The following is a 65,999-nucleotide window of genomic DNA, read 5'->3' on the forward strand; positions in this document are numbered from 1 at the left end:
GGAGGACCGGGGGAGGGGTAGGTTTAACATTTATTTCTGTTTTCTATTTTTTTTTTTATAAGTGTTTTATGCAGTTTTTAAAACTATGGGCACATGATTATGTGGAACTACTGATTTTTTTTTACATTTCTCCCCTTCACAGTAGCAATTCTAGTCAGTAAATCATTTTCCAAGATACAATAGGCAATACCTTCGGCAGGCCTGTCGGCCTTCTCAACTCCATTTACCTCAATAACATTTTATAGACATTCAGTAAGGTAGCATCTCCAATTTGGTCTCAGACAAAGTCTCTCAGTGGAAACAAGTTAGATAACACTGACCAATCTGATTCCTCGTGGGGAGGTGTTACTCTTTCAACCGAGATCTGTCAAACAAATGATGGTAGAAACCGGTTCCACGTTGGAACTTGCGCAGCTTGCCTTTGTCTTTTCCCCATCCGTTTAGCTGGTGGAGTTCTGTTCTCCTGAACAGTTCTCTGGTTCAGGTTTTGTGGCAGAGCATTATTATTATTATTATTATTATTATTATTAATAATTTTTATTTATAGGGCACCACAAAATGTCTGCAGTGCTGTACAGGGTACAAACAATAGGGCAGTACAAGTAGGGCCACCTAAACTACATTATGGGCCTCCAGGCAATGCAGTGCACCGGGGCGGAAAAAAGAAGAGAAGGGGATCGGACTTAAGGTAAGTTAAGGGGGCCCCTATATATATATATATATATATATATATATATATATATATATATATATGTATATATATATATATATATATATATGTAAAAAAAAAGTGATTTATATATATATATATATATATAATGTGTGTGTGTGTAAAGAAACATATATATGTATGTAAAAAGAAGTGATTTTATTTATATATATATATATATATATATATATATATATCACTTTTTTTTACATATATATATATATATATATATATATATATATATGGGCCCCCTTAATTTACCTTAAGTCCGATACCCTTCTCTTCTTTTTTCCGTGCCGAGTCTCTTCTGCGCTCCTCCGTGCTGTGAATATTGGGTGTGACATCACGCCCAACATTCACGCCCAACATTCACTGCGAGCACAACACGGAAGAGGGGACTAGGGAGGGAGCCGGATCGCCAGCTGACGTGACCGTGTGACAGCAAGGTAAGTATTTTCTTTTCTTTTTTTAGCGCTGCCTCGGACGGACCCCCGGGCACCTGCCCATTGTGCCCCGTGGAAGAGACGGCCCTGAGTACAAGGTAGAACAGTATGGTACAATAACAAGTAACAAGTAACACTATAACTCAGGTAGCGCAAAGCACAGCTAATAAGAAAGGCTGAAAGGGTGAGATTGAGCGAGGATTATTCAGCACTAACTGGAAATCTGTCCCCAACTGTGTGGGCATAGGTAACAGGTTAAAAGCCACTGAAAAGGTGCAGAGAAAAACAGGAGTGGAGTTAGTAGGCTGGAGAGCAAAGTTAAAAGTGGTGGAAACAGGAGGAGAGAAGGCCATGCTCAAAGGAGTTTACAATCTAATGGGAAGGTCAGACATAACGAAGACACAAGGGGTGAAATGGGGACAGAGTCACATAGAGCACGAAGGGGGAAGAAGAGATTAGAGGGAAAGGGTAACAAACAAGGTGGATAGTTATGTGGATGCCTGATAGGCTTTTAAGGATAGGTGGGTTTTAATGCTGGGAATTCGTTTCGATGGAGGGGGGGCAGCATGGGAGAATTGATGAGGTGAAATGCGGTTATCAAAGTGGAGGACAGGCAACGATCTTTGTTTGATCGCCGTGGGCGGGATGGAGTGTGAATAGATATGAGGTTGGAGATGTAGGGAGTAGTTGAGTTGGTGAGTTGGTGAGAATTGAGTATGTGAACATGAGGAGCTTGAAAAGGATTAGTATGGGAAGGGGAGCCAGTGTAGGACTTGATAGAGGGGGGAGACAGATGTGGAGCGGTGAGAAATGAAGATAAGTTTAAGCAGCGGCATTGGGTATCGATTGAAATGGAGCGAGATGAGAGCTGGAGAGGCCAGTAAGGAAGAGGTTACAAGCCCAAGCGAAAGAGAATACCAGAGAGTGAATGAGAGATTTGGTGACATCCTGATAGATGCGAGCAATGTTGCATAACTGGAAGCAGCAGGATTTGGCAAGATAAGGGGGGCAAAGGAGAGAGAGGAGTTGAGGATGACACCAAGGCAGCAGAGTTGGGGAACAGATGAGATAGTGAAATTGTCAACTTTGATAGAGAGGTCAGAGGGGAAGGAGGTTCTAGATGGAGGGAAGACATTGAGTTTGATTTTGGCAATGTTGAGCTTAAGAAATTTAAAGGACATCCAAGAGGAGATAGCAGAGAGGCAGGCAGACACCCGAGACAGGAGGAAGGGAGAGATCGGGAGTTGAGTGTCGTAAGTTGAGAGCTCTTTCTCTCCCTTTTCCTTAAGATTGTGCATCCTGGATGGACCTTCGTCCAATGATGCAATTGCACAGGTGTTTGGCTGGACTCACTCCTGGAGGATTTGTTTGAAAATTGGAAAGTCTCTGCCAACTATTAAAGGCAGTCCATTTACAGTAACAGGCAAAAGAATCCTGTTATATTCCTCGGCAGTCCCATGGACACAATCTAATTTGCAGCCTCTTTAAGAGCTCTCACTTCTTTCATCTTTCCTATTATGAATTTTGCAATTCATGCATTTCATTTTCAAGGATTCAGAAACAACAATTTCTTGCTCTCTCTGCTGCAATCTCTTTGCTGTTTCTTTAATAGCTTCCACTACTTTTTCTCTTTTTTTCATAATGTTGCTTTAAGTTCTAAATTCCTTCAAGCCAGAAGTTTTTTTCTCTAGATTCAAAAAACTTTACTCCACGGAATCAAACATTTCCTTGGCCACATAATCTGCACCAAGTAATAACAGGTTTTTCCATAGAGCAAGAGGTTTTCAACTTAATCTCCCACCTTCAAACTCCAGTGCAGGTTTTCCAAATCTTTCTGCTGGGAGTGAGCTTCAGACACACCCGTCTGCATACTTTTTGGCACACCTTATTCTTTTTCTTGCCCATCTTAGCTGAAGTATAGACAATTTGCGGTGGCAACAACTACCTACTCTTTGTTTTATTGAAGCCTTTAAACAACAAGCTTGATCTGCACTTTCCACAGGCAAATAGCGAAATTTCTTTGCACAGATTTGTTTTGTGGACCACACCTAATTCAAATCTAAAGCTGGGTACACACTACAGGTTTTTCGGCCAATAATTGGACAAATCAGCCGACATCCGACTGTTTGATTAGATATTGTGTAGTGTGTATACTTACACAATGATTTTAAGTCGCCCCAAAGTGCCGATCATTGTGTGGTTTGGTTGGTCGTACTATTTAATTTTTGCCGACCAATCACCTTCCAATCCTGCAGTGTGTATGAATTCACCCGACTATCGGCCAATAATATATCTCAGAGTGACAGGTCTCATTCACCTTGTCTGCCTGCTGCTGATCTTGTCATGATCCACGGTTTCTGTCAACCCTCTGTGTGCTGGCTGGAACGGATAAGATTAGTGCAGTATGAGGAGATTAGAGAAGCGTCTGTTCCTGGGGTTAAGCTTCAGCTGCCGGAGATAAAGCTGTCACACTGAATTTACGGCCATCTTACAGTTTTGCACTTGGCACAGTGCTGTGTCAAGACAGGTTGCCCAATACAATTGCCAGGCTGAATGTCTCTCAATGAATTAAGACCTGAGCTGTCACTTTTGCCTTTTATAGACTACCTTGCAGCCGATAATTTTGACAGAGGAAGAGCAGACATTTGATGATAATCGTGTATAGTGTGTACACGTCAATCGGTATGCTGATTGGGATTTTTTAAATTTATTCTGTCGTTGGTATATCGTTAATCGTTTACTTTCCTGTAGTGTGTACCTAGCTTTAGTGAATCAGCAGGCGTGGCACTACAATAACCATCAATTTTTAAAACTTTTGCTTTCTTTGAAAAAAAAAAAACAGCTGCTCAACAGTTCACAATTCACAGGTTTATTGCTTTTTCTCTGTCTCTCCACAGACAATAATGTTTGCTTTCTCTGCAACACAGCACTTTTTCCCCTATTTCAACTGACAGCTTTATAACAATTTGTTACTGGATAGTAGTATTATACACGTTTAACTCGCCACCACTGCATCTGTTTGGTTGAGTGGTCAGCGGTGCTTTGGCTGATCTTTGTAATCCTACAATGATACCACTGTGATGCTAACACCCAGCAGTTGACAGACACAAACCAATTGTTGCTTGAATAAATGGTGGTTTTATTGTTCAAATCACCAATAAGACAACACACTTTTGTCAGGATGACACAAGGCGACCCTATCTCTGGCTAGACACACTCCTTCTGCCTAGTCAAAAACCAACTAGCTGACATCGGTTGCAATACAAAATGGAACAACACAGGCTTAATTACAATAAACCCCTCCATTGAGTCTAAATACTTAATTAGACCCTGACCTCAACCTGTGCATGTTCAACCTTGGAGGCTTACTCTGTCTGCAGCCTGTACCTGCAGACTCCCCGGGACCTCACCTATCCTTATACAGGAGGGGTGTGGCAAATAACCATCTTGGTCACAATATATTAAATTAAAACCATCCCCCAGTTACCGCTCATGCAACCTGTTAATACAAGTAATACAACTTCTACAATTCAAATGGTCCAAATATGATAAGATTCTTCTTTCCAATATTCCATATTCCATTATGTAACAACTTAAATTAAATGAATAAAACATAGGGAAAGGGTGTTCATAGTGTAATATGTAATTTAACACCAAGCTTATTCCAATAATAAGCAGCGTATTTGTAAATAAGTTATTATAAGCTTATCCGTTAGATCTTATATCTGCATGCAGGAAATCACAGCAAGTTAATGATGTCTTGTAAAAGGGTAATGAATATAATAATAAATATAGGCTTATCTGAGCATTCTGATTGAGATGTTGCAACTCTATCCCCAATCTGAAATCTCCTGTATCCCGACCAGAGTGATGGTAAAAAATGGATTCAGACTCCATTTTGCAGATCCCTTCTCCCTCGCTGGGTTCCCCATATACTCAATCTAGGTCTAATGCATTGCTCTAACTTTTGTCAAACATATTTTTGGATGAAGCCAATTTATTAGCATGTAAGTATTTACATTGTTTTATCATCATTATCATCATCATCATCATCATTTATTTATATAGCGCCAACATATTCCGTAGTGCTTTACAATTTGGGACAAACACAGTAAAACTAATAAACAAACTGGGTAAAACAGTCAAAGAGGTGAGAAGGCCCTGCTGGCAAGTTTACAATCTATGGGACAATGGGAGTTTGATACATGAGGTTAAGTCTACATTTTGCATTTCGGCCCAGCCAGACTTCAAAGGTAAAATTGACTCATAAGCTAAATGATCCTGTCACACAACAATGTTGGTCAGGGGGTAGTTGTCCTGTGTGAAATTGTGTAACAGGTGGCAGTAGGGTAATGTAGTGAGGTTAAGAGGGTGTTAAGGAATATTATAAGCTTGTCTGAAGAGGTGGGTATTCAGAGAACGCTTGAAAGTTTGTAGACCAGAGGAGAGTCTTACTGTGCGAGGGAGAGAATTCCATAGAGTGGGTGCAGCCTGAAAAAAGTCCTGTAACCGGGAAGGGGAGAATGTAATGAGGGTGGATGAGAGACGCAGATGTAGTGCGGAACGGAGTTGCCGAGTTGGGAGATATTTTGAGACAAGAGAGGAGATGTATGTTGGTGCAGCTTTGTTGATGGCCTTGTAGGTTATTAAAAATTTTTATATTGGATTCAGTAGAAAACAGGCAACCAGTGTACAGACATACAGTGTGATTCAGCAGAGGAATAACGATTTGCAAGGAAAATCAAACTTGCCACTGCATGCAAAATAGATTGTAGGGGTTTGAGTCTGTTTTGGGGAAGACCAGTAAGGAGGGAATTGCAATAGTCATTGTGGACGATAAGAAGAGCGGAATTAGCTATTCAGCTGTCATGTAAATAGAAGAGAAAATAAATGCATAAGATCTTCTCTAAAGTATATAATTTGACTGATGTGAAGGCATTTTATTAGTTTCCAGGTGATTTGGCACATTGTCTCCAGAAGGCTAATGATTTTGTATCACTCTGATTGGTCTGAGTCAGTTTATAGGGCCCTTACCCCAACACTTTAAACGCGTCAGTTGGCTCCTACAAATTACTAAAACAGCCAATCTGTCTTGCCGGATTGACTTTATGGGCCTGATTCATTAAGGAAAGTATTTTTTTTTCCTTAAGTTTTCTCCTGGACAAAACCATGTTACAATGCAAGAGGTGCAAATTAGTTTATTATTTGGCACATAAGGAAAGTACTGGCTTTTGTTTCCTAGATCAACTTTAATTTTCAGTGTACAAATAAGCTATCAAGTATTTGTGTGCTACATGAAAAAACAGCCAGGATCACATCATGAGACCGCAGTTCGCAAGTAACCAATCCTCAGGTGTGGGAGAGGGGTGACCATGCCACACACACAATTAGATAATACTTCCCCTCCAGGACCCCGTCAGCCCATGAAACTTGTAACGTGGAATTTTGGAGGCTTAAATACACCCATAAAAAGAAAAAAAGTTATAGCACATCTTAAACATCACAGTCCTGATGTCATCTTCTTACTGGAGATGCATTGGAAACTGGGAGCCCTATCCCTCAAAATAACCGGTCTGAAATGTGGACCCAAATATTCACCCTAAAAGTAACACTTCCTGACAAATTTTTTACTTTCCATTTGGGGGTCCATGACTCATTTTCCAGGCTTGATTACATCTTACTAGCTGACTCTCTGATAACTGAAACAGTTAAGTCCAAGATCGGATCAATACTGATACCTGATCATGCCCCGGTTTTTGTATCGCTCTGCCTCCCCTTGGAGAGCCAACGAAATTTCACATGGCAATTTCCATCCTATCTATACACATCAGACAACTTTAAACAACACCTTAAACATTACAGGATGGACGTTCTATACAATAACATAGATCATTTTGATAATCCAGTGCTAATCTTAGGAAGCCTCTAAAGCGGTGATACTAGGGAATATAATAACATATCTGGCTAATCGGAAAAGGGAAACCAATAAAACATATCAATCCTTAGCAAAAACTATGAGAACTCAATATAATGCTTTCCTCTCTAATCCTAATGACACCACATTAGATATTTACAAACAGGCAAAACTCACACTAAAAAAGTTCTTGTTAGCTCAAGCCCAGTCTAAGATAGATTGCACAAAAAATAAATATTACAGATGGGGTAATAGAGCTAGCAGACTTCTGGCAAACATGTCTAAACCTTTTAGACGTAGAAGCCACATAGTACCAATTAAAACAACAGACTCTCATGTACCCCTAACCAAATCTAGAGATATAGCTGACGCTTTCCTTAAATATTACCAGACACTATATACAGTCACCCCACTGAATAACTCCTTTTTGAACGACTTATTATGAGAAGCCAACTTACCCAAACTCTCCACTAGTCAGCAAGATTTATTGAATATTGATATCTACTCACAAGAGATCTCAGATACTATTTCAGAATTGACCCTTCACAAATCACCTGGCCCTGATGGATATTCTGGCGAATATTATAAACTCTTGAAAGTAGAATTGGTTCCAACCTTACTGGAACTTTACTGAATTATCCACCGTCATCGCCCCCACTATCCATCTTTAACCAGTTATACACCACTCTTCTTTCAAAGCCAAACAAGGATTCTATGTTGCTGTCTTCCTATCGGCCAATTACATTACTAAATTTGGATTTTAAAATCCTTTCCCGCATCATGGCCAAACAACTCCGAAGTATTATGCCTTCCCTGTTAACCTCACACAAATAAAGTTTTGTTCATGAACGCCATTCAGTACAGGGCATCCGCGCAGCCATAGCCTCCATAATAGCTTCCTCCCATGTCCCCAACACATCCAATGTACTTAGTCCAAATGCCCACAAGGCATTTGATACAGTGTAATAGTCCTTTTTGTCAGCAGTACTGGATGATAGGGAATTTGGAACAGTCTTTACAGCACTGATCAATTTTTATGACACCCCATCAACCTCTTTAATAATCAACATACTAATAAGAGATCCATTGGTGATGACGAGGGGCACTCGACAGGGATGTCCGATGCCCCCCCTGCTATTCAACCTATAATTAGATCCTATGCTAAGAGCCATTCAAGAGTGGCCTCAGCTGAAGGGTATACATATTGGCACGGAGTGCACCAAAATCACAGCATTTGCAGGCGATATTCTGCTCCATATTTTGTTACCTGAGAGACTGGCTAATGGATCAGTGTACTTACACCAACCTAGAGGTATTGAAACATTTTTTTCCGGAGGACTTTTCTCCACCTCCAGGATCAAGAATTACCTTCCTATGTCCTTGAAAATCCTCTTTTCACCCCAGTCAGGAAAATATGGCATATCCTATGAAATAAACTACACCTTAATCCCTTTACTGGACGGGAGAGGGATGGACTGCGAACAGTGGGCCAATTGTTAGACAAGACCAACAAAAAACCATACTGTTATAATAGCGCGCAGGAATTATTCCCATTTTTAGGCCCATGTGGACTTTCTTTTATTCAAGCTCAACATTACACCCGTGAAGTAATCTCCCTCTGGTTCGCAGTTGACTGGGACAGCCATCTTGACACTCTGTTATTAACTACTCCCCCCAAGCGAGGAGCAATATCCTCTAATTATACCTTCTTGAGGACTATTCAAGACCATACTAAAGTAAATTCAGGTTTGAGTAGGTGGCTTTAATACCTTCCCCTATTGGATGAGAAGTCATTGTTGAAGGCATGTTAGGAACCCCTCCAGCCGGTACAACAAAACCCGGAGTCTGCTCTGAGGTCTGGTGTTCACTGTTGCCCCTGGTGGTGGGGACAGACTTGGCTGCAGACACACAGAGGGTCGAGAGATGCGTACCAGCTAAGGAGAACTCAGGAATAGAGCGTGATGATAGACAGCAGCATGGGGTCCAGGCCAGAATCGGAGCTGGCAGCACACAACGTAGCCGGAGAACAAACCAAGGTCAGGGGTCGCAGGCACAGGTTCAGAAACCAGGGACAGGCGTAAGATCAGGGTCACTAGCAAAGGTCCAGATTCCAAGTTCAGGCAATAGATCAGGGTCAGAAACACAGGTTCAGAGTCCAGGAACAGGCAAGGGTCATACGCGGGTAATTAGTCTAAGGTTGAAACACCAACACAGTAACTAAGCAGCAGGCAGCAGAACTGAAAACAGGACGCTATAACCGGCAGTGAGGCTCAGATCTCACTGCCTTAAATAGTACTAAGAGCCAATCAGGACAGAGGAGGATAGAGCTGACAACCAGCCGCAGGAGGCAGCTAATTAATTACTAGTTACAGCTAGCATAGGTAATAAAATAACCAGTAAGCATGTATAAAAATATAAGTGAACCAGTTTAAATCATATGAAATCTCCCCCTGGTGTTGGAGGATGTCCCTACACCCTCCTACATCTATGCCACAAGGAAAATAACAGAGCACAGAAACTAAAACACACGCCCGGCTGCTAGTTCATGCCAGGATGCGGCGTACCACCACGGCTCGTGACAGTACCCCCGCCTTGAGGAGGGGTCAAGGAACCCCGACATCCAGGCTTCGTGGGAAATTTCTTAAAGAATTCCTTCTTGAGTCTCTTAGCATGGAGACGCTTCTGTGGTATCCAAGTTCGCTCTTCTGGGCCGTAACCCTTCCAGTGCACTAAGAACTGGACCTGACCCATCGTGGACCTAATCCTGAGTCCAGGATTCTCTCCATGATGAACTCATGGTCACCTTTCACAAGCAGAGGCCGAGGTCTATTTGCAGAGTGAGGATGGAACTTGCTGGGAGGAACCGCCTTTTTCAGGAGGGAACAGTGAAAGGTACTAGGAATCTTTAAGGATGGTGGAAGTTGGAGTCTGAACGCCACCGGATTGATTTTTTCCACGATAGAGAACAGTCCGATAAATCGAGGTCCTAGTCTCTTACAGGGTTGCTTCAACCTGATGTTTCGAGAGGAGAGCCAGACTCGATCACCCACTTTTAATAGACAAGGACCACGGTGACGATCAGCGAGGACTTTGGACCTGCAAGAGGCTTGACGTAGAGCAGAGTGTACTTTTTTCCAGATGGACTTTAGCCAAGATGTAAAGGCAAAAGTCCCGGTAACATGGTCAGAGGAGAGGGAATTCGCCTTTGGATGAAACCCATAGTTACATAACAAAGGGGATGTACCAGTTGCAGAATGGCAAGAGTTGTTATATGCGAATTCCGCCCAAGGCAAAAGGGAAGACCAGTTGTCATGAAACTTCGATACATAAATGCGTAAAAATTGCTCAAGAGTTTGGTTATTTCTCTCCGTCTGACCATTCGACTGAGGGTGATAAGCAGACGACAGGCTGACTTTGATTCCAAGTGAATTGCAAAATTCCCTCCAAAACTGCGCAATGAACTGGGACCCTCGATCTGAAACAATGTCATCCGGTAGGCCGTGGAGACGGAAGATATGTGAAATTAACAATGTGGCCAAGAGTTTTGCATCCGACAATTTAGGTAATGGAACAAAGTGGGCCATTTTGCTGAAACGGTCAACAACTACCCAAATGGTGTTATGACCGGAAGACCGTGGGAGATCGACTACGAAATCCATCGAAAGATGGGTCCACGGTTTACCTGGGATAGGTAGAGGCATCAATAGACCAGAAGGACGAATCCTAGAAGATTTGTTTTTAGCCCCTTCAGGGCAAGCACGGACATAGTTCTCTACATCCGAAGATAAAGTAGGCCACCAAGACAAGCGAGACAAAGCTTCAATGGTCCTTTGGATTCCTTGGTGACCTGCCGAGCGGTTATCATGGCCTTCCATGAGAGCAGACTTTTGGAGCTGAACAGGTATGAATAATTTATTAGCGGGTGTCTGAGCTGGAGCAATTCTTTGGAACCGACGAAGAGTAACTCCAAGGTCCTGCGTTAAGGCGATATGAACGGAAGTTGAGGGAACAATGGACTGTGGATCAGGAGACTGAGGATGCCACGCCATGAAACTGCGGGATAATGAATCAGATTTGGTGTTCCTTGAACCAGGACGAAAGGTAATGACGAAATTAAACTGGGTAAGAAACAAAGCCCAGCGGGCATTCCTGGGATTTAAGGTTTTCGCGGTCTGGATATACTGGATATTTTTATGATCAGTGAAGATCGTAATTACATGTGTGGCTCCATCTAACCAGTGCCACCATTCTTCTAAGGTCCACTTGATAGCCAATAATTCACGGTTTCCAACGTCGTAATTATTCTCTGCGGGTGAAAACTTTCTAGACTGGTAAGCACAGGGTGCAATTTTTTAGTCTGAGGGTCTCTCTGAGAGAGGACGGCCCTCCCACCAACATCTGAGGCATCTACCTCTATGATGAATGGGAGTTCCGGATCGGGGTTTCTAAGAACTGGTGCTGACATGAATGCAGCCTTGAGGGCTGAAAAACTCGCCAATGCTTTCGGAGACCATTCAGCTGGGTTGGCTCCTTTTCGGGTGAGAGCAGTGATAGGAGCCACCAAGGAGGAAAATGAAGCTATGAATCTTCGATAATAATTAGCGAAGACAAGGAATCTTTGGACCGCCTTCAGGTTAGTAGGGAGGACCCAATCCTGTATTGCCTGAACCTTAGCGGGATCCATTGCGAATCCTGATGAATAGATGATATACCCCAGAAAGGATACAGTGGACACCTCGAACTCACATTTCTCTTGTTTTGCGTAGAGATGATGTTCACGTAACTTCAGTAGGACCTCACGAACATGCTGACGGTGCTGAGACATGGAGTGTGAGTAAATTAGGATGTCATCCAGATAGACAACCATTGATTTTCCAAGGAATTCCCGCAACACATTGTTGATTAAGTCTTGGAAAACTGCCGGAGCGTTGCATAAACCGAATGGCATAACAAGATGTTTGTAGTGTCCTGACTGGGTGTTGAAGGCTGTTTTCCACTCATTCCCTTTTTTGATTCGGATGAGATTGTAGGCACCTCTGAGGTCAATCTTTGAGAAGATGGTGGCTGCCTTAAGCTGATCGAACAAGACGGATATCAAAGGCAGAGGGTAGGTGTTCTTAACAGTGATGTTGTTTAGACCACGAAAATCAATGCAAGGCCTAAGGCTACCATCTTTTTTAGATACGAAGAAGCAACCAGCTCCTTTGGGAGAGTTAGAAGGGTGAATAAATCCTTTTTGCAAGTTTTCCTCCACATACTGCTCCATGGCCTGGGTCTCAGAGATAGATAGAGAATAGAGGCGCCCCTTGGGCAACTTGGATCCTGGTACCAGATCTATTGCACAATCATAATCCCGATGTGGCGGGAGTGAGTCGGCTTTCTTCTTGCAGAATACATCACTAAATTCCTGATAGGGTGCAGGTAGTAACTCAGGACTAGGCTGGAGTACTCTAAGAGGTAGAGACAGACAGGCAACGGAACATTCTGGGATCCAACGGATGATCTCCCCTTTTTTCCAATCAATAAGGGGATTATGGCTGCGAAGCCAAGGATACCCCAGAATCAATGGAGCAGAGGAACAGGTAATTAGGTAGAAGGAGAGTTCCTCCGCATGGAGGGCTCCTACAGACAACCGAACCATAGGAATCTTTGCGAGAATTCTACCCCCAGGTAAGGGGTTACCATCCAAACCACAAGTGGTAATGATTGAACCTAACTTGATATCCGGAATTTCAAGCATCCGAGCCAAGTGAATATCCAGGAAGTTACCTGCTGCACCACTATCGAGGAAAGCTGTCACATCTGCAAATTTGTCACAAAAGGCTAGACGTCTAGGAACCAAAAAAGAGTTTTCTGAAGAGATAATTTGTAGTCCTAAGTGCACCTCCTCACCAGCGCTTAGGCTTTGGCGTTTCCCGACTTGCTGGGACAGGAGAGTACGAGGTGGCCAGGTTGGCCACAATATAAACAAAGACCTAGTGAGCGTCTTCTGGAGCGTTCCTCCGGAGGTAGGTGATAAGCACCCAGCTGCATGGGTTCAGGGGAATCCGGCAAAATAGCAGTAGAACTGGGGGGTGAGCCAGGAGGTATTGATGACTCCCGTTCAGCCTTCCTCTCTCTAATGTGACGGTAAATTTTAATGACAAGCTGCATCAAATCTTCAAGCGAGGCGGGTACTGGATACTGAACTAAGGAGTCCTTAATTTGCTCCGTAAGGCCCAACTTATTGCCTGTTGACTATCCATCACTTAGAGCCTTCTCCCTTACGTCAGTAGGCTAACCTGGGGGCCGCGACCTGCGGTTCTTCGGCAGCAAAATCCATCCTACCTTGCGGTGGTTCTTGGTGAAGACCGGATGGCCGTTAGACTCCACGCCCTAGGTAAGCCTGCGAAAATACTGACTAAGGTACCTGAACCGTAACAATCACTCATTAATCCCTGAGGAAGCCCATCGGCATTTACCACGGGCGAAACACGTTGAATTATTATAATCACTCATTACTGCCAGGATCGATATATTCATCTATTTGAACCTTATCATATTCTCTAGCATGCTAGAATAACTTCATCCATTCTGAATCTACTGCAGGCGCGTCTCGTCCATGAGTAGAAGCTCAGAGCGCGCATGCACCACCTCCGTCATAAGAGATCAAGCTGCGGGACTGCCAGCCATCTTCCACCTACACTTGGAGAGGAAATAGGTGTCCCCGTACCCCAGGAGGAATTCTCACTCTGGACCGGACCACCATGCCCACTTCCACACTGTAAGTTACTTTTTGAACTTTACTTGAACTTTCATTTATATTGGAATGCCATTTGGACATAATTACAGCTTGATCAGCAACTACATTGTTTTTTCTTTTTCCCCGTTACATTTACATATGGACTTTGCGATATCCTACCATCACTTTGGACTTGTCTCACTGTGACTTGGGCGTACATCCACCTGGCACACAAATTACTGTAGGGTGAAAAAAATTGTTGATGGCAATCTCTCCTGCGGCCAGGAAAACTATTCTTCATATGTGGGTACAGAACTCACCCCTACACTAGATATGTTAAGGGGGAAAAAAAAATTCTCCTGCGAATGGAGGCATCACAAGGGCACACTAACCTGTAAGTTTTTTGAAACTTTGGAGATTTGTATCAACATGCTGCCTATTTCACTGCGGGTATAGCTTGGAGAATGTTTTCACCAAACACTTTGGTACTAAACTAGAATGTTTCTTCAAGACCCTCCAATTGAGATATAGGAGAATATGTAGATTCACACTCCTTCTTTGGCCTCTTCGTGTCTCCGTTGTTCCATTTCGTTACCTTCATGTATGTAAAATGTGAGTTTTATATAGAGTTTTATATATATCCTTTATTATAGTGATTTTATAATTATAAAATGAATTATAAAATTTTATTACGCAAAAGTTTCATTGCTGGAAAATGACGGACTAAATATATCCATATTCCTCCTGACGCACCTATAAAGCATGCAATAACTTTTATGTATGTATGTTTATTGAATTTGAAAATGGTTAGCAACACTTGGAATATTATTGTCAATTGTACATCTCCGAACTTCTTCAATAAAATCGTTGAAGAAAAAAAAAAAGAATCTGGTGGTTTGAAAGATCCGTGGACTATATTTATATGTTACAATCCAGGATAAACATATGAGACATCAATTATTGGAAGACTTTCCCTACATGTGCACTATAGGTAAACTGAGATTACAACAAATAAATGAAATCGGGTCTGATTACTAATTAGAGAAGTCAAGAAAAAAGTGTATAATTTTATATTGTATGAATTTGGGGTACTGTGTATATATATATATATATATATATATATATATATATATATATATATATATATCTCCTTGGAAATTGTGTTTTAAATTAAATGTGTTATATAAATTTCTATGGTGGTTTATTTACTCTAGAGAAGGTCTTCTTCTCTCTTTTATTTACTTATTTTATGTAATCTTTTAGAAGTTGACACACAACAACTTACCATAAGGGGTAGCACTTACCCTCTCCCAAGTCCATAAGTGGTGGTTACAATATATTTATATGCTTTTGTGAAGATTTTAGTTTATATATAGATATACACCATTCTCACTTTTGAGTTTAATGCTTAATGTACTAGGGGTCATCGTCCAGTCATATAATTTGGGTATAGTATTTTGAGGTTATTCAGCTGACAGTCTGTTGGCTGCAGACAGAGTTAATTCCCACATAGTCTATCCTGTTACACACAAACAGGCAGATGTACCATATGGGTATTATTGATTTGTTGTCTGTGATTGGTTTGTAGTGTTTGGGTGTAGGACAAAAGACTGCTACAATGCATAGTGACCGACAGCCATAGTTCCTGACAGCCTCTGACAGATCATACATTTACATTGGCTAAGGCATGTGATTTTCATAGGATGTCTTCCTAAGTAATAACATTCAATAACAAAATAAGTAAAAAAGTTAACGTGTGTAGTTTTATTTTAAAATGTTTATGACTGTGTAGCTGTCTCTAATTTATTTGTGACCTTTATCTGATAAATAATTTGAGATAGCTAGATGTATGTCGTTATCAGTCATTTTCATATATTAGTCATTATCCATAGTAACATTTGCAAATTTCACACAGGTGGCAGGATTTCAATCAATGCCTAAAATATCCCCTTTCCTTTAGGATGTACGCTCTCACGAGCAGGACCCTCATTCCTTGTGTTCTCCTTCTAACATTCCATCTCCCTCTGTACCTCTGGGCCTGCTTCACTAGCCCTGTTTTCTTAAGCTTCAGCCTACTTCTTGCTGACTACTACCATCACTCTCACTCACTGTCCCAGAATATTTTGATCTACATTTTCATGTTACCTGTGTTTTTTTTGTTTTCTTGTTGTTTTTTTTTTAATATTTATTCATTCAGTATGTCTGATCTTTGTATTTTGTTCTTTATGTATCATGTTGTGTCATGGATCACTATTTTCTGTATATGTCATGTATGACACTGCGGACCCTTTGTGGCGCCTTATAAATAAGAGATAATAATAATATAAGATACAGAAAAACCAGAGACATGCAAAGGGGACAGGTGGTGGACCCATGGTGTAGTTGGACCTGACAAATGTAGCTACACTAGTAGTACACTAAAATATGTAATAGTCTTTTCTGTCATCAAGTGATAATATATTGTCATGGTATAAAAATAATTAGAAACTAAATTAGATAGAAACTAAAATAGTTTCTAAATACGTACAGTCATGCAGTTATTATGCATAAAAATGTCAACTTTACTAAGTATTTTCTATGAATATCCCTTAGAGAATACACAAATTAAATGGTTGCATATGTAAAGTTGGCCCAAAATCATAAAATTATGTTTCACTCCTGAGAGTTGTCACTCCAGTCTTTTCACTCCTACATCTACAGCCAACATTTGTGTAGAGAAGGTGGCCATTGTTCCAATGTATTATAAGCATAACTTTTATTTTTACCATTTTAGCTCACTCACCTCTTTTTGATTTCAGATCTGCATATGGGAGTCACATCATTGACCAGTTCAGTTATTTCTTCCCAGATGTGTTACTGCAAAGAACTGCAGCCACTCCACCACGAGCACCACTTCCTGATAGCTGAAGTTGAGCTGCCAGGTTTTTATAGATGCTTGGCTAGACCCAGGCATTTCATCTGCATGCTAGGATATGATGTTCCATGCAAAATACAGCAAGACTGTAAATTGCAGCAACACTGCAAAGTACAGCAAGACTGTAAAAATGCGGCAAGTCTACACAACACAGCAAAAGGGAAAATACAGAAAGATTGCACAATACTGTGAAAAGGCAATGGTTTGAGTGTACAATAAACTCTGCTTTATTAGTTACAAGTCCCTATCTATACAGCAAAAATCACGTATTACAGAAAACTACGCCCCAAAAGGTTTTAACCACTCATGTTCCCTTCACACAGATGTTAGTATATTCTCTCATTATCAACAGGAAAACTCCCCAGGAGAAGCTGGCTTATCTCCTGTCTGGTATGTCCAAGGTTACAAGCATAGCCTTGCAAATAATGAATTACTCCTACAAAACAGGTGCTTCTAATTTGTCTTTAAGCTATAACAGAACAAAATGGCTATAAGGAAACAAGATAGTGTCAGCTTAGCAAAATCACATTTCTCAGCAAAATACAGCAAGACATCACAATACAGAAAAACATTAAAATCCTACTTACCAACTTTTTACTCTTTCCCTCAGGGAGATCCCAGAGGGAAGATGAAATGTGAGGATGGAGGAGGGCGAAGCATAGGGAATCGCATCATTTTGGCCCAGTCCTTGCAAGGCAATGACAGGGCTAAAATTATGCAAATCTACGCAAATCGCGGCATGAGGCTCCCATCCTGCCCACTTCACTAGGAAGTAGACAGGATGAGGGAGAATGGCCAGCACATTGATGCTTGCTTATGTGAATCAGTAGTAAATACGCATGTAGTAAAAAAAAGTGCAATTGCTCAAAAGAAACAACCCATGTACATGTAATTCTGCCGTAAGAGTGGTTGCATTACTTTGTGACACCAAACTTGCTAATAATGTACCAGACCAGGGATTTTTTAAACTAGCAAGAAAGGAGTATCAGTGTACAAATCATGAAATAGAATGGTGCAAGCAATCTCTGAGATGATACTCCCTCAATAGCAGACTCTCACACAGCCTATACAGGTGCACAGACTTTATAGTGAAAGTCCTTGTAATTTCTAATTGCCAGCATACAAATGCAATACTTATAAAATGTATATGGTTAATGTCTTTTACTTCACACACCTTACCAACCTTCGTATTCTATAAGTGTAACTTTAATAAACAAAATAAACACACGTATTAACTTTTGGCAAAAGGTCGCAATTTTATTATTAACAAATTAATTGAAAATTACGAATGGTGGTGGCGAGAGCAAAACGCAGTCAGCTAACAACCAATCATTTAACCAAATATTGCAATGCCAAGATGGCATTAAAACTAAACCAAGAAATAATCCCTTAATATTGGCCGTTGCTAAAACAGGTGTCAGCGTGACTGCTCCCTCCTGGACTCTACATTGATGGTTACGCAAAGCACGCCAAGGGATCCTCCACGCGGAAGGATCAAGAGTGATGTTACTTCGAAAGAGGCAGTGACGTGAGGCCAAATAGCATAAACACCGTTGTGAATGTGATTAGTCGCTCACTGCACTGCTCTCCTACCCACAGCTGAGACCCCTTAACGGGTTCCCAGCCCACCACCACGAGAACTGACTAGCGAACCTAATTGCTCATAAATCTCATGATAAACAAAACTAGACCCTCTTTATTCCAGTGAACATCATCCAGTCGGATAAGTGTGTTTTGTCTGAATGGATGGGTGAAAAATATCCATACTAACTACCTGTCCTGTGACACTATTTATTTTCCTTTACAATTTAGTCAAATGGAGGCCGGATGGGATGCTGCGACTTTACCATTTCACCCTCTAGTAAAGGTAAGAGCGATGGCCAACATAAAACCCTCTTCCCAATCCACCTAATATAATTCAGGCAGTGAAAATTTGACCAGCCACTTGCCAACTGATGTTTAGAAGGCCAATAAACAAATGAATGGCCCATTATCCAAATTTGCATCTTTTGTCCTGTAACCGGAGACAGAGAGAATTGATCATTTCAAGGATTTATAGAGGAATATTAACACTTCTGTTCAAGGAATGACAACCAAACCGGACCAAAATAAAAGGGACGACTCAATACCTGATTTTCTATGAAAGAGCCCCTGGACCAATGCATACCACTGTCATAAGAATATATCACTTAATAGGCCATATTACTGTGCAACTCAACCAAACATACCCCAGTCATAGGGCTTGCTTTAACTGTAGCCCTATAAGTGAGGGTCCAACCCATGTAAGTTTATTGATAGGAATGTGAACCAACCAAATAAAGTTTGTCACAGCGTAACTGTCGAAGAGGGGAGGGGGAGCATTCCCACCTGCAGTGGTTTACTCGAACATTAATGAATAAAGGAAAATAGGGCCCAACCAATATGGTTTATTGCTAGACAATGGAGTGAGAGTAGTTGAAGGGAGTTCTAGCCAATAAAGTTAATAACTATCCAACCAGTGAGGGGAAGGAAGGGTACCGTGTTAATTCTAACCTAGGTTTAATTAGTGAAGGGGAATTCCAACCTATAAAGGTTTACTGGTGAGGGCTAGGATTCCAACCTGTAAAAGTTTTAACTAATGAGGAGTTAGATTCCAACCTGAAAAGGTTTAACTAATGAGGAGTCGGATTCCAACCTGCACAGGTTTAACTAATGAGGAGTTGGATTCCAACCTGTAAAAAGTTTAACTGGTGAGTGTTAGGATTCCAACCTATAAAGGGTTAACTGATGAGGAGTGTGATTCCAACCTGTAAAGGTTTAACTGGTGCTTGCTAGGATTCCAACCTGCAAAGGTTTAACTAATAAGAAGTGGGATTCCAACCTGTAAAAGGTTTAACTGTTGAGTGCTAGGATTCCAACCTGTAAAGCTTTAACTAATGAGGAGTGGGATTCCAACCTGTAAAAGGTTTAACTGTTGAGTGCTAGGATTCCAACCTGTAAAGGTTTAACTGGTTAGCGCTAGGATTCCAACCTGTAAAAGTTGTAACTAATGAAGAGTTAGATTCCAATCTGAAAAGGTTTAACTGGTGAGTGCTATGATTCCAAGCTGTAACGGCTTAACTAATGAGGAGTCGGATTCCAACCTGTATAGGTGTACCTGGTGAGTGCTAGGATTCCAACCTGTAAAGGGTTAACTACCTAGGAGTTAGATTCCAACCTGAAAAGGATTAACTGGTAAGTGCTATGATTCCAACCTGTAACGGCTTAACTAATGAGGAGTCAGATTCCAACCTGTATAGGTGTAACTGGTGAGTGCTAGGATTCCAACCTGTAAAGGTTTAACTAATGAGGAGTGGGATCGCAACCTGTAAAGGTTTAACTGGTGAGTGCTAGGATTCTAACCTGTGAAGGTTTAACTAATGAGGAGTGGTATTCCAATCTGTAAAGGTTTAACTGGTGAGGGCTAGGATTCCAACCTGTAAAGGTTTAACTGGTGAACTGCCAACCTATAAAGGTTTACTGCCGCTACAGGGATATTTAAGATAAAGACCAACCACATGTGGTTTACACACCATAACACGGAGTGAGGGGGACCAACCATTTATGGTTTACCAACATGAAATAAGGTACCAACCTACCACGGTTTAACACCAATTCGCTAGAACACAGCAAGAAGAAGGTACCAACCTGAACACCAGAAAAATGGGAGGGGTCGGAACGGTAATGCAAGTAAAGATAAAAAACCCATAAAACCCCGGAGGCTTACCACTAATCAGACCTGTATCTGTAGGAAAATGGGAAAATCCCTACACGCCTTCGCTAAAACGACAAGCAGCTTTCGCTCTGAATTACCGGGGGGAGGGAAGTAGGAAGGTGAGAGAAGGGGATGGTGGGGAGGGGGGGTTAAAAGAGGGTAAAAGGTTGAAGAAACAATAACATTTATAAATACGGTCTAATATAGTTTTATAGGAATATGATTTCCAGGGACCCACAGATTTAATACCAGGGACAGAGGCCCCTCCTACGGCTGCAGCAGTAGCTGCCCAATTCGTATTTAGTGGGTCCCGAATCATTTGGGATCAAAAACAATTTTTCGCCTTGCACTTTTAAAGATGGCATTAAACTGAAATTTTGAATGTGGTGATCCGTCAAATGTGAACCAACCATGCGTCACAGTCTCTGGGATGAATCTCTGCCAATTTAACACACCAAGCCACTGGACATATGGTTAAATCTCTGTTAGTGGGCAAGGTAATCCACCGCCCTTTATTATATTGGTCCATCTTGGAGTGCAAAATCTCAACTGAGACATGTGTATTAGAAACAGTGTTTCACAACAAGGCTGAACCTACCGAAACTCTGGAGGTAGCTACCATCTCACTAACTCCAAAATCTCAGAGAATTGCCCTGGAAAAGCTTTGTTAAATAATGTAGCCTCATAAGTGCTTAAAATTACCTCTGTAAGGGATCCTATCAACTGCTTAATAAGGAACAGTACTTGGACACCTCGTATCAGGCCCAGTGGCGCGAATCGTAGCCCAGCCCCTCATGGCCTTGGAAATTACAAAAACCTCCAGTGGGATCTGATTTATTATGCGAACCAGCCATAAAAGGATATGCCCCCTAAGATTGAAGTCATGGCTCACTTATTAACCACTTCTATATTTCTCCCACATAAACTAGTGGCCCTGGAACGTTAGAAAATTTCCCACTGACGCCAGGCCGCTTGATAAGCTTGACTTGTAGATTGAGCCAGAGACGACTCCGCCAACCCGATCATCCCGTAATGGTGTCTATATTGTTCCCCCAGAAATTATAGACATGTGGTAGGCCAATCAGCTTTGTCATGCACCACTGGGAACCCCATGACTGCGAACAAAGCCTTTGTTGAAAAGAAAAGGGGGTATCCGCACAAACCAAGGAAGAGAGAGGACCTATAAACAAAACTCATCCAAATAATGGGCAATTCCTGAGTGCCCTGTTCCTGCTTGTACCCAACAATGCATGGTGGAGCTAAACTGCTCAAAAGAGGCGCATGACACTGAACATCCCATGGGAAGGCAGCGGTGGATTTAAAAACCATCCTCTAATTCAAAACCCATGAATGTGAAAGATTCTGGGTGAAGAGGAACAAGTCTGAACGCTGACTCTATACATAGCTTGGCTAATAAAGCCCCTTGACCAAATGCCCTGACCCTAGTCAAAGCCCAAAGGCCTGGTAATCCATAGGGGGGTAATAAAAGAAGGGGCAACCTTAGTGGTCTTTGTTAAATGTTCTTTAAAAATCCTCAAAATCTTGTGTGAACCCTGTCCTCCGCTATCTCTTTTTTAATCAGCACTAGAGCTAGCAAGTGGAGGGCTACGTGTGTGTGAATCATGCGCTGTAATAGACTCACACTCACCACTTTGACCAGATGTCCCCGGTACACTTGTGGATCAACTGCTACTTCTCTTCCTGGCGCAGATGCATCCAACCCCTCCGAACGAAGAGTTGAACTCCCAGTTGTGAAGGTTGTCCTTTGCACCACAGCCCCCTCGCCCTCACCGGATACCTGAGGCGCTGAAACAGATGCCAAATTAGCCACACCCGCAATAACCACAGGGTTCTCAATACATACAACATGACTAATAGGTAAGTTCTGATCAGCAGGACATGCTGTTGTGAATGACCGTGAAACCTGGAGCACGGGGACGGCCAAGGCTCTGGCCCGGCAATGGGAAACGGGCCAGGTAATGATGGTCTGAGGCCGGAATATGGACAGGCTGGGGAATGGCAGCATGAGGGTCCAAGTGAAACAAATCATTGGAAGGAGGGGGGTATGGAGCCATCCAATTCTGTGAAGTGGGAGGAGGAATTGGAAGTGACCAATTTAATGGACAGCGGGGACCGGCTCTCTCACCAAAGCCACTGAAAAACCCAGGGAGTGGGTGGGGTGGTAGATGGTGGCTGCCAATTGCCATCCTGAGCATAAATAGGAGGGTCATAACCACCCATGCCAACAAGGCTAACCTATGAAGGGAGGGGTAGTGTTGCCGGGGTAACCTGGGATAATTGGGGGAGGGACTACTGCCAGGGAACAATGAGGAAGATGGGTTGAGGGAATTTAACGGGTCTGCGAAAGGGAACTGAGAGCTTGCATTCTGTGTAATATTGGGAGACACTTATCCCTCATCCAACCCCCAGGCAAGAGAGGGGGGGTTATATTGCTTGGAACATAAATGTCTGCGAAGTAGAACTCAACCAAGGGCTGGTTGGGGGGTGGGGGGGGGGGGGTTGGACACAGTGAAACTGCAGAATCTCAGGGAATACTATTTTAATTGAAAAACTGTGGGTGATATTGCCTCCAGCTGGGGAAATATGTGATGCAGCCAGACTCTCCAAAACACTTATGCCCTGCTGAACCTGTGATAAACCCCCTATGAGATGAGGAGTATAAGGCTCCAAAGCGACATCCCTTGTTCTGACAGAGAGAGGGGAAGGAGACCCCCTTCTCTGCCTTCCAACTGCCCCTGACAAAACCCGACCATCTCCAGAGCTGGGCAGCATTGCTGTCTGCTCTGGTGGACGAGCCTGCGTCGGACGGAGCTCCAGCGCTGGGTAAGCCCTTGCCTCCTGCTCTCCTATGCCCGGCCGGCCGCACACCGTGAGCTCGCCGGCGCGATGCACGCGGAGAGGTGAGGGGGACTGAGCAGAGGACGGGCGCCGGCTCCCTGACAGGAGCTGCGACCCGTCCGAGGGGAGCGCTGGCAGGACCACAGACCTCTTTGGCCTCGGCATCCTGACAGCAATTACTGCACAGTGGATTTAAATTAGAGAGTAAAAGGAAGAAAATAGCAGAGAGGGGGAGGAGAATGGAACCATTTGGAAGGGGATGAAATTATATGCGGGAAAGAGAGAAAGGGGAAGGAAGGAGGGGGGTATGGGGGAGGGAAATTGAAAGTAATAAGAGAGGCAGAAACAGAAAAACTGACAGAAAACAAGAGGGGAAACAAAAGAGAATTAGAAGGAAAGGAGAAGTCAAATATACACTGTAATAAAATAAAGATATAAAAAGACACAAATCTTATACAGGAGCTCCTTCATCCGAGAAAGTGCAGGACGAAAAGACCCAGCATTTCCTGGGAAGTAATATGAAGAGACTATGGCACTCCCCATGGATCATATTGGCTGGATATCATAAAACTTTAACCCCGAATGGGTAAGTGGCTGAAACTGATAAACCAATGCTTTTAAGTGCCCTCAGCTTAATGACTTCACTTAACATTGTGCTTTTCACAGTTGCAGTCCTTGAAATAAAAAAAATTAAAAATCTACCAGTAGCAGTCTTAAGTCTTCACAGAATATGGAACAATCGTGCTCACTGCAGTGATTCTATGTTGTCTCCTAAGCAGGCTCGGACTGGCCTGCAGGGCAGCAGGACTATCCACCGGTAGGCCCCGCCACATTATAGCCACGCCCCCTCCATTGTTAGGGAGGAGCTAAGAAAACAGCTGACTCCCGACTTGCATACAATTCGTCTTTTGGACATACGCGAGAACAGGAAGGGACAGATGCGTTCCACAGAACGCAGGCACCTTCCTCTCCAACAGTAACAAGCACGGACCACGAGAAACATCCTCTGATTTCAGCACACTGGGTACCCGGCCACCATCTCTATATACATCGAAACTGCAAGTAAACAAAGTTAAATTTGAAAGCATCGCAGCAATAACCATGTGATATATGTGGACAGTGATCTGAATATTTATATTGCACTAGCAGAGACTTAAAGAAATACCAATTCCCATCTACTGGACTTGTATGCTATGAACATTATTTTATTGAGATATCAGTGAATGTGTTATTTCTGGATCAATGCAGCATTTATACCCACTGCCATTTGCCTTCCAGTAGCTAGACTAGTCCAGGTCTATATACCTAGGTTTGTCTGATTTTTTATGTATGTTCAATTGATGCCATACCATATGTATGTATATAGAAATCAATGCCTCATAATATAAATACTGTGGTTTAATTGGAGTATTTTATTTGTCTATATTAATGTATTTTTAGGTATTTTAACCAGGATTCAATAAATTGTGATAAAACTAACATTAAATGTTATCCCACTAATTGAACCGAGCCTCTTGCTCACAGCCTAATACAAGATTTAGAAAAATACGAATTGTATTCAAGATAAAAGAATACAAATTTTATTATTAGCATTACACTTGGAATAATACATAAGTCAATGAGCGCTTAACTTTCAGTATATTATTAGTTCGTAGAGAGGGATAACCTGTGTTAATGCTGCTCTTGCAACAGTAGGGGTAGAGCGCAACTCCACCCACCCGTTTTTGCCAAACACTCCCGTTAAACACACTACCACACAGGTGCAGAGAGTCGCGTCTGGGCTCTCTCTGAACCTGCGCGGTAGTGTGTTTCTCACTTTGAGCAGGGCAGATGAGAGTAGGAGTTCCGGATATCCAACCGCCCAGAGGAGCATGAGCAGGTTAGTAACTAAGTGCGCAGTCAGCCTGTTATTTTAAAAGAGAAGGATGAGCACACTACATTCTTTATATACTACACTATGGTGCTAGCTGTCCTTCGTGGGCTGACCACTCTCCCTTTAGTGTCTGGTCTCGCCTTTATGATGGCTGGCCACACCCCCTCTAGTGGGCCCCTATCGTTGCAGTCCCCCGGTGGGCCCTTCATGCCCCAGTCTGACACTGCTCCTAAGATGTTTCTCTCTCTACTTCTCTCCTTCTCTTTGTTGCAGCTGACTCTTCCTGCACTGGTTTCTCATGCAATTTTTGCTCTCCTGTCTCAACTGTAGCTCTATAATTGTGCTCCACTGTGTACTGCACTACGTCCCCACAGTACTCTCAACTAGCAAAATGTGCTGTGAATCGTATTAAGTAGCAGAACAGGCCTTTTCACATTGTCACTTTTACTATTTACTTGGTTTATGTCAACATTACATTTCATTTGAAGTGGAAAATTTGGGGTGATGTTGCCAATGATAAATTATTGAGTCAAATGACAGCATCATAACTCATATTATAACATTTGATGATGCCCTGAAATGAACACTGGTTGAAATTAATTAACTCAACTTAAAGGCATTTTATCATAAAATAACTTAGCTCAAGTTATTGCAGCTGATAAACCAGAATCAGACTATCCCACTGCGATAATCTGGTTGTCATGAATGTAATATATGTGTGTGTGGCCCCTTAAAGATAACAAGACAGCCTTTGGACTTTCCTGATAAACATACAAACCAATCCCATATTTTGTGTCATTATACAAGCTCATTCTCCACAGCAAGGCTGTTCAGTCCCAGCAGCACATGTGATTGTACTGTATGAGTGTGGTGTTTGTTAGCGTACAGCTTGCATCCTTCTCCTTACCATGGCTCTGTTAAACAAAGCACTGGTTGCACTGATCGGGATTCTACTGGCTGTTTACTTCTACTCAGGAAAAGAAGAGTTTGAACCATGTATGTATTTTCTCTTTATACCATATTTATCCTGCTTCTTTTTTATGTTATTGATTTTTTTGCTTTTGTCATTATCCAGAGACTTAGCAGAAGGTTTACAAAGAGTCCCTAAATGAAAATTACCAACATTTTTTTTTAGTTTCTCTTCAGTTTTCTTTAATGCACAGAATACACTTCGGTGCCGTAACTGAACTGGTAGATTAGGTATTGCATCAAAATAACAAGAATGTACCTCACATTGGTGACTGGTAAAGACTGTAATTTTTATTTTGCAGTTTTTGCTGCAGGAGTTGCACAAAACCCCACTCCTTATCATATTGTAGTATGAAGAGTTAAGGAAAGAAGTGGTTAGTCCCTGCAGCTGAAAATGAGACCAGAAGATTTCTGTTACATTGAAACATGATTTTCGGTATAGCCACACCAGTTATCTCCATCATTCCACAGCGTACATCAGCGGTAGGCAACAGGCAAGCTGAGGTCACACTGCATACCTGGAGGTGGCGGGAGTGCACTGTGCACTCCCTCCTTCCTCTCTCCTGCAGAGTATGGTGCTGGGCTATGAAGTTACAGCCCAGCGCTACACTGCCAGTCTGAGGAGCAGAAGGTGTCACCCTCATCTGCCACCTGCTAAGCTAAGAAGCAGTGTGGATGGGGGTGCAGTGCTCAAGGTAGGAGGGAGTAGGAGGGAGTCACAACCTCCAAGGTAGAGTATCAACCCTTGAGCACCTGTACAATTAAAGTCATTTTACTGGGGAGAAAAATGCTATGCATTCTCTTGGAAAACACAAAACCCTACTTCAGTGTTGGCTAACTTGTGACACTCCAGGTGTTGTGAAACTACAAGTCCCAGCATACTTTGCCAATATATAGCAGCTTATTGCTGGAAGGCTATCCTGGGACTTGTAGTTTCACAACACGTGGAGTGTCACAGGTTAGCCAACACTGCCCTACTTAAATGTGCATTCTCCACCCATTTAAATAATTTGATCCCACAAAATGAAATCTGCTTTTGCCTGTGGGTGCATAAGTAGAAACATTCTTATGCCTAGCTTACCCTTGGCACGGAATAATAATAATTAATGCTGTAATACCCCGAACATTGCAGTTTTTAACCTCTTCAGAGTTTGATAAATGGGCCCCTAACCTTTAGCCTCAGAAGTTATGGTATTAAATTTATTAAGTTTTAATATGTCAATCTTTATTCCAAATACTAAATACTCATGCATTTAAGAACCATGATATTGTTAAGCACACATACATGTGAACAGGTGAGGTTGGAATGTGAAGGTTAACTTTTTAGTCCCAGTCTTGTAAACTGAAGCATTCTGGTGGATGGAGCATATTTATAATAGGGTTTGTTACTATGTTGTTATTAAGGATTTCGGTTCTAATTGTCAAAGAGTTTTAAACCCCTCACTGTAAAATGCAGTAGCAAACATACAGCAGAGGGCCCCTGTGCAGGAGTTCTCTACAGGACCTTCTTTACCATTCACTCTTGATTGTTTTGGTGCTAAGCTCCAGCAGTGCCATGTATAAGAAAGTTGTGCAGGTTGCCCCAGCTGTCAAAAAAGGGAAGTGGGGTTTATTTACATAAAAGTCATCCAAGAGATCATGGGTCCCAGCAGAAGGATGAAGGATGGTAATTTTTGGCTTTAAGGCAAGCATGAGTAAACACCTCATCAGGCAGTGACTTCGGTCCTTCCTGTAACTGTTTGCTCGTACGCCTAACAAAAAATTGCTCTATTACATAAAATATCTTCAACACAGTAACTGTCTATGAAAGGTCCCACATTTTCAATATTTGGCCCTCAAATTAATCCTATTTTTTAATACAGCAGAAGCATCCTAGCATTGTGACCCATTGGCTGGGAAGGACAGGTTTTCCGTTGCCGATTATAAATATGCTTAAAGCTGTCTGTGAAATTGAAACCCCTGTGAATCTGAGAATCATGTCATGCTATACCTGGCCCATGTGACCTTAACCCAAACTTGGTCCTAATTTGACAAGTTTGAAATGGTGACAATGTGTCTTCTGCACTGCAGCTGTCCATCCCCATATCCAGATACCTACCTACTCTCCTGGAATACCTGGGAGACTCCTCAATTTCAGATACTTGTCCCAAACCCCCGTAAGAGCAGGCCATGTTCCCACGGCCTGCTCACTGCCTAGCAAAGTGGCTGGGATGATGCGATTTGCAGGGGGGTTAGTAAAAATGGGCTTATCCCTGATGTTTCCAATAGTATTGGTTATATATAAGTATGTGTGGCTAAATGGAAGCATAATACAAAACCATTGGTCTCATATACTTAGTATTTTGCCACACCATGTGCATTAAATATATTTACATTTTCACAATACTAAATAATATATATCATTTTTACCATGGTGTACATGCTAAATATTCACCTTATTTTTTGCATGTCAGGTTGAATTATTTTCCAACAGAAATGCAAAAACAGCACTGCAGGTAAAAAAATTAGTATAAATCCCACTTCAGTAAGAATTATTAAATATAAAAAGAGAAAACGGTGTCTGTGAATTACTAATTATAAAAATCCTCAAATTATTAATAACAACAATAATATAAAGTAACACAAAATTTTGGTGATGTTCTTTGAATGCCATAATGCAATTAATTTGCAGACTGCAGTTCACTACATATATAATTTTATTCTCTAAGAGCATGTTCATTTACCTGTTTGGTACAGTCCCAAAGAGACCATTTATACCTCTGGCCCTAGTTCAGTTTCCAGTGCAGACTACACATGTTCACACAGCATGGAAATAAAAACTTTTGACCTGATTACACTCACCTTGACATATGATTCTGCTTTGTTGTAAAAGAATTAACTGCTGGTTGTTGATTAACATTAAATACTACCAGACAAGATAATGTACTATAGTGCATTGGAATCATGTTAAATATATTGTATGCGTATGCAGTTTTGGAAAATAACAGCCATGTCTGCTATTGTCTTCTGTAGGCAGTGTTGCCTTCCATTTCCTTTACTGGGACATCTAGGGAATTTTTTTTTGCAGAACTCATTACATGAGACATGAGCACAATTTCTTTAGAGACATACATTAGTGGGTTTAAATAAAACATATGAAAACATGTAATAAATGTGTAACATTCAGCATAAATGACTTGCATTAATTTTGTGCCCATAGCTTTTTCAACTGTTTACTGTCATGATGGTACAATATAGGTCAAATTGGGCATTACTATGCATTACAATCTGAAAGCAAAGAAAGGTCTATTATAGCGAATGTACTTTACTCATATTGTCTTTTTTTATAAGGTTTGAAATATAAACTAAAGTAGGTTAAGAAAGGGTCTGCATACATTTCTGCTAAGCAGATTATTTGGCAGTCAGTGACTGGGATACTGGATGGACAGGTATATGTCACACACACTTTGCACTGAGCTCTTGTTTTGGTTTCCCTAGAACAGTCCCCTCTATTGTCCACTCAAATTAACAGGACAAGTTGGAATAGATTCCTGTAAAGGTTTTACCTTATTTTTAGCCTAATCGACAGTACTGAGTGGATGGTATGCCTGGGCAAACTTATGGTCACAAGGATGTCCTGGTTTTGTCTTACATTGGTTGCCAATAACATACCATACTTGCATAATTTACATACCCCCAGTGTGGAGGAGAGGTATGAAAAGATGTGGGTGCAGCTTGATGATAACATTCCCAAGTGGGTGGGACAAGGTATATGCTGGCACTAATTGTTATCAAGCCCCTGCACATTCGGTGTGCAGTTATGTGAGCGATTTGCATCATTACATCACATCTCGGCCCACCTTGCAGACAGGTAAGTGCCTCTGAGGGAGAATTACCAGCTCTCTCATACCAGGAGGTCTCTCCCTAATTTGGAGGTGACCTGAACATTGAGGGATAATAGGCAGTAGGGCCAGTGCTTGCGCTGGGGGGTGCCTAGGTCCCCATCGGGCAGCCCCAACCTCCATATGCGCTGTCACTCATTCAGTGTATTAGGCGCCCCCTAAGACTACAGAGGAAGGTAAGGAAACCTATAAAAGACCCCAACCTGGCAAACAGGCAATTCCCAACATACAATAATGTGTTATTGATGCTAGAAACTGTGTGTGTTGCAATCTGCTAGGAAAATGTCCAAAACGTTCTTTAATATTATATAAAGAGCCCCCGATGCACACTATAAGACTCCTTGGAATTTCATCAGAGTTCCTAGATTTTTTTGTCCACCGCACATCAAGATAGAACTAGGCAAACGCAGCCATTTTGATCCGCGAACCTAGAAACTGTTATGGAAATTCAGCGCAAATGGAGGTGCATGGCAGGACCTATGCTGAGGATTTTTCACTGTGCACCAGTTCGTAAATAACCTCTAGTGCAGTGGTTTCTATATTGTGACTGTGGCTCCCTCAGGTACCGCAGCAAGGGTAAGCAAAGCGGGGGACTACTTGGTAATTATTTTGGCTCAGGGGTCCTTTGAAAGAAATTTGGAGACCCTGATGGTGCCTCGAACTGAGAAAGCCTGGGATCCACTCCTCTAGAATTTCCCAGAACCAATTTTTGCGAGATTGCATTCTACCATTTCACAAATCTTACGGTAAAACCTTTTCACAGCTGGAGATTAGAGCTTTTTTTTCTATCTGCAAGTGGTTATGACCTTTTGTAAACACCTTAAACTGAACAAGTTGTCAGCATTTTCAGTATAGGTTATTAATTTATTTATACACAATAAGGCTCATTTTCTAACATTGCATTTAGGTGCAAAATTTTCAGTAAGCCATGACAACCAGTAAGACACTTGCATTCACTTGATTGCTAAAATATAATCACTGATTGGTTGCTGTGGATTAGTGTAAAATCTACACCTAAATGCAATGAAATTTATAACCCCAGCGCGGTAGCCCTCAATAAAAGAAGCATTGGTGAAATTTACTATGACGGGGCTGCTCTGGGAGTCCCGGTGATGAACCCCCTTTGAACGATTTAAGATTTCTCTGACCCTTTGATAAATAACACAAAACGGTGAAAGAGTCTCTTGCTGGCATTTACACCAGCATTTTTGCTCTTCACTTCTTTTTAAATAGACATTAAGAGTAATAGCTTATCACCTTGTGTAATGTGTGGGCCCAAGACTGGAATAGTATGATTATACATTTTGGGCACATGTCTGGTACATATATCACCAACATTATGGGGGAGATTCAATTAGCCACGAGGTGTCTCCAGAACGTCTGCTAGACACCTCGTGGTGGAGATTTGACAGAAATCTCTGCTCGCTTCTCTGTCCACGCGCCACATCGCCAACAATTGAATCTCCCCCTTTATGTTGATTAATGCTAAGTATAATCTTCTCTATTTGGAAATTTGAAAGACATATATTTTTCCATATAATATAAATAGATATATATATCCTTATTTAATTCACCTTTTTTGCTACATATCTACAATTTCTGACTCCTAATATTTGGACACGATTCATATGTTTTGGAGTAATTTCTCCAGTCCTAACTCTAGTTGTTGATGTGCAATGCCACAGTCGTATGTTTTACTGTATGATGCTTAGCTTAAGATTTCATTATTTTTTATATGCTCATATTTTTAGCAAATGAAAAGTTCACTTGTGTTCAATGTCAAAGTTTATGTTGTACAACCTACAGAAATCATAGAGCAAGGACAAATGTGTAAATCAATGACATTATCAGCCGACAATTGATAAGTCTTGGTCCTCCAGATAACATAGTTTTACAGTAAATTGTGCACAAAAATGACATGTACTATTTAATAAGAGTTCTTGGTTCTTTTTTCCATCTGCCTCTGATTCAGGTTTGCCAAATGCTTGAAAATTGCCAACTAGTTCAAATTCAATAATAATATATCGGTTCGATGGACACACACATGTTCATTGTACAGTCACCAACTGACCCCAATTTGAATTTGTGGTTCAAAATTTGTGACTTACATATGACAATGGTGTTCAAGGTTCCCATTACATATTCAAGTTAAAATTAGTGTTTGAAATATTTTTATTTTTAAACACAATTTAAGCTAAGTAAGTTATAAAAACAAAAAATGTTCATTCAACTGCAAACGCTACTGTATTCAAAGTTCAGCATTCAAATTGAAGGTCTGCAATATAAAAATATTATAATTTATCATGTGTTCAAGCCAGTTTGCACATGATCGAGTCAGCTCGATCATGTGTGAGCCTGCTTGTGCAGATATAAACTGGCTCAAACCGGCTCCATTATGATTGAACCAGCTCAAAAATGGTTGAACCTATCAAATGTTCTCAAATTTAGATAATTTTTTTAGAAATTTTGGCAAATTTTCACACTGATTCAACTAACCAGTTTGAGAAACAATATGCAGCTGGTTCAAGCTTCTTTATTTGCAATCCATGTTAATTTGCATATTTTCAACTAATGTACTTTACTATTGACTAGCTACCTAAGGCTATAAGTTGGGGACTTGTACAAATTAATTATATGGCAAACCTCAGCCTCCTAGGGAGAAGAGCAGTTTGCTGTCACGTTGGTATTTAGGCATTCATGTCTTGAAACCTAGTGGAGTCCGCTAAATGAAATTTAGCAAAAAATCTACTAAATTCTTTTACATAATAAATTAATAATAAATAAATAATTAATAATAAATAAATTAAAGCAAATGAATGGGGCTGCACTGTGTTTTTCTGACCCTGTTATTGGAAAGTTGGCATTTCAAGCAGCGTCAGTTATTTTAGAATGAAAACCTTTATTTCCTTCCATTCTGTAAGGGACATATTGTCCTTTGGCCTCTCATTGCAAACAAGTCTATTAACATGACACATTTTCAGATAGTAACAAAGTGATTTATCGGCTTATCAACCTCTCCAATACAAAATACAGTATTTACATAAATGCTTCGAAAGCCTATATACTCTGCACATCTGTTTTGTAGCTTTTATAAGTCCTCAATAAAAAAAACATTTTACTTTCCAGAACAATACAACATTGGAATTTATGCAGATTTAATTGCTTCTAGGTGTACAGAGTTACTGTTACTAGCTTTTAAATCAACAAGAAAACAGTGATCCAGCCATATTCAAAGGGAGGTTATGGCAGTGGTGGGCAAAAATATATTTTTCCGGTTCCTCACAAGTGACGCTCGGTCACACAAGAGAGCTGCACGTTGCATTTGCAGAAAAGCATCAGACCGTATTATGAGAATTGTGCAGAAGTATGTGTCCTTCATATAGCACAATCAGTATGTTAACCTATGGCAGCTAGTCAAGATGGTTAGAAGATATCACTTTGAGAATTGTGTTTAGTGTTACTTCTGTGCACTTTGGACCTCATTTACAAAGCACACTAGTTGTGCACTGCAAAACACCATGGCTTTGCACAGGTACCTTTGGATGACCACATAAAAGTGCAAGTCTACTGCCTGGTGGAGAAGCCTCCACGAATTGAAAGTGTGCCTGTTCTTAGGACTATTCTCACTATTTTGTATGAAGTTTTATTCTACATTGCTTGGAATGTGCCTAGCTAGGCACTTCTGTACCCAAAGTGCAATATGGATGCACAGAATGCTATTTAAAGTATAGGACAAGCCCTAAAGATCAGAGTTGGTGCATAATTCAAGTTCTTTTGTGGAGGACCTCCTCCACACAGCAAGGAATGGTAAAAATGCACCCCTTTATCTTATTTTAATAATTTTGCTCTACAAAATGAAATCTCATTTTGCACTGCCCTGCCCCTGTACGCCAACTCAAACTTATCAAGGAACGCCCTCACTTCTCCAAAGCCCTTAACTTGGCCTGTGCAACTTATGCTCTGCAATTGTCACCATTTTCCTCCATAAATCTATGCACTTTGGTATAAATATTTGACCTCTTGTGTACAAAACCAATCATACCTGTCCACTCTCCCGGAATTTCTGTGAGACTCCCAAATTCTGGGAGAGCAGGCCATTCTCCCATTTCCTAGTAAAGTGGGCAGGAAGGGAGCCTCCATGATGCGATTTGCGGTGAATGGTGTCATTTTAGCCTCACTCTTTCAGTCATTGCATCATAGGGCCAAAATTACAGGATTCAACCCCCCCCCCCCCCCCCCACCCCTCCGTCCCCCTCCATGCCCACATCCCACCTCTGCACGGGGGGAATGTTGAAAAGTTGGGAAGTATGAAGGGAATTTAATAAAATCAAAATTGGATGCAGACAAATCTGTCGCTAGAAAAAAATGTACATGATTGTTAACAATGTAACAGTATGATGTGGCCTGCAATATATGACACATAGTTACAAAGGCAATGTTCTTTAGCATGGTTGGAAAACCAATTAACTGCACATTATTTTATTTTTTTAAAAAGTGCGTTACAAAATTGTGAAGCACTCATTTGTTTGTCAAACTTTGCAATGGTAATTCTACCTTATGAATACCTACTTTTAGATTTGCTCAAGATCCCAATCCTGTTCATTGAATAGGTTCTGTGAAAGGATAACTAAAACGTATGTGGAACAGTCACTAATTACAGTTGTATGTCTCTCTTTAGCCATGCTGAAGGGCAAGAAAGCGATTGTCACAGGAGCTAGCTCGGGCATCGGTGAGCAGATGGCATATCACCTGGCAAAGATGGGAGCTCACGTGTTAATAACTGCTCGTACCGAAGACAAACTGAAGAAGGTACCATGGTTATGCTGTTTCATCTTTACACAGATCTCCAAATGAATTTGAACAATCAAAACCCTATTATGGGTAAAATAAATGAAAGCTGATCTTTTATATATTGTAATTTTAAGAAGTAAAAAGCAGATGTCATAGTGGGAATATTGTGGCATAAAGGCATTTTTTGGTTTCTTTGTGAGGTAAATGCAAAATAGAGTAAATAAATAACCACGTGTGCTCAAATGAAATCAAGCTTTTTTTATTACATTGTTGATGGCAGTCATAGCATAAAACTGTACAACAGTAATACAATAACAGTACAAACAGGTTACAATATTTGTTACACCTGAACAAGTACAATGCCTGAACAACCAGAGCTGACTGTGTTTAAACTTCAATAAATTGCTGATGGGCAGATGCATCTGTTAATGTATATGTAGCATACTTTTTAACATAACATACGATCCAAAATTATGTCTATTTGAATCCCTATTATCAACCCAGACGTCCAATCCCCTCTTTGCCACTGTCAACTCACATCTCTGCCCATCCCACTATAATCCCTTTAATCCCTCACTGCTCATGACTTCACCACCAACTTCATAGGCATAATCATCATCATTCATCAAGAAATCTCATTTTGATAGACCCATCATCCCACATCCTCCTTCTCCACCACCCACTTTCAGTTCTTTCTCCTGTTATTGAAAACAAGGTATCTTCTTTCTTCTTCCCCCTCAACTTGTCTACTCAAATCCATTCCCCTCCAAATGATCAAGACACAACCCCCCCCCCCCCCCCTCAATGCTTGAGTGCACCTAGTTCACCTCTTCAACCTGTCGATCTCCACTGGCTCTTTCCCTGAACCACTTTCTCTCTACTCACTCTCTTCTCAACCCTGCAATTTTGCTTCCTTCCTCTACACTCCACCAAGACTACCCTGAAATGACCACTGATCTACTAACAGCTAAGCCAACAGGTCATAAAATGCATTAATAACAAAGAAAGTGGGTGGCATAATATTGGTGGGCTGATAATGGAGCTACGGCGATAGAAAGTACATTTTTTAAACTATACTATAGCAATATTCTGATGGATGCAGAGAGGAGCTGATCCATGTCTTCTTTGTATCTCTGCAGTATTACATCACTTGCAGTAGTAGTCATTCACTAGCTGGCATTTAATTAAACATTTAATCAAGTCAAATGGTAATTGGGAACAATTCTTGAACCAGCGTCTGATCGGTCCTTTCTTGAGACATGGGATATAGACTTAAAGGGGGACAGACATGAGACAGGTGAGGTAGACAGAACACCAGTGGGTACAGGTTTTGGAGAACCCCAGAATGCAGGTCTATGGATGAGGAATTTGCAATTTATTTTGTGTATCATGTGTTAATGGTGAGGAGATATCAGAGGAACCCTGGCTCAGATTTTGCAACTGGGCCAAAGTGCATTAAACTGCACCACTAGTCAAAGATAAAACTGAAAAGTAACAGGAGGTTGAAGTAAAGTTTGAAGTAGGGTATAAAGAGTATACTTTTATTTAATAGAGGCGAATTAAGACAGTTTATTTATATAATGCTACATAAAGGATATTTCATTTACAGATGAATGTTCTTTCCTCTTTAAAAATAGTTACATTACTGGGATCCAGGAGTGACATAAAAAATAAAACTAGCCCATCCAAAACAAGCAAAACTCAGACATAGGTCACATTTACAGTATTTGTTGCAACTTTTATTTACATTTTTTTAGGTGGTTGAAAAATGTAAAAAGCTTGGTGCAGCGTCTGTTTATTACATTCCAGGAAGCATGGACAATATGACTTTTGCTAAGAAAATAGTGCATGAAGCTGAACGTTTATTTGGTAAGATACTAAAAATCTTTCCTTAGTTACTTTGCACTCAGTAATTTAGTAATCCCATGGTGGCATAATGATTTATTTTATTGACTCTCAGCTGTCGCACCATTTGGGCTGGCATTGATTTCACCAATTGTGTCAAAAAACGATTCTCATGTGTGGTATTATGGCAACTTTTCCCTTCTACATACAAAGTTTATTTTCTCCTGTTTTTAACTTCAGGAAGGTTACGTAGAAGGTAGATATATCTAACAATGCAGCAGTGTAATATGCAATGATGCTTTTTTCCTGATTAACAGAGGACTGTAAATAAAGCAAAACTAATAAAACTGATTTGTTCATCTCTGACCCCCCTCCCCCTCCCAAAAAAACCAAAAAGAATTGGACATATCTCTAAGTATAATATCAGACACATTTGTTTTTATATATTTACCATCCACTCATGCTGAGTTTATTATCCCCTTTACGGTTATCATCATAACTTAAAGTAGTACCTTACTTGTAAAGCACTTTTGAAAATATTACATGTGTGTTGTGCATTTTTCTTTGCTAATAGGTGGCCTAGACATGCTCATCCTGAACCATATTGGTTTCACATACTTTAATTTCTTTGATGGGGATGTGGATCACATACGGCAACTCCTGGAAATAAATTTTCTGAGTTATGCAACCATGACGGTGGAGGCTCTTCCGATGCTAAAAGCAAGCGGTGGCAACATTGTGGTGGTCTCTTCCTTTGCAGGTTATTATGGTTTTAATCATGTTTGTTGTTGTGAATATGTTCTGCCAACACACATTACATTCATTTCATAAGCATGTGGAACGGTCAAGAAAAACTGCTTTGTGGTTAACATCTAACTCAGTAGCCCAGGCAGGCCCGGCACTCCCATTAGGCAAGGTTAGGCACTTGCCTAGGGCGCCGGGCTCTGGAGGGCGCCTGGAGAGATGAAATCTGTGGGCCTATTTATCAAAACCCGGTGATATGAAAGGTTTTCTATCGCTGCTTAACAATACATTTTCGCCATGGCAACGAAGTGATACTCCCTGGTGATACTGGCAACTTACCGCTTCACCATAGCCAGTGTGGGAGCATTGCGCAATGCGTGAACCGGCCTGCTGGAACTGGACCCGGACATGGACATCCAGCTCCACTTACGATAAAAAATATAAAAGAAATAAAGATAGTAAACAAAGAAAAAATATTTAATATATTTAAATGAAAAACAAATGCTCTCATTAAATAATAAAATATTTTTGGTTGTGCAGAGATGCTGCTATCGCCATTCTGAGTACAGGTACCACCACTTTCCATGGTAAAAAGGCTTATCCCTTGGAAACAGCTGTTTCTTGCATAACCTGGGGCCTGATTCATTAAGGATCTTAACTTGAGAAACTTCTTATTTCAGTCTCCTGGACAAAACCATGTTACAATGCAAGGGGTGCATATTAGTATTCTGTTAAATACTGACTGTTTTTTCATGCAGCACACAAATATCAACTTTAAATTTCAGTGTACAAATAAGCTATCAAGTATTTGTGTGCTACAGGAAAAAACAGTCAGTATTTAACTTATGTGCAAAACAGAATACTAATTTGCACTCCTTGCATTGTAACATGGTTTTGTCCAGGAGAATGAAATAAGAAGTTTCTTAAGTTAAGATCCTTAATGAATCAGGCCACTGGTGATTAATCTTCATCAGACCAGCAGCCTGAGCTGATGAAGATTATCACCAGGTTAGGAATAGGGAGTAGATTTTCACCTTTTCTTAAGCAAGCCCCCTACTTACATATTAAGAAGTACAAGTAATATGTTCTTGTACTACAGAAGCAACAGATGGGAACTCATAAGTCTAAGAGAGATCATTGGCCAGGTGATATGATTAATATGTAGATTTAAATATCTAACTAACCAACATGAAATTGTGTTTGCTCTACATTACTCTACAGTGCCCCCAAGTGGATGTGATGTTGATGCTCATGTGAATACATTCTACAACACCCTTTATTAGACATGTTTAATTAGAACAGCAAAGTTAATTGTTTTCTCGCTGTGGACAATTATTTCTATTAATCATACTGCAAGCTACAAAATGATTAACATTGTTAGTGCACATTATTAGCAAAGATTTGCAGACCTTGCGAATTGAAACATGGATATAATAATACATCACAATGCTTATTTTCAGACACACATATGTTATATATACAAGGTGGACATCACAGATGAGTTCAACGTGCAAACTATATGAAGAATTCATATATATTGGATATTATTTGTGCAGAGTGTACAATCACACTATAATGACAGTAGGTTATTAAACTGCTGCATGAATTGGCCTAATTTAGTGTTTTTTTTATTATATACATGTATAAATAGATCCCAATAAATAAGCATTATTTGTGAGCTACTGTTTAACCACATCACTGCTGAGGCTTTTCTCATTGCTGTGCTGAGCCTATTTTAGCACTTTTTGGGCTGATCACATTACAAAATCAATATCAATAATTTTTATGCAGTACCCACACAAATTATATCTTATTTTTTTCAGAAGACTTTGAACTTTCAGAAAATACAATTAGTTTGCTTATATTTTCTGACATAGCAAGGAAATTCTACCCAAAATTGCCAAAAAAGTGGATTTTTTTTAAAGTGAACTAAATGAAAATGTGTGTATTTTTTTCTAAACAGCACCTAGAAATACGTTGTGGTTCTTGCATTGGACTCGGTCCATATTTACAAAACAGCAAAAAGCAGGATTCTACACATAGGGTTTCATAATAAAATCTGCAATTGAATATGATAATGCGCCTTTTTTTTTTGCTAGTTGGCACTGTCTTGAATGAAATGCATAAAATGTAGGAAGGCATGCCTATATGAAAACCAGACTAGTGCATCAAATGAGGGCACCCTTGAGTTTATTGAAGACAGGATGGGGGGCATCCGGGCATTAACCCCCCCCCTCATCTTTGGACCTCCTAATTCTTTCTGTGTAGGGTGTTATTGTTTGGTGATCACTTGGAAGAGGGGACTATATGCTCTTTCATATGAGATGTCCACATGAGATGTTTCTTGGAACCAGAATAGGGTAGACTTGGGAATTTAAAAACCCCTCCCTTGGCTGCTTAATGTTTTCTGTAGCGTAGCGTGTCCTTGTCTGGTGATCAAATATGATCATCATACAATAACTGATAAAGGGCAGCACATCATTTAAACGAGGGGAATCCTGAAGTTTATTGAAGCAAGAATGGGGGCGATCCTCCCGTCTCCCTGGACTTTTAAATGTTTTCTGTAGTGTAGTGTGTTATTGTCTGGTAATCACAAATGGTCACCAGAGAATAACTTTTCAGGGCCCACATCGTTTGACTATGGGACTCCCCTTTTTCAAACGTGGGTGTCTCTGAGCCTGTAGGTGCCAGAATGGTGGAGATTGGGCATATTAGTGCCCTCCCCCTGTACCTGGCTCTTCAAATTTTGCTGTAGTGTAGTAGTTGGGCACCTACATGGTCTATGATATCATTGCGCCATCTTTCCCCTTAGCCCCCACCGGCAGCACACACTGCAGTTTAGAAACAGTGACCTATTTTAAGAGTTTTTTTGGAGGCCCACTTGTTCTTAGCACTTTAGAGGTATATGTGGTGGGTGAGTTCAACTCATCCTTAACATTGAAGGGGTCAATGAGTACCTTGCATCAGCTCACAGATTTTTTTTAAATAGTTTGCTTTTTTTTAAATAGTTGCCTGTAATTTTTAAACTGAAAATGTCACTTAGATTTTGTGAAGTGATTCAGGAAATAAGTTCACCAAATGCTTTGTATTTTTCATTTTTATTTTTTTTGCTTTAACATTGCAAATAAGCACATTCACTTTTAATTAACCAATATACAGATCTACTAAAAACATCAAATGAAGAGAGAGGTTTTGCAATCAATAACTGATTTTATTTCTGCATCCAGGTAAAATCGGTTTACCTTTGACCGTACCATATTCCACCACCAAGTTTGCCCTGGACGGCTTCTTCAGCTCTCTGCGAATGGAGTTCTACCAACAGAAAGTTAATGTATCTATTACGTTGTGCGTTCTCAGCTATATTGATACAGGTAAGATATGCAATGCAACACTTTCACAAACACCCAGCCTGCCCCAGGTACAGCAATCTGAATCTGAACAGCTGGCCGTGACTGGCGTCACCTTAGTCACTTAGCAATGAATACCCCTTTTCTGCCACCACAAAGGATTTATGGTGTCCTTACATTCACCAGAACCACTTATTAATGTTTCACACTTAAATCACATACACATGTAGCATGAGCCTCCCTGGGCTTCATAAGTTCACAAAGAATCAATAATTTATTTAATCTGAAAATTGTTTCCAAGGCTTATTTACAAAAATTACTAACAAGACATACAATATGTTACACAAATGAGTTTCAGAAAATAAAATAGGAAATAAAATCAGAGTTACTACTTACTAGTTAAGAACTGATGTATGAGGGAACACAATTGAGGAACATGGGACATTTCAGTCTTGATAGATCCCTCATAAAAATGTACAATCTGATGTCTAAAGCAGAAGATTTCAAACACCTTTTTCCACATAGCCCTCATCCCCCACCTTTGGAGTTTAGCTGTCAAAGGACAGATTGATCTCCAAAATGTCACAGGGCTTTTCAAAGGGAGTTAGGAATGAAGGGAGCTAGGGATGTCCTGAGATCAGAATTTTCACAAGACCTGACTTCCTACCTTTGCTCGTTCTGCTTGGCTAGCTAGATGGTTTACAACTTTGGGGCTTCAAACTCTTCCAAGATCCTATCTCTCTCTGGTCTGGCTATTTCAACATATTAATGACACTTGCATAAATTCAAACTCATGTCATCTAGCAAAGCACATGTTGAGATTACATTACAAGATTACATACAATATACATTGTCATACATGAATTCAACAGAAAATAACAATTAGTCATTAGATATAGTACATAATCATCCCAAACACTTTAGTAGAATGAAAACCCATTAGTCACTATAAACATAACATCATAAAAGTTAAAACATTAAGCCATACCTCTGACTATGATTATTTGACTTTATCCAAGATTTTTTTATTTGCTTTAATATGTAATAAACTCAACCAAAGATATTACATAATGTAAATATATATTGTGATCAAAAGGAAATAACATGATCAACACCTCATCAACATATATGATGAAATGAGATTTCGTGACCCATGTATGGCCAAAGTGTAGGCATAATCTACCGTGCTCCGCCAAGACATCCGATATGGAGTATTCCCTACTCTCACACAATTTTGTAAATTCTTTGGGAACCATTTCTGAAAAAATAATGCACAATTAATTGTATAAAACTTTGCTGCTTCTGTCAACCAATGACCTGTTTGCTTTCATTTTCTAATCTGCACTAGATAAATGACAGAATCTGATCTGTGGCTATTCATTGCTATACATTTTTTGCAGTTTCCTGTATATAAGTTTTCATGAACGCTCCTCAATGTGTGCGTATAATGCATTACCTGTGAGCCAGCCTTAAGAACTGTACTTTATTTCTTCTTCTTCTGCATTTCTTTACCAAAGTCAAATTTATATATTTGTTCTCGGCACGGGGCTTTTGATAGCATATTGAAATAAGTGTCTATTTTTTTTGTCCATATGGGAAAATAGGCATTCACTATTTTTTTTAAAGGTTCTGCTTTTGTAAAGTTTTCAAAATAGTTTCAATTAGATCCTGTTTTCATGAATTCAATAGTCGTAGTAGGCTGAAGAGACCTGATTTAGGATTCCCCTGAATTACAGTGTGCTGGGCAAAATCTTTTGACGTTACTGGTGTGATTTCACAGGACTTCCTGTGCTACAATCAGGGTGCCAGGAACTGAATGATACATTTCCTGGCACTTTGATTTTCATTAACAGCCAGGTCTAGTGGTGCCTATGCTAACATTATTTTATGCCTGCCATTTCAAAACAGTAGTATATAGTTATACAGTTATCACTGCATAGTTCCCATTTATTTACTAAAATCATACTTGCCAACTCTCCCGAAATTCGGGTTGGTCTCATGGACTCCCAGGAGAGCAGGCAAGTCTCCCGCATCCCGCAACTGCCTGGCCAAAATGACACGATGCGCAGTGAATCGCGTCTTTTTGTTGTGGGGAACGGGGCCAAAATGATGCGTTTGGCCGAGCCCCGCCCACTCCCGCCCTCTAGTCACGGCCTTCTCCAGGACTACACTTGCCGAAAGTAGGCAAGTATGACTAAAATACCAGTCCCCAACATTCCAAAATTAGTGCAACCAGTGTTCTACTTTCAAAACTGGGCAGATCTCTCTAGATCCACCCAAGTTCCAGTGTTCTATACCAATAAAGTGAGATGTGAGTGGCGATGAGCCCGTGGGAATCAGATGGGAGTCACCACAACTCTGAGCAGCAGTGACCTAAAATCGGACTTATCCTTTAAGATATTTGCACTTTTTTAAAGGCCTCCTTCATATGCCTTGCTACTGCCATTATATGCAAAATTGAGGGAGGACCAGATTCTGCTTGTATTTTTTAATGTTTTGGAGAACCTATTTTTCTTATTCAAAAAGTTGTTAAAATGCGCAGACTGTTATTGATAACTAAAACATTTTTCACTTCAACATTGCAGACACTGCTTTAAGTATGGTGTCAAATGTGGTCCAGCAGCCTGCGGCTCCAAAGGAAGAATGTGCCTTTGAAATAATTAAAGGAGGAGTCTTGCGAAAAAGGGAGGTATACTATCAGTACCAAGCCACCAAGATACCTATGCTCCTGAGAGACTGGGCCCCCGAATTTTTAGAATACCTTGTACTAAAGAATTACGATGTGGAGGGACTCAGTAAGACGAAGCAATAACTTGTGATCTTCCAAGACAAAAAGCAACAGTAGAACAGGACAAAGTAAGAAAAGGATATAACATACATAATCTGAGGACATAGCCACAAATTGACTGGTGATGGTTATATACACAGACATTTATTACTCAAATGTCACTAAAACGGCAAAAATGAAATTGGGATTGGTGTTATACGATATCACAAATTACAAATTTTTTCGTCAGTCCATAACTGACGAAAAAACCCGAGCAGACCTGAATTTGAGTAACTAAATTCTATTGTGTTAGCCAACAGGTATCACCACTTTTTTCCAGCTAATAGTTCTAATTTCCACTGGTTTTGTGTGATACAACTACTTACCCAACTACCCAATTAATGACACCTGCTATATTAAATTGACCGGTTAGAATGAATTTTGTTAATGATAACATCCTCAAGCCAGTGTTACTTTAACAACTAGAGTACCAATCATTTAACCATAATGAATCTCAAGACATTTTAAGTATGTTTTGGCATTAACAAGAAGCACCTTTTTGCTGTAGCCTGAGATTCTTACAGTTTGCAGTCAGATGATGACATAAGTGAATAACTGAATATTGCAGTGTTCCAGCGAAATAAGCAGAAGTTCTGAATCGCTTCCATAGTAAAACATTATATACAATGGGAAATGCTGCTTTTCTGTCACACTGAAGAGACAGATGTATTAATTAACAAAAATAAACTATAACCATTTGTATTGATGGAGAGGTGCCTGGTCAAACACAAAATTTTTAGTGTCTTATCTTTATTGTTAATTCATCTAGAATTGCAAGTCAAATATATCACTGCAGTCAGTCTCACCTGATTATTTGCCCTGTTTACTCTGGATCTCAATACATTAATGAGTAACAACTGTAACTTCACTATGTGGGAACATTTATTGCAACAATAAAAAACTAAACATGAAAGACTGTGTGCAATATTTTATTTACACAATTTTGATAATACTGCCAATTTAAACGGCAATCGCAGTTTGGTTGTACAAAGGTACTGCACTCAGGGATTAAATGTCAAGAACTGGTAAACCTAAAATAAAACTATTTTTCCCACTGCCCTAGTGCAGGGTGTCAGTGACAAGCCTTGACATAAAATGAGCAGCAATGTTTTGAATAACCCATCCTTCATGAATTTCCCATTCATGTGAATAGGAAGTTCACAGAGTAGGGGATACAAAAACACAGCTATCTTTTTGAAAAAATCAGAGAAAATTGCAGTGCTGTACTATTGGGGCCTTTGAGGAACTTCCCGAATTGGTGTAATGTTGCACTAACGATCAGTAATAAATGTAGTTTAAGCTTTCTAAATTATCTGAATTTTACTTTAAGCAACAAGTTGGGAAAATCTGTTGTTGATTAAAAAAAATAAATGTTAAAAAATTTGCTGTTCATCACTTTCTGAATAAAAGTATTTTTGTTATTCCTGTTATTCCAGTTTAAATATACTGGTACTCTAAGGGTGAGACACATGAGTGGTTTGAATGCCACTTATTCTTCTACTGGTAGACAGAGATGAGAGATAAACAGAGGGGATCATTAACAAAGCACAACTGAGACTCAGAGCAATATATCCACCCAGCACACATCATGCTCCACATTCAGGAGTAGCCTTCACAAAGTAAAACTGCACGTCCATGTGTGGAAAGGCAGTAAAGTCTTGAGGGAGAAGAAGTCACTGTTTCAAAGTATAGTATCAAAATTCAGCCTCCTATCCCTTTAGATTTATTTTAAGCCATAAATATTTTCTTTCTTTTTTTTTTTTTAAATAGTGCTCAGTTTTTAAAAATGTAAGTCCCAGTTAGAGCAGCCCAGTAGAAGACTAGCTACAAAAGTGTCCTCGCTTAAATGTTTTTTTTGGTCATGGGCATTAGGATTGCTGATATTTTCCTTGCTGTTTTCTGCTACTGCTACGGGGCAGTTGTGTTCACACACCTGGACCACTAACCGCCGGATCTGGACTCTCCGGGCATATTCTCCAGCAGCAGGTTAGTTTTACCAGCCCCTGTATGACTTGATTATGTACACAAAAGGATTTTACCGGAACGGATTTACTTCTACAATCCTTTATTGTTCCATACATTCTGGATGGACAGAGAAGATACCCGTTTGATCCTCAGCAGAACAGCATTTTTTAGGTGTGATTCAACCCGTTTCCATCCACAACATCACCCATTGAACTTGTTTAAACACTCTGTATCCACCCATTGCCAGGTTGTGTTCACATTTATTTGTTGTTGTTCTTTTCCCACTCCGTTTGTATAGGATTACTGGACTATTTCTCATTTATGCCTCCCAATATTGCATTCATTTATGTATCTACTATCATCCAGTGCATTGGTTGATTTTAATGTCTGATCATATTTGTGGCAGTAATAAATATTAGCAATTCAGCTACTTTATGCTCAATCAGCTATATATGCTCTATCTCACTGCATACATTTACATTTGCGCCTGGGAGTCATTCACTTCCCATAACTATAATCTATTGGGGATTAGGACGAGCCCTGTCATGCTCCTATTCACAGCATCACACATCTAGGTAAAGAAGCGCAAATAAATTTCCCTTCTTTGGTTATGCATTTGGCAGCATTAGAGCAGTTCCTGTGTAGTGCTTCAAGAAACATTTTACGTGAAGCATAACTTGTGTTGATGTGACACTTTGTGTTATCAGATATGGTTATGGGCCAACGCATTTCATCACCAATAGGCAAATTCTTCAGGGAATGTATATCATAGGTAACCCGCTTTCACTCTTAAATAAATCAAGCGGGTGGGATGTGTGCTAATAAATTAATTAATCAATCCATTAACTGTGGGAAATTGCTCCTACTAAATAAATGACTGTCTACATCTGTTCTGTGATTATCACATTTAGAGTGTGGCTTAGAGTGCTAGGCTTAACTCACAACATTTACTGTCTTTACTCACAGGTAATCTGTATAATACATGCAAATCCCTTAGTCACTAACAAATATCCATGTAGTCATTAACTCATTACCAGATTGAGTAAACATTATAGTACTCAGTCTGACATCTAGTCCAACATAAATATGTAGAATGTACATCAAAGTAGCTGTTTCAACATTCCACCAAATCAGTTCAGCATACTTAACACTTATCATTGTTTATCCATGCTAACTGGAATATAATGGCATTTGTATATCAAGTTTGTAATTACTTATACATCCATAGAAATACAATAGTTCAGACAATGGTTAGATTACTCCAAATACAATCATGATACCTGCCTCTTTAACTTGTGTCTGGGGGTTGGTCAGCTAACATTGGTGCTCCCATGAAGTCCCACTAGAGTTCCTATTATATATTCCACCAGTGTCTATTCATTAAAAGGTTGTAGCTAGTACTGTACAGCCCTTAGTATACATATGTAAAGTCAAATGGACAAATTCATAGGATGGTAATCTTGGGGCTAACACCATTCTGTATTGTTGTCCCTTTTGTTGTTAGTGTGGTAACTAGTGTCTCTCTACACATTGTGTGCAGTGGCACAATGGACATATTTAGTCAGAAAAGGGGGGCATAAGTCTGGTAACTTAGAACTGCATTATGATCTATTATTCAATTCTGTTCTGAAAGACCAAAGAACTGACTGTGAAAAGATTATATTGTAATTTGGAATGTAGCATCTATTTTTCTGATACAAAAGAAGGGTGGTGATAACATATGTAATGTTGTGGAGTCTCACCTCTGTCTCTAGTTGCAGTGCCACCACCAGAGTCGTCACTCCAGTTTGCGGGAAATGGAATTTTATCATTTTCCACAAAAGGATGACTCGGGTGACCCCTTGTACCGAACCAAAATTTTACACAAAAGAATTTCACCATAGACTTTTTCATTTTTCGGGAGGTGATGTGGGTGATCTTCTCTGGTCCCACTTTTTTCTTCTTTAATCCTCCCCCTCCTGTGACAGGTGCCCGTCCTTCTCCTCTTCCTACTGTTCCTTTCTTTCTTCTCCTCCTCTCCAAACTCTTTGTGACAGCTCATCCTTCTTTTTCTCACTCTAGCAGGCTTGTGCATCTTGTTGGCATAGCAACCATCCCTGGCTACACTAACTTGTATGTATCAAACCTTGACGAGAACAACAAGAAGTCAAATTGGGGCTCTAGCAGTCAAACTGTTCTTAAGATGTATGACTTGTGACATAATCAGGGGAACAGGTACCATCACCCAGGATAGATGGCTTTGAACAGCAGCAATAAATAACGAAAATGCAGGATTTCTGGTACAATCGACCTCAGCCAGTTTTATTGAGTATGTGTCTAGTACTAACTAAACATTCCTTAGAGGCCCTCTCTCAAGTCTGAAGCCTTGTGTTCCAGATTCAAATGCCAAGCAAAGGTTATTTGCTCACTCTTAGCAGGTTCTTTCAGGAGGCACCCAGCCTTCTCCCCAGGTCTGAGAGACAGAGTGATCTGAGCTGCAACCTTTTACAGACCCCACACAGGTGCAACTCTTAATTAGTCTGCTGTGGAACATACTCTGGGAAGCTTTTCCCTAAGCTAAATAATCTCCCAGCCGTTAGCGTACACAAGGCAGGAGACTTGGGACAAATATCTCTGTAATTTAGCATTAATCCCGTAACTTTGTCACAGACTATATATAGCGAATATTGATAATATGTATGTCTCTTGTGCAATTAAGATGAATCATTAAATATTGTATTTTATGTGCTTTATCTACAGCAGTGCGTAGTACATTTACACACACTAAATGTATTAAATAATTATTAATAGGTGTGCAGTACAGAGTATCTCCACTCACATCATAAGTATGCAGCACCATTGAGAAATGGTATCCAGAATATAGTCATTGCTGACTTTTTTTCTATGTCTTTATATTGCAGAAAATTCCTAGTTGTTTGACTGAGTTTATGGAGTCATTTTAAGAAGATAAGTGAGCGTATTAGTGATTTGGGAGGAGTTTGCTGTGACTATGTGAATTGATTGCAATTGCAAATTTTAATTTCCTTGTGTTTTCATATAAATCCACTAGGTGGAGATATTGCATTGAAAATAATTTAATGTATTTATGTAGTATAAATCTCTGTTCACTGTTTATGGAAAGCCTTGGCTAAAACCCGATATATATCAAGTTCAATGCCTAGGGGCCAAATCCCTTTCTATGTACTGTACCTCAAATTCTATTTTTCTTCCTTCCGCTCAAATATATATCCATTGACCACTTTAATAGGTACACCTGCCCGTTAATGCAAATGTCTAAGCAGCCAATCAAGTGGCAGCAACTCAATGCATAAAAACATGCAGACATGGTCAAGAGGTTCAGTCCAGAAAGGGGAAGCAATTTTATATAAGTGAATATGAATGAAACGATTGTTGGTTACAGACAAGGTGGTTTGGGTATCTCAGAAACTGCTGATATTCTGGGATATTCACTCACAATAGTACAGTTTACAGACAATGAGGTTGTGGCTGGATCACTTATAAATAACTTATTTGTGGGGGGATCATGTAGAAATAATTTATTGTAGAAATTTATTTCAATTAGTGGTGCAGGCACCAATGTATATAATTGCAAATGCACTCGTGTTAAATTGGAATGTGTTTTGCATGGAAATGTCTTGTTTGGGGTTATAACTTTTCTTTGGGAATTCCCCAGTTAGCAATAGAATGGAGGGGATGTGCTATAGAAACTGTCTAGAGACAGGTAAACTCATGCAAATTAGCCCTGTTCATCATTCAGTGACCAACACGTCTGTTTAGCCTGTATACGCAACAGGGGGGCGCTGCCTTCCTGTTTGATGTAGCTGCATCTCAGATAATGCAAGCAGTAAGTTTTAGCATATAACAGAGTAGTGTAAATATTAACTTTAACTTTGCATTGCATGTAATTCAATGTTTGGAAAAACATATTGTATCTGATGCTAAAAATACACCAAAGGTGTTTGGGCCGGGGAGGATATCAGGGGGTGCCGTTACCGCCTGCCAGGAGTTATGTCAGAATTGTATAAAAAGTGGGCTGTTTGAGAATGTAATGTTCATACCATCTGTACCCTTCTGGATGTCACTAGTGTCTTCAACTAGTGACTGTGAACTGTCATTGTTAGGACAACTTGAGCTATTAAAACATAATTTTGCTTCAAGAACCTGCGTTGACGACTACTTACCCTGCAGTAAATTCTTGTGACCTACAGACTAGACCCAAATCTAATTCGTTCTCCGGTTGTTCTGAGGTGGACCCAGCATTCCAGTACCAACGTTTTGCCCGCTACCTGCATCTCTGGCCAGGATGATAGGCCAGGGGGGAGCCATCCACAGCAACCCTGATCTGAAGGCAAGAGTTCAGGTATACCAGCCCAGGTGTACCAGCAAGGGGTACCCTAGCAGCGAGAGTTACCCAGGTGGAAGCGGTTCTAGGTGGTGGTGTAGGAGCCTAGTGGTGGCAGCAGTCTCCTCCTATTGCAACAGGAGGGGCGGATTTGGGATAAAGAAAGGGGATAGTGGCAAAGTAAGCCCAGCCGATCCCCAGCAACAACAGACGGGTGGCATAGGCAGTCCATCCTGCCACAGAGGTGAAAAAGAAAAAAAATCCAGTGAGCATCAGTTCTGTGAAAATTCCTTATTAATGACATATGTATAATGGCCAAACTGGTTCAAGTTGACAGGAAGGTGACAGTATCTCAAATAAACATGTGTTGCAACCATGGTATGCAGAACACTATCTCTGAATACTCAGCATGGTAAATCTTGATGTGGGCTACAGTAGCAGAAGACCACATTGGACTCCACTCCTTTACACTAAAAACAGCAAATTGAGGCTACAGTGGGCACAAGTTCACCAAAGCTGGACAGTTGAAGCTTGGAAAAATGTTGCCTGGTCTGACAAATCTCGGTTTCTGCTGTGACATGCAGGTGGTAGGGTCACAATTTGACATAAAGAACATGAATGCATGGATCCATACTGCCTTGTTTCAATGGTGCAGTGATGGCGGTGTAATGGTGTGGGTAAAGATTTCTTAACACACATTAGCCCCCTTAATATCAATTGGGCATCATTTAAATTCCACAGCATACCTGAGTATTGTTGCTGACCATATGCATCCCTTTATGAGCACAGTACACTAATCTTCTAATTGCTACTTCCAGCAGGATAACATCACAAAGCACATGTCATCTCAATTGCCTCCACAGTCATCACTTTTAAATCCAAGAAACTACCTTTGGGATGTAGTGGGAGATTTGCAGCATGAATGTGCAGCCAAGAAATTTGCAGCATCTTTGTGATGCTGTAATGTCAAAATGGACCAGAATAGCTTAGGAATGATTCCAGCACCTTGTTGAATCCATACCATGAAGAGATCAGGCTGTTCTCAGGACAAATGGTTGTCCTACTCAGTGCTAGAAAGATGTACTTAACAAAATGACCACTTGAGGTTCATTTTCCTTGTGGCTTATGCAGATGGAATATAGTGGGTAAACTGAGAGTTCTTACGGAGCTCTATGGGTTGTGGCTGCACATTAATTAGTGTGCTGCCATCTTTAAAGACTGAATGGGCTGAAGCAGATAGAGTGAGTTTTGCCTAGGATATCAGAGTCTGTGTATTACAAGTAGAGATGGGCGGGTCCGGTTCTCCGAGAACCGAACCCACCCGAACTTTGGGTATCCGAGTACCGAGCTGAGCAGCTCGGTACTCTCCCGCCAATTCCGAATCCAAATCGAGGCCGAACGTCATTGTGACGTCGTCGGATCTCGGGACTCGGTTCTCGCGATACTTCAACTTTATAAATACACGCCTCCACAGCAATCCATCGCCATTTGACAGAGGGAGAGAGCAGGGTGTAGTCATAGGCTAATTAGAGCAGGGACAGAGAAAGAATACAATATTGTTCTTGCAATTGCTCTAACCAAAATCGCTAGTGCAGAGAGGAGGATAGAGGTTTATTATTTTTTCTTCATATTTGGCACTCCCCAGCGCTTTTGGGTTGTCCCCCATAATTGTGCATTAATATTTCTGGCTGTCAAAAGTCATATCTGTCAGCAGTATCTACTCAATAAATGTTAGCACTCCTCAGTGTTTTTGGGGTGTCCTCTCTAATTGTGCATTAATATTTCTGGCTGTCAAAAGTCATATCTGTCAGCAGTATCTACTCAATAATTTTAAGCACTCCTCAGTGTTTTTGGGGTGTCCTCTCTAATTGTGCATTAATATTTCTGGCTGTCAAAAGTCATATCTGTCAGCAGTATCTACTCAATAATTTTAAGCACTCCTCAGTGTTTTTGGGGTGTCCTCTCTAATTGTGCATTAATATTTCTGGCTGTCAAAAGTCATATCTGTCAGCAGTATCTACTCAATAAATTTTAGCACTCCTCTGTGTTTTTGGGGTGTCCTCCCTAATTGTGCATTAATATTTCTGGCTGTCAAAAGTCATATCTGTCAGCAGTATCTACTCAATAATTTTAAGCACTCCTCAGTGTTTTTGGGGTGTCCTCTCTAATTGTGCATTAATATTTCTGGCTGTCAAAAGTCATATCTGTCAGCAGTATCTACTCAATAAATTTTAGCACTCCTCTGTGTTTTTGGGGTGTCCTCCCTAATTGTGCATTAATATTTCTGGCTGTCAAAAGTCATATCTGTCAGCAGTATCTACTCAATAAATGTTAGCACTCCTCAGTGTTTTTGGGGTGTCCTCTCTAATTGTGCATTAATATTTCTGGCTGTCAAAAGTCATATCTGTCAGCAGTATCTACTCAATAATTTTAAGCACTCCTCAGTGTTTTTGGGGTGTCCTCTCTAATTGTGCATTAATATTTCTGGCTGTCAAAAGTCATATCTGTCAGCAGTATCTACTCAATAATTTTAAGCACTCCTCAGTGTTTTTGGGGTGTCCTCTCTAATTGTGCATTAATATTTCTGGCTGTCAAAAGTCATATCTGTCAGCAGTATCTACTCAATAAATTTTAGCACTCCTCTGTGTTTTTGGGGTGTCCTCCCTAATTGTGCATTAATATTTCTGGCTGTCAAAAGTCATATCTGTCAGCAGTATCTACTCAATAATTTTAAGCACTCCTCAGTGTTTTTGGGGTGTCCTCTCTAATTGTGCATTAATATTTCTGGCTGTCAAAAGTCATATCTGTCAGCAGTATCTACTCAATAAATTTTAGCACTCCTCTGTGTTTTTGGGGTGTCCTCCCTAATTGTGCATTAATATTTCTGGCTGTCAAAAGTCATATCTGTCAGCAGTATCTACTCAATAAATGTTAGCACTCCTCAGTGTTTTTGGGGTGTCCTCTCTAATTGTGCATTAATATTTCTGGCTGTCAAAAGTCATATCTGTCAGCAGTATCTACTCAATAAATGTTAGCACTCCTCAGTGTTTTTGGGGTGTCCTCTCTAATTGTGCATTAATATTTCTGGCTGTCAAAAGTCATATCTGTCAGCAGTATCTACTCAATAATTTTAAGCACTCCTCAGTGTTTTTGGGGTGTCCTCCCTAATTGTGCATTAATATTTCTGGCTGTCAAAAGTCATATCTGTCAGCAGTATCTACTCAATAATTTTTAGCACTCCCCAGTGGTTTGCGCTCAGAATGGATTCAAAGCAGTCCACATATGATCTAAATGAGCAACCAGGTTCTGTCACCAGTCCTGATGTTAGTGTTCCCAGTACGTCATCTGGCCAAGGCGATGTCAAACAACAGAGTGTTTTCAAATTAGTGCAAAAAACAAAAACCCAAAAAATTTTTACTGTATTGAAGCGAAAAAGAAGTGTAACTGAGCAAAAGTTAAGTGACGATAAAAAAAAAATTGCAAGCATGCCATTCTACACACGCAGTGGCAAAGAGAGAATGAGGCCTTCACCTTTGGCTATTAGTGGCAGATCCCAAAAAGTTACCCAGCCTACAATTGGTGCACAACTACTGTTACGCGTCAAAGCCGAGCTGCAAGATAACAGTGAGGCATTACAGGAGAATATTTGCTCTGATTCACAAATGACAACAATCCCTGTGGAGAGTCCATCCAACAGTGGGATGTCTAATCGTGACCATTCTGTTAGTCTACCCATAAAGAAGGGCCCTTTCAGCAGTTCTGCTGATGTGTGCCTGAACAGCCCGAGTGTAGCCGGTGATACACCAAGTGAGGATGACACTTTGTCTTTAGAAGAGGATGTGGGGGAGATTTGTGTAGGCGACGAGGGTGCTAATGATGATGTTGATGATTATGATGCAGACAGATACCAAATTGCCTTTCTCAATTTCTATTTATATTCTAGATTATATAACGGCTGAATAGTTTTCTATTTTACTCCTAGTGGAGAGAGGATCTGATGCAGACAGATACCAAACTGCCTTTGTCCATTTCAATTTTTATTGTACAGTCTATAACGGCTGAATTTATTAGTATTTTATACAAGTGGAGGGGGGCCTAGAGAGACAGAAACCAAACTGGCTTTCTCCATGTCAATTAATATTGTACAGTCTATAATGGCTGAATTTTATGTTTTTTTTTAAAAAAGTGGAGGGGGGCCTATAGAGACAGAAAGCAAACTGTCTTTTTCCATTTCTTTACATATTTAAGTATAAGTGTAGGGTGTAATATACATCCAAAGACGATGGCTGCATTGCCAATATGCATAGATGGAGAGGAAGACAATCTGTTTTGTGTGTAGAATAAATGAAGGCCTACCAACGAAGAATTAAACTGTTTTTTTGGATGATTTATTACCTCAACAATTAGATTACTTATCTCTAAAACAGTTGGAGCACTAAATTGGGTTATTTTAGGCACAAAAACATGGATTTTCCAACAAAATAGCAAAACAAAACCAAACAAAACCAAAACCAAAACCAAAACACGCAATGGCGGTTTTGCAAAACCAAAACCAAAACCAAAACACGACGGTAATCCAGATCCAAAACCGAATCCAAAACCAAAACACGGGGGTCAGTGACCATCTCTAATTACAAGTCTATGCATTCACTCTCTGAGCTGCTGTCTGGTACTTGGCATTAGAGGGAGCTGTTCCAGCGCATGTTTTTATTAATATGGTGCGCTATGCTACGTCTTACATCTTGGTAGTGGTGTCCCCTGTGATCTAGTGAAGACAGGAAGTAGGGCAGCCTCCAGCTGTCCACATCGCTCTACTGAGCATGCACAGACAGGAAGTTTGGCTCTCAGCAGGTTTTTCCAGTGATAGTTGAACTATAAAAATGTTATAACTAGAGCTGCAACCTTTTTGTTATCTGTTACTTATATAAAGATAAATAAAGTCACCGGAGGCACAAAAATATATATGAGCAACCTGTTCTCTGACATTGTCCACAATATAAGCTTACCATCTGCATATATTAAGTTTGTCATACTGTCTGTCTGTAGCAGTCAGTAACATCTACCACCAATGGCGGTGACACCTTTTACATGTAACAGTACAAGTGCCCACATAATAAGTTTCATACCAAAAGTTTTGGCTGTGGTGTCTGATGTCTCAGATCTTGGATATTTCCGGGCAGTTTTCCCAATTGTTTTGATAGCTCCTTTACTGGCTTCAAATGATCAATTAGCTCTGACGTTTGGGATAACTTACAGAGTGGGGGATCATGGAGGTCAGAGACAGTGTTATGAATTTTATGGAATTTGGATGAATTCAAGTAATAAATGTGGACATATGCTCATGCTTAAAGAGTTAATTGCATGTAGAGGGAATAGTCTGCTCAGGTTGGTTTCTAAAAAAGATTGAGATAAGTCACATTCCTGTATCTGGTTGTACCAAGAGAATCCAGATGAAATCAAGTGAACTGCCAACCCCTGCAAGGTCAAACACAGTATAGGGTAGTCCCAGGGCAGGATGTGTAACTAAAATCTGTCCAGTAACAAGAAAGGTATATAATACTGTGTAAATTCATTAATTGTTGTTCAGATTCTTGTTAGAATGCTGCACTCATGTTTGCATGCCTGAATAAAGAAGCTCACATTTGGATATTTGGCTTATGATTTTCAACTTCATCCTAGCTATAACAGCTGGCAGGGGCAGCTTTAGGTCAGGTCGCTGGATTTGATAGCCTCTTGTAGTTCTCCTTAGCCAAGGCCAGGGAACAGCTCATTTGTGATTGCTGCCAATAGAGTGGCAAGCCCCTTATAGAAGGAAATACTTGAATTCTGACACCGCTCTCAGGTGCTGTAGGTGCCAGGTATGTTTGTTTTCTTCCACCCTAGGCCCTCTCTGTTGTTACCCTCCAGTCATTGATGTATTCACTCTGGAGGCAATGTCTCACAAACTATCTGGATTGCCACAACTGTATGACTTGAGACATAGTCCCCTTATGTGGTGAAGATGGTAGATTTGGCCACGGCAGATAGCTAGGTGCTTAGAGGAGTTTCGCTGCGATGGTCCGCAGAAGCCAGGGACGTTCAAATATGGCGAGAAATCAAGCCTTCAGTCTGTCTTTCTCTTATTCAATTCACCTCGACCAGAACAGAATGTGGCTTAGCCGGTTCAGATTCCTATACTGGAGGTTGTTTTAGTAGAGGTCTGCTGATGTGTGTCTGTCTGGACCCAATGGCTTTGGTTCCTGTGGTCGCATGTAATTGGTGCCAAGTATGATATTTCACTTGCAACTTGCCTTCATGTACTCAATTGAGGTGCAGTGTAGTGTTGACTGCTTTTAGGATGGTTCAGGTCCAATATCTCTGCAACTTTTCACTGTAGTAGTTTTGGCGGTAATAGCCTACCTCCTAGGCTTTAATGCAGGGCTGGACTCTGGAGATGTGGACTTTCTGAAGCAGATCTTGCTATTCGTTAATGAAAATAGCAACCAAGGAGTGCTAGATGGATATCGATTATAAAACTGGAGACGTAACTGTGTTAAAACATAGTCATTGTGGATTCCCCATCCACCAGAAGTTCACTGGAATAGTTTTAATTCCACCACATGTGTAAAAAATTACCAATTCTGACACCATCCAGATAGAAAAAGGGGGGAATTTGGGGCATGGATAAGATCTAGCCTAACTGGAATCAAATACCAATATATGTATGAATATACATGTTAAAACATTAGATAGATGTTCATAGACCAACTGCCACTGGCCATGTAAAAGACCCTCAACATCAAACTCCTCTGCAATATTGTCAATTATATCTAGGAGTTAGCTCCTTTAGCTCTTAGTCACTGAATACATCCCCTTTCAAATTCTCTCAGGGTGGTGACAGTGCATAGTTTTAGAATTTGGAGTGAGAATTTCTGTATCTGAAGAAAGGTCCAGCCTGGGGAATTTTATATGTGTTTATATGTGTCCAAAAATGTCAGAGACTGCTTTGAACAACAAGGAGTGAAGAACAAAGAGGTTGGATCTCAAAGGTGGGAAATACTTAGCAGAGAGCCAAAGGATATTTGTATTTTAAGAAGGGACAACACTACTTGCTCAAAAACGCAAAAACGCAAACCTGTTTTTCATATTTAGAATGCCATTGAATGAGATGTGATAGTTGTGCTGCCTTGTGCTCAGGGTCGCCAAGAGGGGGGGGAGCGGGTACTAATTACCCGGGCATGCCAGGGGGCCCGGCCCGGGCCCTCACTGTTCAGGTTTTTTTTTTTGCTTTTTTTTTTTTAAACTTACTTTTTTTGCTTCTTTTTTTTTGCGCGGGGGTGGGGGGGTGTGGCGGTTCGGGGCTCCGCCCCTTCGTTGGTGGGGGGGAGCAGCGTTGTAGAAAAAAAAAAGAAAGATACTTACAAAATAGCGGCGCCGGCGTCCCTCCTCCTTCCTCTCTGCTTTGTTTACACAGACTTGATGACGTCACGCCCGGCAGTCAGTGAGGAGCAGGGCAGACAGGACCAAGACAGAAGAAAGAAGACAGAAGACAGAAGACAAAAGAGAAGAGAAAAGAAGAAAACAGCTAATACTAATGTAAGGTAAAAAAAACAAAAAAGGCACAGTGTGAGGAACAACGGTGGGGGGAGAGAGAGGCACAGTATTAAGATAAAGAGGGGTACAGAGAGGCACAATATTAAGAAAAAGAGGGGTACAGAGAGGCACAGTATTAAGAAAAAGAGGGGTACAGAGAGGCACAGTATTAAGAAAAAGGGGAGAGAGAGGCGCAGTATTAATAAAAAGGGGAGAGAGAAGTGCAGTATTAATAAAAAGGGGAGAGAGCCGCAGTATTAAGAAAAAGGGGGTAGAGAGAGGCGTAGTATTAAGAAAAAGGGGGTAGAGAGAGGCGCAGTATTAAGAAAAAGGGGGTAGAGAGAGGCGTAGTATTAAGAAAAAGAGGGTAGAGAGAGGCGCAGTATTAAGAAAAAGGGGGTAGAGAGAGGCGCAGTATTAAGAAAAAGGGGGTAGAGAGAGGCGCAGTATTAAGAAAAAGAGGGGTACAGAGAGGCACAGCATGAGGAAAAAGGGGGAGAGAGAGGCACAGCATGAGGAAAAAGGGGGGGGGGAGAGGCACAGTATGAGGAAAAAGGGGGGGAGAGAGAGGCACAGTATGAGGAAAAAGGGGGGGAGAGAGAGGCACACCATGAGGAAAAAGGGGGAGAGAGAGAGGCACAGTATGAGGGAAAAAAGGGGGGGGGCAGCAGAAAGGCACAGAGTAATGGAGAGGGGGAACAAGATGGCACAGTGATGGAGAGCGGGGGCAGCATGGCACAGTGATGGAGTAGGGGGGGGCAGGATGCCACAGTGATGGAGTGGGGAGGCAGGATGGAACAGTGATGGAGTGGGGGGGGTAGGAGGGCACAGTGATGAAGAACGGGGGCAGCATGGCACAGTGATGAAAGAGTTTAAGATGGGGTGGATTGGGGGCTACTGAATGTGGGGGACAATGAGGTCTCTTTATTAAATGTGCCTATGAATTATTTAATGTCAGTGATGGTTGCGGTAAATAGGTATATTTCTGAAATGTAAATACTATTAATTTATTGCTGGGGCTGTTTGTAGGGAGGGAAATAGTATTCACATTTATTAAATAAACCTATTATTTTAATATTGTGGCTGGAGGAAGGCCTAATTGTTAATCGTGGGTGCTATTGATTTAACGCTGGTGCTGGCTGTAATTTTCTAAAAGTACCTATTTTTTTTCCAAATAGGACCCCCAACATTCCAGGTTCCTGCCAAGCCGCAGCTAAGGAAACCTGCAGCCACAGTTGGTGAAAGTGAGAAGAACAGGTAGGAGAGAGCAGGAGAGTGTGAGAAATGTTGTGATTCTAGTGGGACAATCCCAATTTTTGGTGACACAGCAATGCAAGTTTTTTTTCTGTAAGAGGGTTTCCTGGGCACGCCAAGTGATTCATAGCCATGCCCCCAATTGTACGACCACACCCACATGTGTGTGTGGTCGTACAATTGTGGTTGTGTCCGTACAATTTTTTAGTGGCGCAAAAATTTTTTGCAGTGTTTTTTTTTTTTTTTAGCTGCACCAAAATATGGTTTCATTCTCAGCTTTAAGGGGGGCCCCATGAAGTTGTTGTACCGGGGCCCTGAATTCCTCTTGGCAGCCTTGCTTGTGCTGCCTTGTAAATAGAAGGTAAAGATGGAAGAGACAGACTTCTAGAAATGTTATGTATAAACTTGTTCTTCCTGGAGACCCAAGACATTTACAGAATCAGTCGCTACCAAAGAGCTAGGGATGATTATAAATAAATTCAGTAATTTGGTTAAGGTGTAACTTTAATGGCATAACTATGCCCTAGCTTTGAGACTGGAACATGGGCGATTTAATGAAGTCTAAAGGTAAATATTTAAACATTGGCTTATAATTAATGTTGCATTATTATCTATGAAAATATATTCCTATGGTGGGGCCTCCCACTAGTTTCAGCCCCAGGCTGCATGTAGCCATTTATTCCATTTTGGTGAAACTAAATATAAGTACGCCACTAGCAGGTTATTTGTGTTTACCATTATGTATTATATAATTCTTATAATAAGGGCTAAACAGCAAAAAATAAAATGCTTTTAAAAAAGTGAAAACGATGTTTGGTGATAGGATGAAAGACTTGGGGGTATATTTACTAAACTGCGGGTTTGAAAAATTTGAGTTGTTGTCTATAGCAACCAATCAGATTCTTTCTGTCATTTTGTAGAATGTATTAAACAAATGATAATTAAAATCTGATTGGTTGCTATAGGCAACATCTTCACTTTTTCAAACCCGCAGTTTAGTAAATATACTCTTTAAACTTTTAATTCCACTACAAAAATCATAGAAAAAATAAAAATGAATTGTAACAAAATAGATTACAATATTTCAAAATAAATATTTAAAAAATATTAACCATTGAAAAATGCTTTATTCAAAGCATTTTTTTATTCACTTTCTTATGTTAAAGATATCCTGAGATGACAATTGCAGAAAAAGCATTCTGGCAGCATATGTACCACCTCGAAGCTTGTTAAATGGGCTTCCCCGTGTTTTGCATGGGGAAGCTACTGCCACCGAAACCTGTTGAATCGTGGCGCCATCGGGGGTTACTACCAGTGACTTTACAATTTTCATTTTTCATCAGTTTTTGCTTACTGGGTATCATTGTAAAATATTTAAATCAATGTAAATACATTTTGTTACTTTTAAAAATGGTAGCAAGTGTATACATAGGGGCATGGCTCGGCTTAGTATGGAGTAGGACGTGTATTCCTAAGCTCTCCCGCAGTATCCTATAACTTATCCTGTTATTCCCTGCCTGTGCATATCAAAAAATCTTTTAAATGTTCCCAAAGGAGGGTGGACGACCTCTTATAACTTATCTGATAGTTTGACTGCAGTCTCTTACTGGACACTTTCTGCAGCATCATCCTTCCTCCTTGGCCTATATCTTCTGAGGCCACTTATGTGAAACTCTTCCTGGGGACGTTCGGCTGCACAGGGACTCCCCTTCTCTCCAGTAGATCTTACAAGCAGTAACGATATCCGAGAAGAGGGTCATGAATAAGATTGGAGAGGTGCAACACGACCTCTCTTTGATCCGTCATGGTTTCCAGAAGATGAGGAAACAAGCTGGGGAAGCTGAGCCCAGATTATCCACCATGGAGGACATTACAGCTCCACTCAGAGGAAACATTGCAGGGCTAGCCTCCCAGATTGGGCAGTGCAAGGTTAAAATGACTGATCTGGAGGGGAGACTCCGACGGAACTTGCGGTTTTTGTCGGGATACCAGAGAGAACGGAAGTCCCAAATCCAGAACTGTTTCTTGAGGATTGGCTTCTCAAGGAGTTTAGCAGGGAGGCGTTCTCCCCACAATTCACTATATAAAGAGCCCACAGGTTGACACATCAGCCGCCACAGCCGGGTTCCCCTACCTGCACCTTCATTGCTAAATTATTACACTTTCTCAGGATGACCCGGCAGCAGGGTCCCATACATTTTGAGAACTGAGAAGATACCGGGTTTTCTAGCCCAATTCTACCCACTTTACTCTAACAGGCCACCAAGGAGTGCCTTTCTATGCCAGGGAAGCCTACCCAGTACCTTCTAGGGTTCTTATTAGTCACTCAGGCAAATGCAGCTAAAAAAGTACAACAGTACATTTATTGTAACAAAAACAATCGCTAGAATATTATGTACATACAGTAAATAAATGCCAGGAAGGTTTACCACCTAATCTGTCCCTTACACCACTAGCTTAAGGAGTTACAGTCATCTGGCTGTCCTGATATGCAGACCCATGGATCTCTAAGGTGCATATGTAGTCTCTGGTAGAGAACAACAACTCAACACCAGCACCTTCCAGGATCAAAGCCAGAGAATGACCATCTTTTCCCTCCTCCTGGAGTGGCTCCTTATGTCTAGGGGCAAATTTCCATAGTGTTTTCCCCTCCCTGGGCAAATCCCTGGGTCTCTCCTTATTAAACATTGGTGAGTGCTGGACTAGGGGGTTGGAGGGGGAGTGGAGATTAGATGTTATTCCACAGTAGCTCTCCTGTGGGATTCCCAGACAGAATGTCTCAGGCAATGGATACTAATTGGCATTCCCCACCTCCAAATATCAGATAACAGCTAACCCCTTCTGAAATTATCCCCTTCCACTACTTTTGCTGTCATGGGTTTCCCAGCTGTTCCATGCTTCCTGTAGAGAAGGGGGGGTGAATGCAGCTCCAACCGCCCAACCTGTATCATGGACACCACCTGATCCTTACACATAACCACCCTGGCTTCACTTTAAGGACAATGAATAACAGCTTCACTGCAATATCAACAATATACAATAAACAATATTTACAATGAGCTACAACGTCCCCTTATCCACATGTATTTAGACACTGCAGTTGTACTCTGTTGAGCTGGGGAACAAAAGCAAGGGCTATAAAAAGTAGATGCTATAATCCACATTTTGTCAGAAACGAGGGACAGGCTGGTTAAGGTGTTATCAAACTCATTTCGTCACAAGAATCATGTTACTTCTGTGTTCCCTGACTATGCTATGGAGATCCAGAAGGCAAGGTCGCAATTCCCACAGATAAAGAAAAAGTTGTGGGAGCTCCAGTTGCCATACACTATGTTATTCCCATAGAGGTTGCGGATGTCTGTGGATGGCAGGTCTCATTTCTTTACCACACCACAGGAGGTGGCACGCTGACTTGAGAGGCGTCCGCTTCCTCGTCTCCAAGATCCGTGAATCATACTTTACTGTTGAGATTGCAGTGTTTGAGATGTCATGAAAAAGGAGAGCCTATGCTAGCGGAGCTAAGTTTTTTCTTCTATTCCCTCCATTTTCACACCTTTCCTTCTCCTCTATTTCTCACCCCTTTTCTTTCCTCCCTTTCTTCCTTGTTCCCTTCACCCTTCCTTCATTTTTTTTTAATCTGACATCGGTTAGAGGGGTTATAAAAAAAATTCTTGCTAGAATTTAGGGGGTAACTGGTGGGATGTTTTGTTTTTTTCCTGGGATCCAGGTATGCATTAGTTAGAATGGGCATACAGGGTGGCTTGGGTGAAGTTAGTGGGTTTAGTTGTAGCTCAATCTATCTTATGCTGTATTGCGCCTAACCATGTTTAACTATCTTCTTCTGTGCCATTTAGAACTGTGTGCTCCTGTTCTAAACTCTGCGCAAGGCTGGTGGGGGCTGGGATGCCGCAGACTTGGTGCTCAGATGAAGATCACCTGTCATACCTCTCAGCTCAGTGCTACACTCCTATTTCCAACATAACCATGAGTAGGCCTGCCCTGGGGGGACTCCATCTGCTCGCCTGGAATGTTAGGGGTTCGAATGATAAAATTAAACGCTCGCTGGTGCTGAGCCAGGTTAGGAAGTCTAGCCCTCATATAGTTTGTTTCTTGGAAACCCATCTTACAGGTAGCAAGGTTCTCTCCCTCAAGAAGTCTTGGGTGAACTGGGCCTACCATGCCACTCACTCCACAAATTCTATGGGCGTGTCTGTGTTGATTTGCAAACAGCTCAACCTTGTTCAGGATCAGGTACAAATTGATTCAGGGGCACTATGTTTTCCTTAGGGCCTCAATTAACTGTACACCCTTAACCATTCTGGCAGTATATGTTCCACCTCCCTATAGTGGTGACCTCATGTGCAAAAGGGCATCTTTTGTGGCCACAGCCTCGGACACACCAGTGCTCTGTCTGGGTGATTTCAATAATGTAGTCAACATTACTATGGATAGGTGGCGTGAGAACCCTGTAGCAGCCCCCAGAAGATTGACAACTTTCGCTAAAATTATTGAGGATAATGGGCTGGTGGATGTCTGGAAATTTAGGAACCCAATTGTCAGACACTTCACTTGTCATTCCCATACTCACCGCTCACTGTCATGCATTAAGATGGTCCTTACTTCTCACAGCCTAGTCCCCCTAATCTCCCTAGAGGTATCTCCAAGCACTCTCCACTTTTAACAGATCTGGACCTCAGGGCTGACCGGGGCTTGCAGTTCTGGAAGCTGAATTTCCGCTGGATGTTCAGACTAGGAGATGGACCAGGTCTGTCCTGCCTCTGAGAGAGGTATTTCAATGATAATGTTCTGGAAGTTAATCCGGCAGTGTGATGGGATACTTTCAAAGCCTTCTCAAGGGGTACTTTTATAGACCAGGCTGCGGGGATCAAAAACTTAGCAGACAGAAGGAGGGGAAGTTGAAGCAGAATTGACGGGATCTGGAGGCTTTGTACATTGGTTCCTGTACTGTTAATGACAGATTGAACTGGTTACATGCTCAGTCCAACTGGTCCAATTATTTGTTTGACAAAAACAGATGTCTCTTCTTCAGACATAATCAGTATTTCCAGGCTGATATGGGGGGGGTAGCTATCTGGCATGCTTGGTGAGAGATGAACTGTCCTCTAGAGCAATTATCAATAAACATTATGTCAAACAATTTACGGGGGCCAACATTTCGTGGGTTTTCTTTGATGACTATAATGACTTGTATATTTCACAAGTTCAATATACATCCGCCCAGCTTACTTAGTGGTATTAGGCTCCCCCAATTCTCGTCAGAGTCAACAGACCTATTGAATTCCCCCATTACAGAGGAGAAGATTGCGGCAGCCATCTCCTCTTTCCCCAATCGTAAGGGAATTGATGGTATCCCAAATGAGATTTATAAACAATATAGGCAGTTTCTTGTCCCCAGACTGCTAAAGAATTATTCCCAATTGTTAGAGTATGAGTCACCCCCTACCTCCATGTCAGAGGCCCTAGTTATCCATATACTCAAACCTGGTAAGGATGCACTATACCTGGACTCCTATCGCTCTATTCCCCTGATCATTACTGATGCAAAAATACTGGCAAAAGTTCTATCCATTTGGCTTAATGGGTTTATTCATGACATTGTCCATCCAAAGTAGATAGGGTTTATGCCTGGCAAGTCTACACTTACTAATGTCAGACAGTTATTCACACAGATCCAGAGGACCCGGTTGGCGGGGGAGAGGGTAGTGGTAGTGTCCCTAAATACGTCCAAGGTCTTTGACTCCGTCTAATAGGACTATCTGTGGCACATGCTGGCAGAATTTGGCATTGGCCCTGGGTTTGTCAGTCTTGTGAAATTACTGTATTCAGCTATCTCCTATCAATAGTTGGTGTGGACAGATAAGTTTAAATATTTGGTAATTTGGGTGATGACTCAGGCCTCACACTATGTCTCATTAAATATTGATTGTAACTGAATATTTAAAATGCAAGTGCCACTGATGGCAAAATCTTCCTCTTATAGTTACGGGCAGAATGGTCATTTAGCCAAAATATCTCTACCCACTTCAGCATTCCCCAGTGTATCTATCAATGCCAGTCTTTAGTTTTATTAATCAATGCTTGATCTCTCTGGTTTGGGGTGGCAGGAGAGCTAGGGTGTGTTTTAATACATTTTGCAGGTCCAAAAATACAGGATGGTTAGCGCTGTCTAATCTTCGAATCTACTACCTAGTTTCCCAGTTTACTCACTCGGTTTCCTGGCTGCACAATTCCCAGGATGCCTCCTGTGACTGGATCACTGATAAATAAACTTATGGTATACATTTATTTAAAGGGAATATGTTTGATATTGTATTGCACTTTTTTAGTAGGAAATGTATTGACCAAGAAAGGGATTTGCTTTTGTTTGTAACCTTGCTAGAAGACATGCATTCATGTCTGAGGTACATGTTTGTTTTCTGATAAGCATTTGTAAGTTTGTTGTGTAATCTAGAAGATGTCCTCATTAAGACTAAATAAGTCTATTCATTGTGAGTGACCAACACAGGAATGCACAACAGGAGGCCGTTCCCTTAATGCAGGTCCTGTTAGACAGACAGGAGCTCTAAACAATGAAGACAGCACATCTGAAGAAATCTGAAGAAATCAGGGTGATGTGAAAGATAAATTGTGCTAGATGCAAAACTAGATTACATCCTGAGATCTGATGGAAATCTGAGGAAATCAAGCTGATATGAAAGTTCAATTGTTAGATGCAAAATTAGATTACTTCCTGAGATCTGAGGGAATATAATAGACGGGTTGGAGACAACTAGGTCCAAGGGGCTGGTATATCCACTGGCAGGAGTTATGACACAACTGTACAAAAGGGTGAGCTGTTTGAGCATGTAATGTATCATTCTGATGTTCTATCTGACCTGACCACTGATACCTCTAATCAGTGGAACTGTCCTTGTCAGGGCAACTGAGAGAAATAAAACATCACTCTTTGCTTCAAGACCCTGCTTGACAACTTCTTCAATATTGCTGTAATCCTGTGACCCCCAGATTAGACCCTAAATCTAATCCATTCTCCGGCTGCCTCTGAGGTTTGGAGCTAAGCTTTTCCAGTACCACCGCTCTGCCTGCTACCCATGCAGCTCTGGTCAGTGTGATAGGCTAGGGGGCATCCATCCACAGCAACCCTGATCCATAGTAAGAGGTCCGGAGTTACCAGCCCAAGTGTACCAGCACAGGAGTACACTAGCAGTGACAGTTACCCAGAAGGAACGGGGTTTTGAGCACCATAAAGGAGCTCAGTGGTGGCAGCATTATAAG

At 40.8% G+C, this 65,999-nt stretch overlaps 1 protein-coding gene across 1 annotated transcript; it reads left to right on the forward strand.

Moving 5' to 3' along the window:
• The first annotated feature begins 25,975 nt into the window (after nt 1-25,975).
• HSD11B1 (hydroxysteroid 11-beta dehydrogenase 1) lies at nt 25,976-44,478 on the forward strand. Its single transcript, XM_075196222.1, has 6 exons — nt 25,976-26,162; nt 34,695-34,825; nt 36,565-36,676; nt 37,227-37,412; nt 40,624-40,767; nt 43,329-44,478. Exons 1-6 carry the CDS (start codon nt 26,075-26,077, stop codon nt 43,553-43,555), a joined length of 888 nt encoding a protein of 295 aa, XP_075052323.1. The 5' UTR covers nt 25,976-26,074; the 3' UTR covers nt 43,556-44,478.
• The last annotated feature ends 21,521 nt before the right edge of the window (nt 44,479-65,999 follow it).

The sequence above is a fragment of the Mixophyes fleayi genome, chromosome 2, assembly GCF_038048845.1.
Source record: "Mixophyes fleayi isolate aMixFle1 chromosome 2, aMixFle1.hap1, whole genome shotgun sequence".
Lineage (NCBI taxonomy): Eukaryota > Metazoa > Chordata > Amphibia > Anura > Limnodynastidae > Mixophyes > Mixophyes fleayi.

What these genes read in the sequence shown, in the direction of transcription:
- HSD11B1 (XM_075196222.1), top strand. Translation starts at nt 26,075, where the DNA reads ATGGCTCTGTTAAACAAAGCACTGGTTGCACTGATCGGGATTCTACTG. An exon ending in CCGAAGACAAACTGAAGAAG is followed by an intron (nt 34,826 to 36,564) that starts GTACCATGGTTA and finishes ACATTTTTTTAG; the next exon opens with GTGGTTGAAAAATGTAAAAA. An exon ending in TCTCAGCTATATTGATACAG is followed by an intron (nt 40,768 to 43,328) that starts GTAAGATATGCA and finishes TCAACATTGCAG; the next exon opens with ACACTGCTTTAAGTATGGTG.